This window comes from Coloeus monedula (genome assembly GCF_965178545.1).
Source record: "Coloeus monedula genome assembly, chromosome: 8".
NCBI classification, from domain to species: Eukaryota; Metazoa; Chordata; class Aves; order Passeriformes; family Corvidae; genus Coloeus; species Coloeus monedula.
Genome location: NC_138788.1, coordinates 16,980,056 through 17,041,312, shown reverse-complemented (window position 1 = coordinate 17,041,312; position 61,257 = coordinate 16,980,056). Strand labels below are relative to the sequence as shown.

The 61,257-nt window shown below is 41.9% G+C and overlaps 2 protein-coding genes across 2 annotated transcripts; one reads left to right on the top strand and one right to left on the bottom strand.

Annotated features, from left to right (window-relative positions):
• The first annotated feature begins 7,890 nt into the window (after window positions 1–7,890).
• On the top strand, window positions 7,891–19,859 carry VDAC2 (voltage dependent anion channel 2). Its single transcript, XM_082286645.1, has 9 exons — window positions 7,891–8,051; window positions 11,678–11,749; window positions 12,747–12,796; window positions 15,055–15,207; window positions 15,297–15,349; window positions 15,785–16,012; window positions 16,958–17,108; window positions 17,995–18,052; window positions 18,843–19,859. Exons 2-9 carry the CDS (start codon window positions 11,683–11,685, stop codon window positions 18,932–18,934), a joined length of 852 nt encoding a protein of 283 aa, XP_082142771.1. The 5' UTR covers window positions 7,891–8,051; window positions 11,678–11,682; the 3' UTR covers window positions 18,935–19,859.
• Window positions 19,860–34,379: 14,520 nt separating this feature from the next.
• Window positions 34,380–41,999, bottom strand: COMTD1 (catechol-O-methyltransferase domain containing 1). Its single transcript, XM_082286620.1, has 7 exons — window positions 41,877–41,999; window positions 40,392–40,528; window positions 39,294–39,399; window positions 38,403–38,521; window positions 38,086–38,140; window positions 36,617–36,750; window positions 34,380–35,856 (listed from the first exon to the last, which is right to left on the bottom strand). Exons 1-7 carry the CDS (start codon window positions 41,956–41,958, stop codon window positions 35,704–35,706), a joined length of 786 nt encoding a protein of 261 aa, XP_082142746.1. The 5' UTR covers window positions 41,959–41,999; the 3' UTR covers window positions 34,380–35,703.
• Between the last annotated feature and the right edge of the window lie 19,258 nt (window positions 42,000–61,257).

Sequence of the window (61,257 nt, the reverse complement as noted above, 5' to 3'; positions counted from 1 at the left end):
CTTGGAAACTTTTACCCTGGGTCTGAAAACATCCTGCCAGAAAACTTTATCTCTACATGACAAGAATGGAGCAAAGGCTCACTTCTCTCTCTGAAAGGACTCCTTCCTTGTGATCACTCCTTATGATCAATGATCCACGTGCTATTTCTCTAGATATGTCCTGGCTAGCCTCTTAATTTTTATTACTTCCCTAATCTGTTGCTGGGTTAATTGAACCATTAGCCCATGTCCTGCTGTGAATGTCCACTGAGAGACAGAGAGGTCTGTTTGGTTGGCAGCCCTCAGTGACATTTTTTAGAAATATGTATTTTGTGGATCATTACTTGCAGATCTTTCTCCTAAAGATCTGTCTTTGGTTCTGGTTGTAACTGACACTGATGAAGTGAGTGACATTGACATTTTCCACAACCTGCACCTGTGAGCCCATCTGCAACCACAGACCATCCATTTTCCCCAGCATGGGCTTTTCAAGTCGCTGCAGCATATTGTATCTGAAAGCCAGCAATTTTTAGCAATAACTACTTCTACTTAGTAGGCAGTCGTGTCAGACAAATGTCTCTCCAAACCATAGCGTAGGAGAAACTTTTTAAATGCATGGATTCTAAAAATGTGATGAATGTGTTCTCAGGGTATGAAATAGGTATGCCTAGACACATCTGCCTTCCAAACAGAAAGGGGACAGCTAGGAGGTTGTTTAGTTTTATTTTAGAATGGAGCATGGTTTCTCCTGGTGGTTTGGTTGTATACAAATAATATGCCCTCTTTAGACTGTGATATGTCACATTTATTGTACCTGTCTTGGATTTTAGTCTGTGTAGATTTTTAAGACAATATCTTGTCTGTCTTTCCGTTACACATTCAGTTAGTTTTACACCTGGGTATGCAACTTTTTCAATGTGACATAAAAAAAAAAAAGTTGTAGTTATGTAAGGGTTGGAAAGCAGGACAATTTTTTTCAACGCTCGCTTTGTGCTGGGCTGTACAAAAGAGGTCAATGTCATTACTCCTTTTGTGCAGAAGGACAAAGAGTCTTTAAGAGAAGTGAAATTAGTTGCTGCAGGTAAACCTGTAGTAAAGCCCTGATTTTTTCATTCTTGTCAGCAGACATCTTTGCCCTTGTTCCTGTCACACAGTTCATTATCCCCTTGCATTAGTACTTACTCGTGCTTCTGCCTGTCTGCCTTTGGTTTTTGCACCCTTTTCTGTTCTTCGCTCCTGAACACAGGAGCCATTTAGGGTTCTTACGCTCCTGAATGGTTACCTGTAGGGACTTTCTGTTCTGCTCACAACCACAGCCAAACTTACCCTACAGGGTTAAATTGTAGAAATCTCATTCCATTGTTTTAGCTGTGGGATGCAGTATGCACAGGTACTCCTGGGAGATGGCTTAGAGCAATTACATTAAGTGCAGAGATTAAGCATGGGCCTCCATTGTACACCCTTAACAGAAATCGGTTGCCAAACTGTACCATGGGACATCCTTCTGAAGTCTATAGGTTGAGTGGGTGAGTTTTACTAGACAGCAAGAGGGCAATTCTTTCATGAGATGTCTGAAATACCCACCTCAACATGAATTGCACAGAGCTGTCTCAAATCATTTTAAGAACTATTTCAATTGGGCAAACAGCATTTTTCCCTTATAAAGCACTGAATATTTTAATCAAAACTTCTGAACACAAATTTCTGGACTAGAACCTCCAATGTGAGTAAAGAAAAATGAATCAAGGAAATAAGGTATTAGTAAAATAAGACATTTTACTGGTGGTGATTAGGCAGATCTAATTATAAGAACCATTATCATCAGCTCTGCTGCACTGAGTCCTGCACTGAGCACCTGGCAACTAAATAGAACATGATTATATGTATACACAGTCAAATTTCTGTGAAAGAGGAAAAATCTGCTACAGGTCCCTTTTTTTGTGTGTGTGAGGGTGTGTGTTCTATTATCTTATATTCAATTGAGAATGGAACCCTTAAAGGACTGGATGAGTCACATATGTTGGCAAAGGTTGCTTACTTTCCACATGCTGTCGTAGGGTGTGGGCTACACAGTTTTTGCAAGGAAATCATGCAGGCAGAAAAAGTAATTAATTCATTACTTTTATGTTTGTTAGCATGATAGCTGTCAAAATACTGCTGTAGATAAATAACTTCTTGTAGGTTTTTAAGAGGTTTGTCCTATCGAGATAAGCCTCTCCTCCCAGGTAACCAGCTGTGTCAGATTGCTCCGGTTAAACTCCAGCTGATCGGTTTTAGGTCAGCTCCACTTGTGCTGTCCGCTTCCCTACGGGATGTGCTGCCGGGTGTGCAGGAGCACTCAGTGTACTCCAGCATGTCAGTCTGCTTTTAGAAAGATGGTGCCAAGATCCTGAACTCCCTCTCTGTCGTTGTCTCCTTTATCAAAGCCTGGTCTGTCTCAGCACCCACGGTTCCGTCTGCGGTGCTGTGCCGGCCGGGAAAGCCTGCCCTCCGCTGCCGGCGCTCCCGAAAGGCAGCTCCCAGGGAATGACAGGGGATGAACCGCGCCGCGAAGTGCCGGGGCTGCAGGACAGAGCGCCCGTGTTCGGCCGGCACTTCACCCTTCATTCCCGTGCGCCTGTAGGATGAAACCTGGGCCACCCCACACTCCTGACGGGGGTGCGACGGCTGGTCCCACTCGCTCGGGGGTCACTGGCAGAAGTGCACCCAGAAGCCAAACGCGACAGCCGCCGCAGGGTGCGGGACCTGCTGGCCAGCTCAGCACCGCCATCCTTCTCACAGCACATCTGCTTCCAAGAATCTGCTGCTTTCTCCTTGTTTAAAGACCCACCAATCTTCCTTCCCACCCAGAGGGGATGGTGCCCTTCGGCCTCCAGAGCCAAGGCACGCTCCGTGTCAGAGCTCAGCCAGCCTGGCCTGGCTGAACCTTCCTCCAAGTCCGAGCTATCTGGGGCAGGAGCTCAGGTTCCAAAAGCCTGAAACCCCTCCAGCCTGGCTATTGCAAATGGCCTGCCATCACTTGCTGTGCTTGTAAAGCCTGCTACAAACAGGCACCCTAGAAAGAGAGGTGACCTTAAGAAAGACCTGCTTTCAGGGAAATTGATTGAAGTGCAGATTGGTAAGTCAGCAAATATTATTAGGATTTTAGCATTGTTTATTTGTTTAAGAAGGAAACTTAGTCCCTCAAAAGCAAATGGCCAACAATATGTGCTGTTACTGTAGAGATGCTCTCAGGTTTAGAGCGGTGCATCAGAGCAGTTTACAGTAAAGACCACCATCAGAGTACTCTGAGCACAATAAGGACACCCTGTAAATAATGTTAAGGGTCATGAAGCCAGGGTAGCACATTTTTTTCTCAGGGAGGGATTTGCCTGGGGGCAAGCCATTTTCTATTCCCTCTCTCCAAGCCCCTTTCTGAACATAGTACAAAACTCTTGGGCACAGTCCTCTGCATGTTCTTCCTCCACGACTGAGCGTTGCGTTGTTCCCATCAAGGTGTTATTTACAGCATTTAGGCTTAACCCTGGAGTGGCTTCAGTGAGAGACAAGGCCATAAAAACATTGCTCAACATCTTGTGCGCCTGAGTGTCCCCCACTGGTTTAAGCTTTACAATGAGAGAGGCAGCGTCGTGGAGGCAACCAAATTATTTTCAGCAAGACAAGTAAAGTCTTGGAGGCCTTTTGCTCTGCAGTGTAATTCCTCTGGTATAAAGTGCCCTGGGTTTTCTGAGACATGTAATCCTCATTAAACTTACAAAAAACTTAGATAACTGAAAAATTTGTTACCTCTAAAACTAAGTGCCATGCATCCATTTGACACAGTAACTGCTACAGCCTGCACCATGAGCAGAATGTCAACAATACAAATGAGTAGCTGTTCTGATATTTATTTCAGGTGAGAACTACTGCACCAATCACTCAAACCTATTGTTCCGCATAAGTGATTTGGAACATATCTCTTTGAGTTTCTCAGTGAGTTTTGCATTAATTATGCTTTGTTTACAGGTCAGCATTTGATTGTATGATTGCCCCTCCCTTTCTTGGATTTATCCCCTGCAAGGAATGAAGCCTATTAATGAACGTACTTCAGGGTGTCAGGACACCTGATGGTTTGTAAATCTATCAGGAAGATTTAAAAAGTCTTATTCCTTGAAGATTAAAGAAAAAAACAAACAAAACCACCACCCAACAACGACAGAAGAAATCCTAAGGCAATGAAAACTGCAAGAAAAACAAAAATTAAGGAAAAAAATATTATCAACCAAATAAAAATTTGGAAGAACAAATAAGTACAGGTTCTTCTGCATAGGGTTGGCTTTTATTTCAGTTTCTTCTTGCTCTTTAACAGAACCTTTTCCACATCCCTCTTATTATTTATTTGGGAATAAGGTACTTTAGTGTTGAACATGTACAAGAAGAGTGTCCAGTGTCTCCACAAACCATAAAAAGAAGGATTGGATTTTTAGTTTGCTTTCCCTGTAGAGCCATGGATCATCGCCTTTCATTAGCTATGTAGTTGTAAGCTGCTCTGTGTCTCCATTAGTCTTAGGAGGGACTCCAAACAAGTTGGTTCCCTTGTTGACGTTCTCAAATTTGGTTTCTGTTTACTTTCTCAGCTCTAAAATCACTGGTTAATATTAGCTGGTGTTCCTCTGAGCTAAGGTATTATCTCTATCAGATTATTTAAATGTGTTAGCTCTGTGTGGACCTGTTTTAAGTGTCTTAGAATCTGGTTTAAGTTAAACTTCCTCCTAGTAGGTTAAGCTAAACTGAAAGAAGGTTATTTAAAACTGTTTAGGGAAAAAAATGGAAAGGCATTAAGTTTTTTAGACTAAAACATCCTGGCAGCATGGGCCTCTGTTGTTGCCCCCTTAGGGCTTTCTAGAGGCCTAATTTGCGTAAGGGTAGTAGTAAGGTATCAAACAAAAGGCGTAGACAATCTAATATCCCTGCCTCTGGGATGATGAATTGAGCAATGATTTAGGCAGCACATACCTAAAAGAAACAGTGATAGGAACAGGATAAACTTAAATGATACCTCCATTTCCAATGCAGGGATTTTCTGACTCCAAACAGGTTACACAGCCATATGTAATTGTTGAATGGATTAGTAATTAGTAATCCTTGCTAGATTTCTCTTCCACAAGCCTGTCTAGTTTCCCCTGGAGCCCATATACACATTCAGCTTCTTGTGTCAGGTAATTGTACTGGATTGCACTCCTTCATAGAAAAAAACCCTCGGCTTTGTTCTGAACTTGTTTCTTGTTAGCTTCAACTATTTTCCACCCTCTCCACTTTTTTAATCTCTGCTATATCCCCTAGGTCAGCTTGTTTCAGAATGAGGAGTCCTAAATCACTTAGCTGTTCATTGCTAGATCTTTGGTAAGGCTTCTCTACTGAATCTTCAACTTGAAGGTCTGCATCTGGAGGGGAGAGCAAACAACGACTGCAGGCTTATGTCAAAAGTGAACGTAAGTTATCTAAACTGTTGGGTGGACACTACTACGTACTGTAGCCACTTGCTCTCTTTTTGTTGCTCACATACACTACTTCAATCACTGTGATTATAAATTGTGGAGAGAGAAGCAGAGTTTGTGTTCAAATGGCAGTAAACTTATAGTGACCTGTGGGTTGTTTTTTTTCCAAGTGGTACCAGTAAAACATGTGACTCTGATGTCAGTTATACATAAATATGGCTGTATGCATACAAAATGGTAACAGTTCAACTGCAACTGGCCCCAAAACCTGAGAACTGCTGAATTTTCAATAGAAAACCAGCCCATTCAGAGGGAGTGCACCTACATAGGAGGTGTGTGCACTGAATGGTATGAGGAAATCACTAAGAAGAAAGATCCAGAGTAATTCAGGTTTGCTATGGCAGGCCTGAAGCTGTGCGTTTTTGGTGTTCTAAGCTTTAGATGATATGCTGAGAGAAATAAGCAGGGTTCTATGAGGGAGGGGTGGGGGAAGAATGAGTAAAAAACACTGGCAGGCAGAGGCTGTTGCTACAGAAGCCTGGAAGAGTAATGCAGAGGAGTTTGTGTGCCTTTGCCTTGTCTCACAAAGGAAGTTATTCATTGCTTTTTTTGCTCAGGGTGGGGCAGTAATTGCTTTCCTGGATTGCTAGCAATAAAGCCAAACCATTACTGAAATATTAATCTTTAAAGGAAAAAAAAAAGCAGAATGCTGATGTCACCTATAAGCAATTGAACTCTTATTCAGAATGGATTTATACTACTGGTATGAATAATAAATGCATGTCTTTAAATACTGAGCAACTTATACCACAATCTATTTTTACTTAATTAGATCTCTGTTTATTCCTAATGTACGTTTCCATGCACAATAAGACACACTGGGTTTCTTTTCCTACTGCTATTTATTTTCTCAGTATGTTGCTTTCCTTCTTGATTCATCAAGACATATCTATCTGTGGAATGCCACACTGTCTTATTTGTAACTATCAAAATGAAACATCTCTTGGGTCTTTTGATGTGAAAGCATTGGACTTGCACAAAAAAACCCATCTGTTGCTTATCTTTTGATGTAACAAGCAGGTGCTGACTGGCATTATGTTGGGCCTTGCTGCTAATCTGCTCTCTTCTTAATATCCTGGAAAATTACTGTTGTACCATGTGTTCTGGAAAATGAATTGTGCTATGATGTATTGTTCATATTATACAAATGTAATTTTTATTTGTAAATGAGTTTTAACTTTCTTGAGGAATTCGAGATTGTGTCATAATCCAAGCAAGGAGGGAATAATATGAATTTTAGAAATGGCTATCATGCAGTTCCTTGGCCTAGCAATGGTCTGCATTGGTGACTTGGCATTCCTCCTGCAGAGCTGTGCAGTGGCTGCTGCACAACAGTCTTGTGACTGTGTTCTCCGGGTATGATTTATGGTCAGACAGCACTGTCTAGGAATGGTTTCTGAGGGTTATTGCTTCTCTTGGCCTGAGATACGCTGTGTTCTTCTGTGGGGTGTCTGTGGGGGTGACTGGAAGAGATAAAAACGGAGCTTAGCCAATTCCAAAGTCTGTGGCAACTTGTCTGCAGGAGGCACCAAACCTTCCTAGATGGAGTCCTACTGCCAGACCAGCAATGGGACAGCCGTCCTGCGGAATGGCACTGCCTGTCTGTGGGACAGCCGTCCTGCGGGGTGTCCCTGTGTGTCTGTGGCTTTCGGGCAGCAGCAGCAGAGCATGTGAGGTGTGATGTGTTCAGTGGCAGTGGGACAGCCAAGGCGAGTATCCCTGCGGAGCGATGCTGGGCACTGCGTCATGGCCCCGTGCTCCGCGGCCGCTGTTCCCTGTAGGAAGGAAAAGGGTTCCTGGGGGCTGTAAGGAACAGCGGCAGCTCCCGGCAAGCGCCATCTGCACAAACGCCCCCGGCTGCGGGGCGGGTCTCGGCGGCTGGCCCCAGCTGAAGGGCTTCTCCAGTCCGTGTGCCAGGACGGGAGGCGGGTGGGCCCTGGGAGGGTGACTGGTAGTTTCCCGAGAAGGGCAGCGGCACATGAATCCTGCTGTATGTGCAGTCGAGGGCCGCCCGTCCCCAGAGGAACATTTCCCTGCACGCCTCAAGGCGGAAGACTCCCGGGCGCGGCTGCTACAGCCTGTAAGGAGCCTCTCCTGCCCCGCGGGCGGACCCGACACCTCTGCCCACCCTGCGCACAGCGGCCCCGGCCGGCCTCGCCCCTTCGCGGGCCCCGCCCTCCCGCAGGCCCCCGCCGCCGCCGGGGCTGCCCGTCCGAGCGCCTGCCGGGCCGCGGCGCCCCCGTCCGGCTCCTCGCTCGGGGCCGCGGCGCCGCCCGCCGCTGCCGAGCTCTGGGCCGCGGCTGCCGGCGCCTCCCGCCGGGCGGGTGGTGGCGCGGCGCAGCGGGCGGGGCAGGCGGCGGGCGGGGCGGCCCCGGCGCACCGGGGTCCTGCGCGGCGGCAGCGGCGGGCGGGCGGATCGGTGTCTCCTTCACTTCGCCCTCCAGTGCCCGCGGCTGTAGCAGCGCGGCCTCTGCACGGCCCCACCCGTCCGCGACCGGCCCCGGCCCCGCTCCGCCGCCCGTCCGCGACAAGCAGGTGCCGGCCCCGGCCGCGACCGGCCCCGCGGGGCAAGAGGGGTGCGGGCGGGGCTCGCCCGGCGGCGAGTGGGTTTGGGACCGCGTGGGCCGGGGGTGGCGGGGCCGCGGGCGGGTCCCTGCGCTCCTGGGTTCGGCGGGGCGGGCGGGGGGCTCTCCGTGTGCGCTGCCCCCGTGGCCCCGCGGCCGCGCTCGGGTGCATGAGGCGCGGCGGGGCGGGAGGGTCAGGCCGGGATGCCCAAGATGGCCGCGCCGAGCGGGTCGGTTCACCTTGCGGCGGGGCGGGCGGCGCGCCTGGCGCTGGGCCTGGGGCCGCCGCTCGGCCCGGCCCTGCTCGGGCTGCGGCCGCATCCCCGCTCTCCACTTCGCTGCCCTTCCCCTCTGGGAGGCGCTGCCTTACTACCCCTGCCTTCGCTCCCTGAGCCTGTAGTCCGTTTCCAGACCTTGCCTTTTTAGTTTCTGCGTTGGCTTGGCCAGTATTAGGCTGGCGTGACCACCTCCGATCTGTGAGTAGGGAGAGAGTTAATGCAAGGGTAAGGAGGTGGCTTTTTTTCTTTTTAAGCTCTGCGTATCAGCGTAAGCCTGAAGGTCACCGTGTGTCCGATGTATTTTAACTTAATTAATTAACTTAATTTTTAAATAATCTCGGTTTTTCTGTTGTTATTGGTTGGGATACTAGGATAATTTCGGCGTAGTTGTTGTTGCTTTTTAAAATTGCTTGAGTACAGGTTTTATTTTTTTTTTATTATGACCTGATATGGATTGTAGCTTGTTCTTGAATATCTTGAGATCTTTGTTAGAAATCTTAATAGAGGTCTGTGGCATTCTGTAATTGTGGGGCGTGAGAGTTTTGAAATACTACCTCCAAGGAAAACTGTGATGTAGTAATTCCAATAACGTTAATACATTGTTCAGTTATTGAGATGCTTGGGTTTTTTTTTAATCACAGAAAAAAGCATGATTGTGACTATTGAGTAACAGATTAATTTTTTTTTTTTTTTTTTTTTTTTTTGTCACGGTGGCATGAAGCAAAGATTAAGGTGGAGCTCTCACTTGGTTCAAGTATATTCTGTACTTCCAGTCAATTATTTTACAGTTTTTACAACAAACGTGTAGTTGCTAAGTGGTACTTACAGTTTAGTCACTTCTAATTAGTTTTTAAGTGGAAAAACAGGGTTGAAGAAAATTACTTGTGATTATAAGAATTTGCAAACCGAGCTAACATTGGAGGACACAGAACTGATTTTTTTATGGCCCTGTTTTCATTTAATGAGCATTCTGATGATGACACTGATTTATCAGGTATTCAGTATATCGAAAATTAACTCTTGGTTTTCTGCTTTGTCCTCATCCATCCCTGTCAGTTTTATAGTATAGTATTAGAACAGCAGTGCGACAGTTGTACTTTCTTCCAATATTTTATTACAAACTTGCATCTGTAGGCTGGAATGTCTGACAAATACTGGCTGGTTTCACTGAAGCGGTAAGGATGCTTAACTAGGCCAGATTAAATGGCAACATCCTTTTTACTGTAATAATCCTCTGAATTTTGACACAGATACAAGTTTGTTAACTTCTCAAGACATTTTTGCTTAGCATAAATCTCTTGTCTGTATTGGTTGTCTAGTCAGTTTGAAAACATTGAAAACAAAAGGGAAAAGCTCATTTATTTTCACTGTAAAAGCATGTCTGTGCAGAAGGCTAAACTTCAAAACTAGAAATAATTATTCTTCTGAAGATGCTAGTTAGAGATCTGTTCATTAAAGGGAACATGTAGCTAAACCTTCTTTGTAATATTTTAAACTGCTAAAGAATTGTACAGTTGCTGTATGGCAGAAATTTACAGGCGAGAGGTCTCACTCTCCCTTGTGATTTGATCTCTCACCTGCTTCTTTTTATGGAATAAATAATAGGAATCATTTAATGGCTTGTCACTGGGATTAAGGTCTGTTGTTCTGTAGACTTGAACTTGGACTATGTCTCTTCAAACTTCAGATGCTCTAGGCCATTTTTATGTGTCTTTAAAAAGAATAAAGTTTAGCTTAACTCCCTGGAAAACCAGACTTGTCCTTAAGCAAGTGATAGATACCTTGATATAATGACCTGGTTGTAGAGTTTAGACATCTTTGCTAAAGATGTTTTTCTGAATTTGTGTGTATGTGTGTGAAACTGAGTGTAAATACTGTTTCTCAGAGGAGGTTGAAATTCTCCTCTTAGGGCAGTAGGGAGCTGAAGTAGGGTGCTCTGGAAAACTGCATTATGAGTTGTAGAAGGATAAGAAACAGTCTTGTGCCTTCCCATTGATTGCTAAAATAGTTTGGTTTTTCTTTTTAATAGTAGCAGCTCATACAATTTGGCTATATATGGCAGGTGTAATTGGGGTTTGGAAGTTAACATGTGAGAACACTGCACTTGTTATTTTTCAAGTTCTAAAGATAATGTTTTCATTTACTTAAAAAGAAAACTAAAATCAATCCACCACACAAAAGCAAGATAAAAAGTCAATTATGTTAATCTGACTCTGCCTGCTAAACAAATGTGACCAATCAGTTTGAGAAGATAAGATTTTTGTTTGCTTGTGCTTAGCCTTTTCATTGCTTTGTCTAGTCAGTTTTGTTGTTCCCCCCATCCCTTCTCCCCCCTTTCACAGCATGGGGGGGAGTTACTAATACGCTCTGTTTTCTGTATTTCTCAACTTTAAAATACAGGGCCTGTGTAACAGCAGCCTCTTGCTGTTGAAATCATGGGAAAAGTCTTTCAAGGAGGGTACAGATACTCTTATCTTCCCAGGGAGGAGAGTGAGATATGGGCCTGGGTGAGACCTTAGCCTGGTGTCTGTCCGTGGGCCCCGAGAGGCTGGGCCATAGCTCATCTGCAGTGACAGGTTCTTTAACAGTGGCTCCCTGCCTGAGAAGGGGACTTGTAAAGAGATCTCACAGACCCCGCACTCCTCCTACTTGGATGTTCTAAACTAACAAGACAACCTCCCAAACTTAAACTCTTGTATGTTATCAGATCGATCGCTGGTTAATGGTGTTACATGTTATTTTTTTACATTGTGTGTCTGCCATCTAAAATATGGGGCAAAAATGATGATGGAGAGCAGATATGCTCTCTTTTTACATTTTTGAAAATTAAACCTTGTTGGTACTTTCAGGTAGTTTTCATAAGCGTGTGTCAAATTCAACTTTGTAGAACTTCAGGGAATAACTGTCTGCATTACAGGTTTTTAGATTTCCAGTGTCCAGGTTTTTGGCAGTAACTATGCCAACTCTGGAAATGTGAGTTACTTGTTAATTTCTGGTAATGAAAGTTGTGTGGAGAAATCTCCCTGAAAAATTACAAACTGGGTGGTCTTGTAATGCCTTTTCTCTGCAATGCCTCTTCTCTGCCTAAGCCAAGAAAACATCCTGTGTTCAGTGACCTTCATTGAAAATCTAGGTGTTTCACGGAATACTGTAGTACTGTATCTATTAATTACAGGTGTATAATTATATCAATTTTATCTATTAATTGCCTTTATGTAGATTAATCAGTCTTAAAGACTATCTTGAAAGAATTGGGGTAGCATTTTTTCATGTGTGCAGTGGTAAAAGGTTCATTATTAATTAGCCCCTTACCTTTCAGCTCCAATGGCGATTCCTCCATCATACGTAGACCTTGGCAAACCTGCCAGAGATATCTTCAATAAAGGATATGGTAAGAATAGTGCCTTTTATAAGTGGTGTTTGAGGTGCAACAATGAATTGCCTTTTTAAGTCTGTATGGAAAACCAAATGATCAAATACCAGTGTTTTTGGGGAGGAGGAAAGTGTGCTGTGTTTATATCTTTACTGCCAACTAACAGATCATTGAAGGCTTTTTGTGGGCTGTTTTGATGTGAAGGTTATTAAATCTTACTGCTCAAGCCACATAAATGTCAGAGGTGTGCAAGTATGAAAGAATGTAAGCAGCAAGTGTAGTTTAACTTAGGAGCACACTTTGTTTACTGGTCTGTCTGTGCCACAACATTTGTTGATATAGAAAGGGTTATATACCAGTGTAGTGTTGTAGCCTTTTTTGGACTAGAAAGAGGAATGGCTATTGGAATAAAGAATCCTTCCACATCTAAAAATGTATTAATACCAGACAGCTGCATAGTTAAATCATTCTTTGTCACAGTGCTGTTTCTTTCTGGTCTTTGGAAAAGTGTGGGCTTTTTTTCTCCAAGACTGTTGCTCACCTCTCTGGATAACAATGTGAACTGACACTCCCATAAAACCTACTTATATTATTACAGTTCCAGTGGTTGTGTATTTCCCAGTGACTTTGCTTTACAGTTTTTTACTTTGAGATATTTTGTCTTGGTGCTAAAAGAGGTGTGTTATGCGTTGGGATAGCTCTTTAAAAGGCATTGACTATAAAAACTATTCCATTCCAGGAACAGAAAATAATGTATTTCCTCTTGGAAGCATCATTTGGTAGTTAAATGTACTAATGTAGAACTGAGAGGCACTTCCCTGCCTTGTTTTGGAGAGGCCTCCTTTACCTGCTGTGGCATCTAAAAGTTTAATGTTGCTGAAGTCACTCTGTAGCTGTTTATATATGTGTATATTTGTAGGACACTGCTGAGACTGCCTGAAAGACCAGCTTATTGAAAAATGTGCAGGGCCTTAGTTAAGGCCTAATTGTCTAACTTTGACTTCTCTTTGTTAAGGTTTTGGGTTGGTGAAACTGGATGTGAAAACAAAATCTGCAAGTGGAGTGGTGAGTTTAAGTAAATTTAATTAATTATATTTTTTTCTAGCTATGTTCTGATACTTAGTTAAAAAGAGCACTTTTCAGATGCTGTTAAGTATTTTATAGGTTATATGAATGACAAATTTCTGGTGTAAGAGAATTTCAGAAGCCCCTAAAGATCTGAATGTATCAGGAATATTGTCTTGTTCAGTAATCTTTGCATAATAAAAGGGTTTGTTAATTGTCCCTGGTCTTAAGTGTGAAGGTGAACAAATAAAGTATTTTAATATACCAATTATAGTATACAGATTTTATTTCTGAAGTATCTTGTGATACTGTTTGGTGGAAATTTCTGTGATCTTGATTTTGGTATGAAGTAGTTGGCATTGAATAAGCATGTTGAATCTTTGGCTCCTCTAGGTATTAAAGCGTTGCAGTAGTGTTCCATGCAAGATGTCTTGGTCATGCAAGCAGTGCCCCCTGTAACTTTTATCTATTTCTAGAGCAGACTTTGCAAGATACAAAGGTAGATTTATTTTTTTTCCTCCCCATAACTGGAGCCTGAGCAGTGTACCTTGCTGTTAGAAACAAGGTTCGTGGGTTATATGCTCTGTTTTTTTCTAGAAGTCTGTATCCCAACTGAAAAACAGTTTGCAAGAGCCCTATTACAGAGGTAGTTGTTCTTACCTTAGCTTGTTTCTTTGGAGGACTACCAGTTATGCTGGTAAAATTCTCTGAAAAATCCAAGCCCTAATGTGAATCCTGTATTAGTTATAAGCCATCCTTCCCAGGAGGAGAAACTGCTGGCATATATGTACTACAGATGTTTTAAGGCAGAGATAAGAGATAATATAATACTTTGCTTCTCCTGAAGCTGTTGCCACAATGGTTACAGTCACATAGGCCCTTTGCAGTAGGAATAGCACAAAGCAAGAGATTAAAGCTGAAGGTATTTGTGTAGTGCCCATCCCTTGCCAAGAAATAGACCTACTAGAATTATGCAACTGTGTATGGTGTAGTGGGTCACTAACATAATACAAGCAAATGTCTTGGACGTGGTTAAATTTGATCAGCCACCATTAAAGAACAGTCTCAACCACGTTCATTTTGTGCTGTCTGGGCTTTTGCTGTAAGAGTGCTTAAGGACTTGTGATTTTAAATCTGTGTTTCCCTCTGGGGAAGGTAAGTGTGAGAAGTCTGTTTGAAAAGAATGTTGTGCATGGAGGAAGACAGAGATCAAAATGTTTATTTAAATGTTTTAAAAAGTTGAAATAATGAACTTCTTAAATCATAAGGGAAATAGTACTGGGAAAGAGCTCTTCACTGGAAAGAGCTCTTCCACTGGAAAGAGCTCTTTAACATGTATTTGCAAACATGGCTTCCACTTCTAATTGCCTTCAGTTTTTGAATAGTGGTACACAGAAACTATTCATTCTGTTCTTTGCGAGAATGCAAATAGAGAGAGACATCAGTGATTACTTCTTTTAATAAAGAAATGTGAGTGATACTGTTGACTTCTAAGTACTTTCAAGAGTTCCAGGTAAGATCATACCATAGTATAAACCCAGACTGTTTGCTTAGCTCTCCCACTTCAAACATGAATGTTATTTCTTTGTCATGGAACCAAAGTGCCAGGGGATTAGGAATTTTACAGGTGTCGGTAAAACATATCTGCCTATGGCTGGTGTGAAAGGCTAACACATTGGGTAGACTAAGAACTCTCTTTAAGAAACAATTAAAAACCCAAACCAAACAAAAAACCAAAGCACCCACCCCATCCCTAATTTGAAAAGTGATGCCATTCTATGACATTTTACTGTTGCACATTATTTATCTCCAGGGATGGTTGACAAGAATAATGAAAATACATATGTGATCCTTAAAGAATTTTACTGGAGTTGCATTATGTGCCTTAAAGTGTTCTTGGCTCTTGGTTTGATTTTTAACTTTTCATTGGGAGTATTAAACTGAGCCTTACATTTCAAGAACTTGTTTCTGCTTTAGAGGAGGATCCTTATGGTGGCTACTGTCTTGCTTTGGAGTTAGGTTGCCACCCTGTACATTTTGTAGGGGTGGCAGGAACACTGCAGTTGAGATGGGGATTGGGGGGAGGCTCCATGTGGGCATGAGTCATTAGTTCTTGGCTATGCTATTCTCCCTTCTCCCCCTGCAAGTTGTCTACTGATTTTAAATTTTTTCCATATTGTAACAAGGTCTTAGTGCTTGCTGAAGGAAACACTCTCTGTAATGCTTTCAGGATGACATGTATCTTCTGTGCATTTTAGGAATTCACAACATCTGGTTCATCGAACACAGACACTGGAAAAGTGAATGGGAGCTTGGAGACCAAATACAAGTGGGCTGAGTATGGTCTGACTTTCACAGAAAAATGGAACACAGATAACACTCTGGGAACAGAAATTGCAATTGAAGATCAGGTAATAGATTAGGAGAATATTTATTTGCTTTACCTCTGTGTAAGAACTGAATTTATAGCTTTTTCTTATCTTCTCCACCCTTCAATTAGATTGCCAAAGGCTTGAAGTTGACATTTGATACAACTTTCTCACCAAATACAGGGTAAGAACGGTTAATGTTTTTACCTTAGGGAGTAGCAACACCCATGGTCTGTTGATCTGGTCTGTGGTATTGACAGAGCTGTTTGTATGGTTTGCTATTGATCCAGCTTAGCAAGTCCCAATGCTAAAGGCTCTTTACCACCACATCACTATGGGGTTAGTAGTGCACATTTCACAACTTTACTTATTTTATGGGATAGAAATATCTGGAAGATTGCAGGAGACATGCAACTGCTACTACATTAATCAGAAAGTGCCTGTTTGCAGTAGCTCTGTGTGCTCTGGATGGGCTGGCTGTACTTCTGCCTGGTCCAGGGGATGGGATGCATGTGCAAGGCATTTAGATATGTTGTGTAGAGTCATAGGACTTGAATTGGGCAGATCATTGAGGAGGATCATGTATGCTTTTCTTAAGATAACTCTTTCTCTGTTTCAGAAAGAAAAGTGGTAAAATTAAGTCAGCTTATAAACGTGAATGCGTAAACCTCGGTTGCGATGTTGACTTCGATTTTGCCGGACCTGCAATCCATGGTTCAGCTGTCTTTGGTTTTGAAGGCTGGCTTGCTGGTTATCAGATGACTTTTGATAGTGCCAAATCAAAATTGACAAGAAATAATTTCTCTGTGGGTTACAAGACTGGAGACTTCCAACTGCACACTAATGTGTAAGTACTGAAAACTTCTCCGGCTTTCCAGAAGCAGGCTTTCTTTACCTTTCCTTCTAGTTAAAATACAAATGCTTGAAATATCAAGAGGTGCTTACAAGGCTATTAATGGAGTGTGTTTTTCAATAGGAAAGTCTAAATAAATGTGAATGATACTTTGTGTTGCACTAATGCTGTAGTAGTTTCTAGAGCAAGACTAGATCTTTGCTTTTGGACTTTTTGTGGAGGTTCATCTTCTTGCCTGTCAGGGATGAAGAGTGCATGAAACAGTATAACTAAACAAGTGTAAGGCATCTTGTTTATGAACTTTCTTCAGACTTCTGCCTTTAGATCTTCAGAGCAATCTGATCAAAACCTACTGAAAAACATGGTGTTTTCAATCCAAATTAATAAAATTGGTGGAGTTCTAGTGCATTTAGGTAGTTAAAAGTTTTTGCTTTTGAAGGGAAGCAAGGGGATTCTATCTGAATTCATGGAAATTGAAGAATATAGGAGAAAACAACAAAATATTTTATAGTCTGGACTGGAAGAATTCTATTTCAATTTACTAATGTAAAACATTGTGACAGATTTTTGAAAGGTCATCCAGTTCTTCAGGAGTTTCACATAATAATCATATAATTCAGAATGCCCATTTTGTAACCATTACCGTATCTGTCAGTTTTGTAAGGATGTGATCTGGAATTTTGTTCAAGGACTTTGTTTGACAATTAACATGAGAATTAGCTGTAGCACTCTGAAATACCTTTTTATTTCCATGAATTACTGCAGTTTAATTTTGCCCTGAAGCCTTTGTTCATCTCCCCTCTCTTGTCAAAAAATGGGAAGCAACTCAAAGTTTTGAAATTCTTATTTGAATAAAAATCTGAAGTATTAAAATAAAAGGGGGAACAAAAGGAGGGGATTATGCAAATAGGAAACTAATTTTTCTCTTAATTTGTGCAGCAATGATGGTTCCGAATTTGGTGGGTCAATTTACCAAAAAGTGAGTGACTCTCTTGAAACTGCTGTAAACCTGGCTTGGACAGCAGGTAGCAACAGCACTCGCTTTGGCATTGCAGCTAAATACAAGTTGGATTCCACTGCTTCTATCTCAGTAAGTATGGCTGTAACCTGAAGGGTTGTGCAAAGTATAGCGCGTTTCCAGTTTCTGTGAGTCCGTGTGTTATTAGTACAAAATAGACTGGGAGGCCTTGTAGGAATTACTGTTACAGTCCAGGCAATTATAATGAAACCAGCAGTATTTAAATTCTGTAATGTTGCTTACAGCAAAGTCTCATAGAATCTGGCTGTCAAATATGCTTATGTTAGAGATCCTACTGTATTTATTAAAAGAAAAACACAATTGTCAAAAAACCTTCATGTCTGGTTCTGTAAGTTTACAGAAAATTTTTTACTCCAGTTTTTGGAGAGCTCTGTCACATTCTCATGGTAAGAACTCTGGCCAAGTACTGGTTAAAAGTTGATCAGCAGAAAAGTTTCCTGTATGTTACAAAGTTGGAATCATCCTGTTGATGAAGTGATGCAAAGTAACATAAATAATTTTGTACAAATTGTTTACGATGATAATATGAAATGTTTGCTGCATGACTGATTGGACTTGGAAGATACTAATTCTTCTAATATGATACTTATACTAATATGAACATGTAGGATTCTTCTGATGTGGCATTTTTTGGGACACTGGTGGTAGATGGCTCTGCCTTTCTGCAAAGGGGGAAGTGGTGAAGTTCACCTGCAAAACCACATTCCAGTAACAGTTCTCCCTGCCCTTACATTCCCTCTGCTCTTAAATATGTTACTGCTTCTGCTGTAAGTTGAGGGACAAGGGCATAGCTGGAAGGAGAGAATTCAGGAAGCACAGGGGTACTGAAAGAACAGTAAAATTTGGTTTAACTGGTAACGGCAGTGTTGCTGTGGTTCTGAATGGTAACAAATAACTAATCAGTTAGAACATTTCAATTGTTTGGTTTTTTTTTTAGGCAAAAGTGAACAATTCTAGTCTAGTTGGAGTGGGTTACACCCAGACCCTGAGGCCAGGTAAGAGCTATCATGTGAATTATGTTATATATATCTTCTCTGCATCCTAAAGAAAATAATTGAGATATCTACATTTATGTGCAACTATTTTCCTTCAGAATAATTTTTTCTTTGAAGGCTATGTAGATGTTTTACAGTAGCGTCAGTCGTACATCAAACCTTTATCTAAACAAGACAAACTCTATCTAATGGTATTAATGCATTATATTCTTCACTGATCTGTGCAGGAGTGGACTGTATTATGTTTGACAGCTTAGCTTTTGGCTAGGCAAAGCATTGCTTTGTCCAGTTACATCATGTTGAGTGATAGCAGGTCTTCAAATTATGATTGTCAAAACCCCACACTTCCTGCTTTTCATATTTAGTAAAAAAACCCTCCAGAACTTAACTTGTTCTGCTTAAATATGAAAGCACCTGTTAAGGCTGTATTACCATTGGTAAGTTGCTTATTTGAAAACCAGTAAAAATCCTAATTTCATTCTATCGCTTTATAGGTAGGAGTGTCTGTGTATGCACAGTGTTCCTCTTCCTTTGCATGTCTTAATGTAGTAGAGAACTCTTGTGTATTTTGCAATTAGAGACTTGTATTCACTTCATAACTGTTTACAAAAATCATACAGCTTTCTTCACGTGACTGACTTTCAGCAGATTGCATGGGTAAATGTATTCTCCTCTAAAAATCTTTAGAGGAAAGTAATTGTATAGAAAGAGAGGGACTTGTAATGACAGAGGCTGAGTTGCATGAAAGCTACTGTGTGTGTTGTAAACATGCTGCTTAAAAATCTTACAGGTGTGAAGCTTACACTGTCCGCCCTGATAGATGGAAAGAGCATCAATGCTGGTGGCCATAAACTTGGTCTTGGCCTGGAATTGGAGGCTTGAAAAGATGAAGAAACTGCTGCAGAGAAGGGATATCAGAAGAATTTGGCCTTAAAATGTATTTCCAATGTGACCAGCAGGCTTTTTTTTCCAGGAAGGATGACCTAGAACAAGAGCTGTATTTGAAGTATTTAGACAGTTACTTGTTAGCTGGTTTCTAGTTAAATTGGTTACCCATCTAGTTAAAATTCTGCATTAGTGCAGTCACTTAAACATTATTTAAATGTATTTAACTGTTTAATGCGCTACCCACAAATAATGAAATAGACATTTATGAAAACTGTACAATTGTGTGCATGTTTGTTTTTATGTTCCTTTTAATGAATGAAAAATGGATCACTGGATGTTTTGAAATGAGGTCAACAGTTTTGTTGAATGACCTGAGCTAGAAATACGTTTGGTATCCCAAGACAAATTATGAATAAAACAAGTACACACACATACTTGTGCCTCAGATATTTTAAGAATGAAGATAGGAGGGTAGTGCTCACTTAAGTTTTAACTTTAAGTAATCCCCAAGAAGTAGTGCTCTGTACCTTTGTGCAGTTAAGGACCCCCCACCCCTGACAATACTGAATATAGGTGAACAGTTGGATTCCTCAAGCAAATTGAATGTGCTTTTCTGTCAGGTAAGGTTTGTGACAACACAATGGTTTAATTCTCCCTGTGATCCACAGGCGAGATATACTGCGGTCCTAGTTGGCCTCCTGATGCAAAAAGTGCAGATCGATGTACTTGGCACACTGAGACATTTAAGAAACGTTCCTTGAAAAACCTCACCACAAACACCTTTTGCTTATATTTGTATGAAGTGAGATGTATCTCTGCAATTGAATGTAACAGTGTAATGGTATAACAGCCTGCTTATCCCAACTGCTGTGAGAGGTTTCTGCTTAAAATGACTGAAATAAAGACAATTTTAAATGGAGATTGAGGAAAATGCATCTGATCTTGCTTTCCCTTTAACTAATAAATCTTGGCAGATACCCATTTTAAGTCCAGAAACTTGCAGAATAATGGGAAAACTCATGTTTTTCCAGGATAGTAATAAGAGAGAATAGAAGTATGAGGGATATTTGGTCTGTGAACCCAATATCCCTTAAGGTTGAGCTAGGTGTGAATGTTTTTGATGTGGAATATATTAAATACATGTAGTTGCACTGGTTACATTTAAGAGTTGGGATTTACTGAGCTTGGGGGAATGCCTGGAGCCTACTTCTTAAGACACTCTCATAGCTGAGAAGGGTGTCTTGATACTTAGTCTTGCAGTCAGTGATTCACAGCAGCTCCCTTCATAGTGCAGGTGGCTGGCTTATGATAGGAAGCTTTCTCTGGTTTAAAAGTATTATCAGTTGATACTGGATTAAAATTAATGCCCATAAAAGTCTCAGTGATTTCCTTGAGGTCTTGTTCCATCCAGCATTGTTGCCCTCAGACTGAAATTCTCACGTGAAGCACTCTGTTATGAACCACCTGTGTTTAGGCTTTAGCTGTGGAGTAGCTGAGCTACCTTTGCAGAAGACAGTAGAGCTTAAGCGTCCAGCTCAGGCTCTTAAGCAGGCTTGCTAGTGTGTTTGACTAGTTTTCTTACATGATAGCAAAGCATTTGTGCTTTGGATTACCTTTATTGCTGTTGTCACTAAATGCCCTTGTCTGAGTCACATTTCTACCCCTTGATGGTGGAAGAAGCATGTAAGGTGCAATTCATTGCTGTCATTGCATGTTAAGGTCTGTAGTACGTATTTTTAGTTTGAGGTGGTTTTATGTGCTGGACCACTTAAAAGCTAGAGACCATGCAGCCAGACATTGAATTTTTTATATGTGTTCTCTTTTCAGTATAACCCTCTTTGGTGCCTCACAAAGAGTGTCTGGGCTTCTTCTGATACAAAAACCACAAAAAGAAAAAAATCTAAACCTTAAAAAATCAAAACAAAGCAAAAAAGCCCCAAACCAAACCAACCTACCAAACCCCAAAAAAAACCTCCCTGAAATGTTGTGTGCCTGTATGCATTGTCCAGCTGCAGCACCCAGGCAAATAATTAATTGTGTCTTTTGGTTACAAATGATGCCTTGTTTCTATCCTTAAACCAGTGACACTGATGTTTCTCAGCTTTTGGTAGGGCTGTAATTGACTTTTTTTCTGGTGATGGTGGTTTGTGGGTTTTGTTGTTTTTTTTTATTTTAGAAGCAAACACTATAACCTCTTTCTTCACTACCTGCTCCTCTAGATGTTTTTTTTCTGAGGTCACAAAATGGGTAAGTGAAATAGAAGCACATATTGCTGCGTTTCTCTTCAACTCTTAAAAATTAGTAATGGAAAACTTGAACCTGCTCATTTTACTCTTTGTAAGTGTGCATGACTTTACTAGTCCTCAGCCTTTAAACCTTAAATAGTTGTATTTGCTATAATGCTGATAGGCGACTGGAGAAGTAAAAGGGCTCTGCAGTAGTTAAGAGAACTGTGCAAATGTGAGTTATCCTAAAATATTGTCATAAATCACTACTTTGAACATGAAAAGGAAGTTCAGCGTCTATTTCTTGCTATCTCTCAAGTGAGGCTTATTAAAAATGGCTTTCAGACTTACTTTTCAGCTGTTACAGAAGCTTGTGGTGTAATTAGAGTTTTGTGGTAAGGAATGTTGGTAGTTTATATGGCTCCATTTTACTAAAGTATGTAAAAAGCCTTAACTTTCAGTGCCAGACAGCCTTTCCTCAAGTGTCCTGAATAAAAAACCTCCCACCACTTGAGATAACCAATGACTAGAGCATCGTTCTGTTTGTGTGAACTGTAGCATTGCATTCCTGCCTGGTACAGCTGGAGCAGGGGGTGTCTGTGTGTATTGCAAGGAGACCTAATCACGCTTTCATAAATAAAAATCCTTTCACATGAGATTATGATGCCCTGGATTTCACAAGTTACTGTCTGAGTGTCCTGAACGTTTATGCTCTTCCTGTGCTGTAGAAATTCTCCAGGTTGGTTCACTTAACCTTGCACTCTTCACGTGGTTCAGCTGGGTGTGGTATATTCCTACATCTGCCTCTTGCACACTGTAGTTGTTCAAAAGCTGGAAATTTGGAACTGTTTCGGAATGGCATGGAAACCTTTCGCCCCCAAGCGTTGGGACAGGGCTTTTTACCTTTCCCTTGGCGCTGGATGAAGCGAGGCAGCAGTAAGTGTGCTTGCTGCCCTCTAATGTCCTGTTCTGGTGTTTGGCTCATTGCTGCAACATGCCGTCGGGCCGGGCACAAATACACATTTAATTTATGGTGCCTGCTCTCCTAGGGGAAGTAGAACCGAGCAAACAAGAGACAGCTCATGCATGGATGATTCAGCCCTGCTTTTACCAAAGGTTCTTGTTTCCTTATCAGACCGGCGAGCAAAGACAGAAGCAATTCTATGCAAGGTGAGTCAGTAGTGATAAAACTGGCTCACACCTGTAGCAGTAGTGTCTTAATGGCAGGTAGAAATGCTTCCTGGGAACCAACTGGCAGAGAGGAAAACCCAAAGAAAAAGCTGGTTGGGTTGTTACGTGGCATGAAAAGGTTGCATTTATTGTAAGTGGTTGTATTGTGTTTGTCAGTTTCCCTTTGCAGTGGAATGTTTCTGTTCCCAATCTGGAATAGTAATAAAAACACGGATTATATCCATTAGTGTAGTGTGCATTCATTTAGTGGTATTTAGTGATATTTCCCTTCTCATGATTATTTCTGGGCCTGCCTCTTAGTTGTGCTTTGGGTCCTTTCCACATGCTGCTGGGTCAAATGGGAAGCAATAAGCAACTGGATTTTTGTGAGCATCATGTACAGCATCTTTTACTTAAGTTGCAAATTCAATACAAATGCTCATATAAAAAGAGGAATTTTTTTTTTTTGGCAAAGTCACTTCTGAGAATATGCAATTAAAACTTGTGAAAATGCTATTAGACAAAATGTGGGGTGTTACATACTGAGATTTGGTTCATATCTACCCTCATTTATCTGCTGGTGTTGGGAAAAGTGCTGACAGACCTTTAAAGATGGCAAGCATGGACTGTTCCAGCTCCAACTATCTGACCTTTACTTCAGTATCTTTTAAAATTAGAATTTTCTGCTGAGCCTAATACCACGGCAGTACTTGCAGTACACTTGCTGCTGTTTAACAGTAGCACACATATCAGAAATGTTTCAAGGGTTCGCGGGTGTTTCCATGGGATGTTCGGATCCATGGGAGAAGATTCTAATGCTGAGGCAATGACGTTGTTTAAGGGTTTGGCCTTATTAGCACTTATTACTTTTTTTTTTTTTTTTTTTGTTTACTTTGCCTGTGTTCCTATGAGCATGAAAATACTAAATGCCTATTACCGAAATGTCCCTGATCTCTCGCTATGCTTCATCGCTTCAGCCTGAGCCACCCGAGCTCTGCCGGAGAGCCGGCACGCAGGGGAGAGCTGAGGTAGGAGCTCACAAGGTACCAGTCAGCTTTGCCCTTGGATTCTTAGTGGTCTATGGTGACATTATTGAAAATACACTTTAAATGGCTCTTTAGTACGTACACGTCTCTCCTTCGTTTAAGAAATGCTGTTTCGCTATGCTGTGATTGGAGTTTGGCTGCGGCGTGGGAAGGGTTGTGTGTGAGTTTTCTCTCCTGCACAGTCCGGGATGTTTTCCCGGCAGCTTCCGAGCGAGCTTTGTTGCAATTTACTGTTCCTCGTGACCCACTGCGGTGCCACGGCTCTGGGGATGAGGGGGCCATCCCCCCAAGCTGGCAGGGTGCAGGGCCGCTCCGAGGCAGTGGCGATGGCGATCCCCACAAGCCGGCCGGGGCGCTCCGAGGCAGTGGCGATGAGGAGGGCGATCCCCACAAGCCGGCCGGGGCGCTCCGAGGCAGTGGCGATGAGGAGGGCGATCCCCACAAGCCGGCCGGGGCGCTCCGAGGCAGTGGCGATGAGGAGGGCGATCCCCACAAGCCGGCCGGGGCCGCCCCCGCCATTGGGGGCGCCGAGCGCTCGCCCCGCGTCTGCCGCGGGCCGTGGGCGCCACCTGGTGGCTGCCGGCGCCCCCTCACGCCGCTGCTGCGCCCTCAGGAGGAGCCGCTGCTGCGGGCACCGTCCTCAGCCCACCGACCGAGGGAGGCAGCGGGAAATGAGGATGGCAGCGAGCCCGAGCTGATTCTGAGATAAAGAAACAGAACTCGAGGAGGAAACGCCCCGCCTATGGCGGTACTCGGCGTGCTCTAGACCTGCGACTGAGAGATTTGGGCAGCGCCCGTCGGGTCTATGGGAGCAGCCAGTCCGGTTCTCACGGCCTGCAGCAGCTGGCTCCTGGGAGCATCCAGTCCCCTAACAGAATTAATTAACGCAACAACTTATCTTTCCGACTCCAGCTCTGCTCCTGACGTGACAATACTTTTCTAAAAGAAATCCCCAGATGGCTCGTGATACCTTGATTTCCAAAGAGATGTTCTGGCCACCCTCGGTTATGAGAAGCACTCGCTGGCAGGAGGACAGGGCACACCAGCTGCCAAAACCCAGCAGGCAAAGGGGAAGGATTTGAAATGCTGCTGACTCGTGATATTCCCATGTCTGGTGGCATCAGGCAGTGTGGCAGGGCTGGACCGATGCTGTGCTGGCCATAGAGCATGTTAGAAGTGTGGGCACATGGCTGCAGCCCAGGGAACTCACACTGCTACAGTGTGGGTAGCTCACAAACTCTTCCCCCATCTTGCAATTAATTGTAATTAATTTAAGTGTCAATCAAGCCACTGGAGCATGGGGACAGGGAAGAGAGCCCAGCAAGTCTGCTAAGGGCCTGTCCTATGTGGATGTGGCTAGCAGTGTGCCCAGGTGGCCAAGAAGGCCAATGGCATCCATGCTTGTATGAGAAATAATGTGATCAGCAGAACTGGGGAACTGATTGTCCCTCTCAACACTGGTGATGTCAGCGTACTGCGTTCAGTTCTGGGCCCCTCAATTCAGGAAGAGCACTGAGGTGCTGGAGTGTGTCCGGAGAAGGGCAACAGAGCTGGTGAAAGGTCTACAGGGCAAGTCCTATGAGAAACAGCTGATGGAGCTGGAGTTGCTTAACCTGGAGAAAAGGAGGCTCAGAGGTGACCTTATCACTCTCTACAACTACCTGAAAGGAGGGTGTAGCCAGGCTGGGGTCAGTCCCTTCTCCCAGGCAACGGGTGACAGGTTGAGAGGACATAGCCTCAAGCTGCACTAGGGGAGATTTAGCTTAGACTTTAGAAGGAATTTCTTCACAGAAAAGATGATTAAACGTCGTAATGGACTGCCCAGGGAGGGTCTGTCCTGGGAGGTGTTTAAGAAAAGACAGGGTGTGGCACTCAGTGCCATGGTCTAGTTGACACAGGGGTGTTATCACAAGTTGGATTTGTTGATCTCTGATGTCTTTTCTAACCTAATTGTTTCTGTGGTTCTGTGATGCTGTCGTGAAGCACCAGCCTTTGCTATTTGAGCTGCTGGTGCCATGGGGGCAGAAGTGGTTAGCACCGCTGTGAGGAGTGACACCATCCCCTTCACACAGAGGGGCTGTTAAAAAGCTGCTGTGTAGAATATTGCAGTTGAGGATGGGGAGGAGAGACAACTTTTGTCTGGGCTGTTTTGTTCATGCACATACAAAATTTGTCTTTCCTGGAAAAAACAAAATGACTAGTGCATCCATGGTGCTGGGTAATCAGCTGCTGCCCCAGGCTCCCCACTGCCTCTCCTGGATGCTGCCTCACCTTGTCTTCTTTGGGGACCCTTGTTGGTCTTTGGGGCTTTGTTTCCCCTCCAAGCAGAGCATGCAAACCCCTCTTTGCCAGTTGTGTTGAACCCCTCAGCTCCTGGGGAGTGGGAGAAATGGGTGTACTGCCAGCTGCCCTGGTGCAGGGGGCTGAGCCTGAGCCCAGGCCAAATTGACAGCTATGGTGAATTTTTCCCTTGGTAACTTGTAGAGTGGTTTGGGTGGGTTGCAACTGATCACAAGAGACACCTGGTATCGTTTTCACATTTATAATTGGCAGCATGTGCTTTGGGGAGTAGGGTAGGGGTGTTTTTATTTCCTTTTGCTGGTGGTGTGCAGTGTGTGTCCTTTAGCCCTGACAGAAGACCATTATGGTGGAGTATGTAGCAGCTCTTGCTTTCATACCTGGGAGGTTCATTTGTTGGGCTGAACAGAACCAGCTTTGACAGACATTCTCATGGTTGTGGCAAGCAGAGGCGGTGGCCCTCTATGCTGTCAGCTGCAGAATTTTCCCTGACAAAGATGGCACTAGGTGAGTGTGAATGGGTGTCTGTGTTTCAGGAATCAATGGTTTATGAAATGTTTTTAAGAGAACTGCAATTCGCAAATAGTTCTTCATGGTACTGTAATTTACTGTGGGTGTAGGCTTATATTGCAGTCTTAGGAGGCTGATCTTCCACTGTGTTTGAGAAAATATTTTATTTTTGTATTATTCTTTTGAAGTACCTTAGGAAATCTGGTACAGCATGCAGTCCTGATGCAACACTGGTAGGCTTTTGGGTGAGTCTTAATGCTTTGTAGCAGAAGTCCTCTCTGCGTTTAGGGTATATGAGCTTGTGTTGAAATTGCTTGCAGTAAACTTGAATAGCTTGAAGTGCCCCTGGTTTAACTTTTTCATGCCCGTCATAAGGTGAATTCATGAGTGAGTACTGATGTAGGAGTTTTGATAGTCTCCCTGCCAACTAAAACACCTTCTCTGTTTGAAAACAATCTGGCTCAGAGTCCCATTTCCTAACATCTCCTTTTCTTTGTGGGCAGCTGTAGCAGAGATGTACCATGGAGTCTCACCATAGTCATTAGTAGCAGCTTCTCCTGGGCACAGTTCCTCCTAACTCACAGCACACCCCAGTGCCAGAGGAGTGGGGTGGTTGGCCTTGGGTCCCCTCTGGGTTTGGCAAAGCAGGGCTCGTGGGAAGCATGAGCCCACTGCCTTATAAACATTTTTTGTTAAGCTGTTTAAGTTTCTTTTCATGAAATGAGACTGCTCTCATGTTTCTGTCTGTGATTTCCTGGATTAAAAACATGGTGTGTCACATGTGCTTGTTCTGGTGGGGATGAGGCACCTGGCAGCCACACGGCAGAGTGCAGCTGTGCTGGCCTTGGGTGGGAGTGGGTACGCGCCTGCCTTGGTCCGTGAGCTGAGCTGCCTGCACAGCAGCTGGTGGATACCTGAGGGCAGGGTTACAGGCACAACTGGCATAGCAGCAAGGGAGAGAAGGACTGAGGAGCAGAGAAGCAGTCAAAATGTAAACTTTCCAGAAGAAGAAAGGCTTTAACTCTGATCCTTTCCATCACAGGATAACTGTGGAAAACCTGTTCTTCTCCTCTGCTTTTCTTCCCTTTGACTTACAGCCTTTGATCCCTTGGAGAAAAAGTACAGGGAATTAGCTGAAATGATTCAGTGTTGCTGTAGCTGTTAACAGTCCAGTTTTCTTTTAGGAAGTAAGATAAACCCAAAGAAGAAAGTTAAGAGAATTAAATACAGAAAAGACAGTTGTAATTTCTGCTGGTGATTCCCTGATTTTGTCTACTTCTTTTGCTAGAGAACTGCGACCACAACACAAAGCTGCTTGGCCCCTCTGCGACCTAGGAATCTTCCACTGGCACAGGCTACCAAAAGCCAGCTACTTTCCTGTTTATAGGTTCTTGGTTTATTAGCCTGAAGGCAAAAAAAGTAATATGAAACCCAATAAGGTCAGGGAGGACCACATAAAAGGTTGAATGCAGAAATGTTTGATCATAAAATTAAAAGCTGTATTATAATGCCTACATGCAATAGGGGCTGTCAAAATTAAGATTGCTTGTGCAAGGTTAATTAGTCTTTTGCAACACTGTCCGTGCTTAACTTTGCGGCATTACTCACGTATCTTTAGTGTAGTTTGTAGAAGTGACCATAAATGGTTCCTAAGGTCAACAGGCAGACAGACCCTATCTGCATGCTTAAAGTGTTCCTTAAGAGTTTACCATACTCCATGTCTAGAAGTTTAAATACAGACTTGAACTTAAGCTTGAGCTAAAGGTTATTACTCAATATATGGTATGTGACTGACTACACTGAAAATGAAGAAAGGAAAACTTGGTAGCAGCCATCAAAGTAACCAAAGCTGCACGGGGGAGGGGAGTGAGATGGGCTTGATAGTACCTGAGACCTGTCCTGTAATGACAGAAAGAATTTAAGTGTTGGCTCTCTGGCTGTTAAATTAAATGTATCTTGTGCTTTTGTCTCCTTCAAGTTAGTCTTCAGTGGTAACTTGCATCAATCTCAGAATTGTGAGGATAGGTCTGATCCCATGCAGTAGTCCTTGATAGGGGCCAAGGGAGCTCACCTTTGGTACTGTGGCACAGACCCTCTGCAGAACACCTTATGGGGTCTTGATGGTTCTCCTGACCTGAGGAGAGGGACTACTGCCTGTTGGTAGGAATAGCTTCCAAGAGATGACTGTGCCTGAAATCCACAACAGCTGTGGGAAGACCCAGAGGTGACGATACAGAAGCTGGCTCTACACATCTGTGGAGAAACTCCCAATTTTTGTACAGGAATCATTTTGTCAGGAGTTTGACCTAGTGTGTGTTGTTTTGTAATTGTACTTTGATAGTGAATTAATGCTCTGCTGCACTGGGGATGTCTTTGAGGCTCACTGGAATATAATCTAGCTCTGCTGCTTACAGGAAACCAAGGAGGGCTCTGCTTTTTTTTTCAGGTTGTGTTAATCTCTTTGATATAATAAATGATGGCACAGTAGTTGCACAGTTAACTGTGGCTTTTTGCTTTGGCATGACCCCACTAATTACACTGTATAGAAAAGATGGATTAAGTGTCTTGGGAGAGCATTTTATAGCAGCTGACATTTAGATGGCTGGAGGATGTTGAAGGTGACACTGGAAACGACACACCAAAACCCTGCTGATGTGCCCAGGAAGCTGAGGAGACACTGGTAGCTGGGTGGAATTTGGTGAAGGCACCCGAGGGACCCTTTCTCACCTTGTTTGTGGAGCTGAACATTGCCAGAGGTGGAGGCAGATGTGGGTCCCTCCACACAGAGCAGCATGGAGATCTCATTGCCCACTCCCTCCCCGACCCCATGCAGTCCTTACTGCTCTGCTTGAATTCAAAGGTGTCCATTGTTGTCTGACAAAGCTTTCCAGTTCTACTCATTGCAGCTGTTCCTGCTCCTCCTGCTTTCCAGGTTTTGATTTGTAGCAGGTATCAGCAGCATTGACTTCTGGTAGGCAGATGGAAAAATACATACCTTATCAAGTAAACACTGAGAGTTGTGGGCCACAGCCTGTGTGAATTTCACTGTTGCAAGCAAATGGTTGGACATGCAATGCAGGGTAAAAATAATGCTCAAAATCAGCATTTTGGAGCTAAGTATTACAGGTGTTTTGGGTCTTTTCTGGTTTTGGTTTTTTTTGGTTTGTTGGTTGCCCTCTTTTGTTTCATTGGGTTTATTTGCTAGTCCAAGGAGTTACATGCTTTGCTTACCTTTAAATGTAAACTTGTAATGTTTGCTTCCTAAAACCCCACACAACACAAGATACAAGGTGACATCATGGACAAGCATGAGGTTCCTTACAAATAAGTCTAAATTTTACCTGCAGCTGTTATTTCTATTTGAATTTGCAGGCACCCATTTCCCTTCTTGTGAAGGTTTCTTTGCACCTGTTTTAAAATGCATTTGTCTCTTTTAGATTTGGTTCTTTTCTGTTGTTGTGGCTTGTTTGTTAGTTTTTCTTCTCATGCTGGAAGAATCCCTCTTTTCTGTTGCTGGGAGTTGTGCTACAGGCCAGTGACATGTGGGCCATAACCCTATGGACTCCTCTGGCCATGCCACATGACATGACAGCCTGGGTATCCTGTGAACCAGTCTTCTCTGATAGTGGCTTTCTTCTGTTGATGTTTCGTATTTGTGGATTTGATTAAAATTCTTGGTGTTGTGAATGTACAGCGAGACTTTATCTTGGGTAATGAATGCTGTGGTGTTGTGTGGGTGTTATTTAGTATTTAGGTATTGCATTTACTTGTGACAGCAATAATAACACTTTCACATTAACTATCTTCTGAAATCTAATTTCATGATGTCAGAAAGTTACTACTTTCATCTCACCAATATAACCCAAGTCCCTACCCCAGCATAAATCAAAAGGTTGCTGGAAAAATGCAGTCTCTTGGTTTTTTAGTAGGTGAATAGGAACGAAATTATGAGCCTTTAAACTAAATAATAATTTTTTCCTTGTAGCCTGAGATCTGTTCAATCAATAATCTTTCTGCTAACTCTGGGGAGAATTTTAGTTGCCTCCATAAAATGTTTTAATTATTTAAAATCATAAAATACAAGTAGGCACAATTTGCTTGGAACTCATTAGGGAAATATATGAATAAAAAGAAAAGATAATGTTTGCTTCTGCATTAATTTAAAGCAGTCTCTAAAATACGAAATCTAATCCTGGAAAGCAGTGACTTATCAGCAATGTTTATTTTTCTTATAATAGGAGTAAATATTAAAGCAGCTAGTTATGTGTTTATCCCTACAGTATTGCACTAAGCCAAAAAGGAAGATAAATAACTTGTCTGAAATCCTACATTAATTTCCCTCTTTTGCAGGTTTTATGTTTGTTCATTTCCTTTTTCAAAACATTGCTTTTAAAATTATTATAAAACAGGTGACTTGGAAAGCATGAGTAGCTGCAAATGCATGAGACCAATTTTGTGTGATTAGAATTATGCAGAGGTAATGCTTTATACTCGTGCAGAGCCTTTTCATCTAGCGTAAATCACTGGCACAACATGCAGCAGCAAAGAAATGCCACAGCCCTGGAAAAGGGCTTGGCAGACCAGAGAGCAGAGCAACTGATGAGTTAGGAAACGAAGTAATTTCTTTAAGCTTCTCTGAAGAAACTTCAGTGCTCAGTGTGGCAGGAAGCGCTCATTCGCAGCTCTTAGTTTGCAAAGAGGGAAGAATCAGCTTTGTCATTCCCTTGCTCAGTATTTGTTTGGGATGTCATCAGCAATCCCTTCCCAAAAGACCCTTCTTGTTTTATTTGTGACTTTCCACATTTTCATTCCGGGAAGGCCATGATAGTGCTGCCTCTCCTGTAGAAATGGAATGAGCAATAAAATCAAACATGCTGCAAATCACTCAGAGATGGGCCAGATCTTTTGTACAGGGGGAGCTTTAGGTTATTTGACTGTGTTCATCTGGCTGTTGTTTGGAAGAAGGGATGGAGCTGCTCAGCATGGTCACATTCCTTAAGGTAGTGTAATGGTGGTGCCACAATGGAGGAGACCTGTGCACTTTCAGTAGATGGGATGGGTAAAACCAAACTGTATTAATCTCAGGGTGTTGTGGTTTAACCCCAGCTGGCAACTAAGCCCCACACAGCTGCTCCCTCACTACCTCTAGTGCAATGGGGGAGAGAACTGGAAGGGTAAAAATGAGAAAACTTGTTAGCTGAGATAAAGACAATTTAATCAAAGCAGAAGCTGTAAACACAAGGAATTCATTTACCACTTCCCATCTGCAGGCAGGAAAGCCATCCCCAGGAAAGCAGGGCTCCATCACACATAACTTGGGAAGACAAACACCATCACTCTGAATGTCTCCCTTTCCTCCTTCTTCCCCCCATTTTATATGCTGAGCATGTTGCCATATGGTATCCCTTCAGTCAGTTTGGGTCAGCTGGCCTGGCTCTGTCTCCTCCCAATTTTTCATGCAACCCCAGCCTGTTCCTTGGTATGGTGGAGTGAGGGGAACATCAACACTATTTCCAGCAGAAATCCAAAACATAGCCCTGTACTAGATGCTATGAAAAAAATTAACTCTACCCCAGCCCAACCCAGAACACAGGGAGAAAAGTCTCTTAAAACAGTACTGATCTCTTCTCTTAGCTCTTTTATTCCCATTGTGACCATTTAGAATTGATTTCTTCAAGTCATAAAGAGAATGTAAGCAGGGATGCAGCCAACTGTGTGCTACTACATCATCAAAAAGGAGCCACGTACGGCACTTTCTGCTGTTGCCACTCCAATATCAAGATCGCAGTACTTGAGATATGGCATATCTCTCAGATCTGAGCTGCAAGGTTTCTGGGAACTGCTCATGCCTCAAAGGAAGGAGTTTGGATGAAGTTTATATTCATGTTCCTTTCCCTGTATCCTAAGGGCTTTGTCACAAAAAGTTGGCTAATTGTCTTCCATGAGCAGCAATTTGCAGAAAGTGCTGTCTGTGTGTAACATGACTGAATTCAGATAGATTAAAAACAACTTGAGTTTGTTAAAAGCAGTGATGGCAGTGTCAGTGGTTCAACAAGCGCCTGTAAGTTATACTATACTCAGTAGCCCAGTTTTTCTTTAGGCCACTACTTTCTTTAGTAACATGAGAGACTGAGGATACTCCCTGCTTTGTCCTCCAATGTCCCAGCAGGATTAAAAGCTGCAGTATTGAAAATGCAGAGCCTTAAGCACCTGAGCCTTGAGCCCTGTGTCTACGCTTGGACAATTAGCTGTTTTTTTTGGGGCAGCCTTCTCTCTAGATTTCCGAGCATCCAGTCTCAGTCCTGCTCTTTTAATGAGCTAGTAGAGATGCAAAGTCTACTCTTAAACTTCGGTTCCCTTCCTTGTCACCCGCATAAATATACCATACCATTTTGAATGTGACACCTTTGGAGCAGGGATTGAGATACTCAACCAGCAGTTAGGATTGTATGCTTTAATTCTCATGGTGGCTACTGGGAGTTACCACATAAGGGGGAATTCTTTTTTCTTTGTTGTTGTTTTTGTTATTGTCATTGCTTTTTGTTTAATGAACCATACTTCAGCCCCATTTGCTTCTGAGCAAGTCCCAACTGTACATTTGTCACCTGTGCTGGCCCCTCTGGGGTCATCCCTTGCAAGTAGAAGAGATGTCGGTGTTGCAGGAACGGCTGGGTGTGAGGGTTTGGGCAAGAGCTGTGCCCCTGGGTCAGCTCCTCTCCAGGGGCAGAAAATCCTGAGCCTTTATAGTGCAAGCAGTAGCTCAGGCAGGTGTATTACCTGAGAGGGGTGAGCAGACCCATGAGCTTCCATTCATGGTATCTTCATTAGAGAGAGACAAAGACTTGCCTTGCATTATTGGGTGGTCCATTCTCATCAGCAAATGGAAGCCTAAATTCCCATTGCCCCCACAAATTCCCCATAGCTGATTCACCACTTGAATTAAACCATAATTATATATTATCAGCAGTCACTTCATAGTAAGGTTGAAGGATTAAATGCAGTTAGCAGTGATGAATTCCAGATGTGCAGGACAGAAGCCTGAAGAGAAGGCCAGTTTCTGAGTAACTACAAGATAGTGTAATGTATTCTAAATATTTGATTCAATTAAGCTCCCTTCTGCTCTTTGTTTCAGCTTACAGATGGTTCATCAATCTATAGTTTAGGGACACATTGCTATTCTTTCTAATGGTAATTAGGTGATCAGGATGGAGACAGATTTGATGAAATACTCACATTATGATCTGCATATTTAAAATGGAAGAGTCCAAAGCAGAGGCAAAATGCTAGCTGGCTGCTGCACATGGCTTCAGCCTCAGGCACTTGAAAAGTCGTCCTCTAGCACAGGTAATGGGGACTTTGCTAGTTCCCACCACAGAAGGAATAGGAGTTTTTGAATTCATCAACTGTGAGTGCTTGTATCTGGTTTGGAATGTTGCTAAACTCTTATTTAACAATTTCTTGCAAAAATACTCATGATGCTTGCCCCTTTTTGGCTCAGCTTCACTGAGAGGGTTCTTGCAACTTGGAAAAATAGTAAAACAGTTGTGGAGTCTGTGATTGATCTTCCCATGACTTCTCCATGTTTGTGAAAGGCCATCATGGTACTTTTAGGGCAGGGTATGTATTGTTAAGAGCTTGTAGCTTGCTCATTATTATCAGCCTATAGCCTCTGAAAGCAGGAATATTTGAGAGGATGCCCCTGCTTTTAAAGTGTTCCATTTTGTGTTTTTAACCCTTAGGATTCTTTTGTTATCTATTGACAAAGTAAAATTGTAAACTAGAACATGGCCAAAAGCTCTGCATGCAAATGTATAATGATTCTGCACACTCCTTTAGCTGAGAGCTGTTATAACCACTAAGAATTTAATAAGGTGTTATTTCTTTTATGCAGAGAAGAAATTTGAGGAGCGCAGAGGTTTGAAGCTCTGAAGGTAAATCTGTACTCAGAAAAAGAAACTGGGCAAACTTTATGCCCTATTTAAATTCTCATTTAAGGGCCACAAGCACCCTGTCCTGGCCTTCTCCCAGACATGGATTTTGCAGTCAGTCCTCAATTCAGCAAAGTACTTAAGCACATCCTGATATGCTTTGCTGAATCAGGGTTTTAAGTGGAAGTGACAGAAATAGAATTGAGATCTCCTCAGTCGTAACCCCACTCTGAAACCATCAGGCAATGCTTCCTTTCTCCATTGCTCTCCACTGCAGTATACTATAGCAAGTGTCTGAGACAGGCAAGACCCAGAGGCTCTGAACCTCTGCCCCTTACTAGAACTCAAGCTACCCAGCTGAAATTTCAAAAATATGAGCCAAGTAGACAGTTTTAACAATTCTGAGACTTGAAATCTTTGTCCCCCAGTGCCTTGAGTCATTCAAGTGCATTACTTAAGCAAATGAAAGGAGGATCCTCTTAGCTCTGATAGACTTTCCCTTCAGGAGGTCAACAAATCTGAAGATCTCTTTCCTCTATACGTATGATACCCTTTCAGTGTTATCAGTCCCCCAAAACAGTTACCAGTGAAGCTTTTGTCTGTAAAATCCTACTTTCAGTTCCTTATTTAATAAATTTTTATCTGTAATAAAGAATTGCAGGCTGAAATTTTGTTACATACTGCCCAGGGAAGGGAATCTCTGCTTGCAGTAACGATTTGAATAGCCAGTTAACAACTCTTTTGCATCCTCATACAATCATAATCCTTCTGTAGGCTTGCCACCAATATTCTGTGCTTGAAACTTTCTACGAAACAAGCAACTAGCAAGCTGCTTCTTTGGGGGACAAGTGGGAGGGAGACAGGAAAGAGGGAGAATTGTTTTGGTTTGCTTCTTGCCCATTTGCTCTTCCTCATTCTGACTTAAAAAAATCTACCCGCACTGTTACCTAGGTTAAAGAAATCCAGTCCTTGTGCACAAAGGTTTTAGAGAATACAATTACAGTATTGCGAATACTGTTAATCCTCTGGTAAGGTTTTAAAAAGCGCTTTTTTTTTCAGATTTTTTTTGAGGCTTGTTATGTAGTACCCTTCAAAGATAAGGAATGACTTAAAATATTTTTAGTCTGAGAAGGCTAGCAATCTCCTTGATGTAATTTCATTAAAAATCCATTTTTCTATTATGGCTATAAACATTAGTAAACTCCACTTCTTTTCCTTTTGATGGTACTGACTGATTATTCCACTGGTCAAGAGGCTCTTCTAGGATAGAAAATTACTTTGTTGTATTGAGTCACTTGGACAATCTATAGAGGGGGAATTTTTCAACCACTGTCTTACAAGGACAATTTCACATAAGTTTATTTCCTTTATTACAATTAAAGTAAGAAACCATGGTAGATCTCATAATAAATCTCATCTCTACTTAGCTGCCCTTATCATCCTGCTGCTTCTAAAGTCTTTTTTTCCAGGCTATGCTATCCAGTGGAGATATAGATTAAATCACTATTTTTGATAACTGTTCCACCTGCATTTTTCCTGATGATTTGATGCTGCTTGCTATTTCCCATCTGCTGGGCTTCCTCGAGTTACAACTTGAATGCTAATGTGACTCCATCCCCTATTGGGAGCATGCTGATATTGATGCGTGCATCTCTGAGAAGCTTCTCATTGAGGCGGTGGATGCTCTGCGCTGCCAAGTCATCCTTCCTTGGTTTTAACACCTTTCCATTCCAAAAGACCTATTGAAAAAAGAAATATGCACCTCATTTGTTCCAATACAGTCCTTGGACCACAAAGGAAGCTTTGGAAAAGTTCCTGCATATTTTTTTAGAAATTAATATTGTTTGTTGTGTTTCAGACATCAAATGGTCTCTGACATGGAACTCTTGTAAGTAAGTGGGACTGAGAGTCCACAGAACTTGCTAATGGTATTTCTACTGTAGATCGGAAGCCCAAATAAAAAAAGATGTCTTTAAACGTAGGTTTTTTAAGAGCCCCTATTCAGCTGCCACTATAACCTCAAAGGTGCCTGAAGTTTAACATAATTTGTTTCTTGTAAAAGTAATTAATTGATAACTTATTAATAGTTACTGATTACAAGTGCTACTTTTGATCTTGTCTAAGTACTGTACATAGTATAAATGCACTACAAGACAAACCAGAATAATACAGAGCATTCTCTGTAATGAATTACAAAAACATTTCTATGTTTCTGTTATCACACACCGTTTGTGTACTAACATAATTTTAATACATCACTTCTTGCTTCTAGAGGGTTTTATTCCTTGCTTATATTAGTGTTTTATGTAGCTTACTTAAGGAGTTTATGTTCAATTTTCTTTTCCTTTGTGTTACATGGAACAAACATGTCACAATTGGCAACGCAATTGCAGGTCAGAAATCACATTACTAGAATTCCACTTTTCAGACTTCTTTTTCTTTTCCCACAGCCAGAAGCAGTAACTGCATGTGCATTACCATCAGAACTGCAGTACTTACATTATCGATAGCTATTATTCCCCCTTTCTTTATGAGGCGCAAGCATTTTTCATAGTACTCATTGTAGCTTTCTTTATCCGCATCAATGAAAGCAAAGTCAAAGGTTTCTGCTTCTCCACTGGCCAACAGTTCATCTAGATGAGCAACAAAGTGAGTCATTACACCCTGGTTAGTGCTGTAATCCATTTGTGTCCAAGTTCTTATTTAATGTTTTCTGCTGCCTTGACCAGGCAGCCTATTCCTCCACAGGTAATTACTAGAAAAGCTTATCCCACAGAAACCAATCTAGACATTATGTATGCCATAAAACACACAGTTACTGAGTTCTGCGTGCTTAGGACTTTGTGGAGTAGCTCCAAACCTGAAGGATACAGCTGGGACTGCTGAAAGGTAGAGTAAAAACAAGTCAAGCACTTTGAAACTGGACGTACTCTATACCTCCAGCTTTTTTTGAGCTGACAACTGTTTTCTTGAGTGGATTAGAATTTTTCTCACATTTATGTACAGGTTCTAAATGCTAATCTCTCCTTGCAGATCAAGTGCCATGACTTAGGTCATGAACAAATCCTGTCAGAGATATTTATCACAGCAAAAAATTGCTATAAGTAGTTCCTCTCTGGGTCAAGGCAAGTAGAATTCAGTTATAAGTTCTCCTGAACAGACTTCTTGACTGAGAATTCCAAATTGCCAGTTGCAGAGGACCTTTTTGTCTGAAGCAATGCCTGGACAAAGCAGTTGATAGACTTCAAGGAGTGTGCATACCAGCAAACTGGTTATATTTGTCTCTTTAGAAAGGACGGATTTGAAAGTAATACAAGGTTATCAATGGATCTGTGGATCCATCAAACACCTTTGTTGGAAACCTTCCGCATCCAACAATCCTAGAAAATTTCTTGCATTTTCAGAACCTTTATTAGTATTTCCTCTGCCCCACATTTTCTCTTTCCTTGAATGAGAAAAGTAATTGCCTTACTTATGGCCTTGCATGCTTTTGGCACATCCTAAATTTGAACTTCTCTGAACACAATTCAGCCTAAGTTGTGTATCGGCTTCTGAACTTTTTCCTGCACCTCAGCCCTTTCAGGAAACTCTTCCTCTCTTAACAAAGGAATACTTGCTTAGAATGGACAATGGATAAGAGAAATTTGGCTTTGTCTAATTAATCTGTTTTAATCAGCTTTCCCAGAAGCAGCTGACAATAGTACTCCATAGATTAAACCAAGTGATGGACAGGGCAGGTGAGTGACCAGTACAGCCCACTACATAGGACAAGCATTTTCTTCCTCTGTTAGTAGGTAGCAAAACTGTGAACTCTTAAGGATTTTTACTTTTTAATATCAGAGAAGCTGCCTCCCTGTTAGCAAAAAGGGTCACGTTCACAACCATATTTGGTTTTAAATTTCATTACTATTGTGTCCCCCTTCTATTTCTAGGCAAGAGTAAACGATCTGTTATTTTGGGTTACTTACCAAGCGTTTGAATTGCTGGCTTAATCCGCAGATCAATTTTATGCTCTACTCCTGCCTAAGATGAAAAAGAACAGAGAATTGATAAAAGTGGTCAAGAAATAACCTGTTAGTAGGCTGTATTCAGGGAGTGACTTGTGTTCAGATAGTTTTCCTATTATTTTTAGGTTCCAAACACCACTTACTCTTCCCAAACTGAACTCTATCAGCCTCCTTTCACGATAAGAATACTTCTGTGTGAATGTGCAAGTCTAAAACACCGAAATCTCTTCACATATAAAGGCAGCTGTCCCCAATGTGTAACAGGAGATGCTGCTTACCTCCTTCCACAGTGGCCTTCCAATTTTGGCATAGTCCTCATTTATATCACAGGCAATAACTCGGCCATTATCTGGCAGGACAAGTGCCATATTCAAGGCATTATAACCTGTGAAAACACCTAGGAAAATCATAAGAGACATCAACACCTACTGTATTGTAGAAAAAGAACTACAGGGCTCTCTTCAGGAATAAAATCTCTGAAAGAATCAAGGATGGCAATTTGTTAATAGACAGTAATGATTTTTCTTTCCATTTTAATGTAATAGTGGCTTGGGAGGAATTTTTACTTTTTTTTTTTTTTTTTAAATCAATCTTTTAGCAAACTCCAATGTTAGCTTTTTCCAAAAGTCTTATGGACAGACAAGGCAGAGTCTCATCTTGCATGTGTAACCCAGAGAGACTGGGTGAGCAGCAAAATACCAGGGAATTTTAATGCCAGGCCAAGAATGAAGATGGTGGGAACCCATAACTGGCGTCTCAGCATCAGTCTATCTTTTACGACATCCTGGTACCATAGGTGCATCAAGCAAAGTGGATTTGGTACAGGGCCTGTGCATCAAAATATTTTCTTCTAGCAAGAAACTGATACAGGAAGGACAGAAGACACCCTGTCCTGCAACTGCTGAAGACTCAGATCTGTTGATCTCAGTTTTTCAGATTGCCTCGGAACTGATGAGCCATCCATGCTGATGCCAGAACTACTCAATGCACAGTTAGACAAAGTGGCAACCAAGTGCAAATCAGAAAATCCTTTTCATGCTGTAGTTTCCCCACCTGTTTGCTGACAGGTATGCAGTACCTTACAGTATTTGGATATCTTATGTTAAACATGGCTGTATTTTGAGAAGAATAGTCAAGAGTTTTATTTTACCACAAAGTGACACTCTTACCTATTTCAATAACTTTCTTGGCTTTAATGAGCTTGACCAAATTTGCCATAAGCTGAGCCTGCTCGCAGGACACCATCATTCTGCCCCAGGGATGTTCAGCAGTAAGCTAGAAAGGGCAAAAAAAACCTCACATCACATGAAACAAAACCCAAATCTACCAAACCAATATCCAAAATAAAAAAACCCAGTGAAACTCCAGGAAAAACAGGTATCTCTGCCTTCTCATTTCAGATGGCTTCATGCTCCGTCTATGAGCCAGAAATTGATTTGAATTTAACTGTAAGTAAGGAGGATATTGTGTGTGCCATAAGCAGTGGATATTCAAGGCAGTAATATGCTCTGAAGTTACCATGGCTGTGGCAAACTCAGCAACATTTGTAACTAATGAAGAATCTTAGAGGAACCTTGACTGTGAAAGTCCTTTATTTCTGTGAATTTACGCAAACACGTGCACTTCCTTCAAGACATGTTGAATGCTTTAATGAACTGCTGGGTTAATGTCTGCCAAAGGTCAGACCAGGTAGTTCTGGCTACACAATGCAAACCTGGAGAAGCTGTGCCTGTACCAGGGTGGAAACACTCTTGGTGCTGAGGAATGGGCAATGGGAGAAGCAGAGCTGTGCCATAACAGTTGAAGGGAAAGTATGTCCTCCTGTTTCCTTTCTTCTGCTAGAGATCATTCCAACCAACCTGTTCCAGCAGTTAGCATTTAATTTTACACAGGCACAGTCTGTCTCACCTGAAATGACTCAAACCTAAGCCAGGATGTCTGGTCTCATCTCTGGCACTGGAGCCTGATGAAGGACATCATCTCTCTGAGCTACAGGCTCCTCATACGCCAAACAAAATGAACAGAAGTCATCTGCTCAAGTCCAAATCAAGAGCAGCCCAAACACATGGCCTTGGGAGCCGAGGATAGAAAGACATGTCTAAAATGTATGCCAATACTACTAAATAGTCATGTAGGTAGCCCTGAACATTGAAGAGTCTGGGTAATACCAGTTAAAAAAAAAACCCCAGTGTGTACGCAAATAAGACAGAGGAAGGAAATGTGACCAGGCTCCCAGCAGTTCAGGATGAGGTGTGGGTGATACTGACCAGACGCAGCTTCTTTAGAATTGGATGTTCCCGCAAAGAGTGATCCAGTATGTATTGCCGGAGAGGACTGCTTTTCCCAATCATCCCACTCGTGGATGATTTGGGTGTCCCAAAAACTAAAGAAGGGTATCTTTTACCTACAAAAAAAAAAGTAATAATAACTTTTATACTTTTCAGTTATTGCTGTTTTAAATGAAGCAAGGATTGAAGTATTACTAAAGGTTAAATGTCCTTTGCTCTAAAATAGCTGTGAAAATGGAAAAACGTAACATAACTGGACAACCACGTAGACTATCTTTTTTTTCCCTCCTCCTCCTTATCAGCCTCTTAAGATGTCCAGCCCAGGCCTCCAAAGCCTAAAAGGGAAAGACTTCAGTACTGTGTTCAGTGGTCACTGTGATGGTTACAAACTGCGATAATCTAACAGGAGAAGTAACCCCATCAAAATTCAAAGGGCAAGTTTAAAGAGAGAAACATGAATGAGGGAGCACAATTTTCTTACTCTGGGGCCCTTGTTTTGCAGATGAATAAAGGCTGCCGGGTTTTACGCCCATCAGCTGATGCGTCTTCTCAAACCCTGTGCTCTCCTCATGACACTGTCCTGCCCTCCAGCCAGGGGAGATCAATGGCTTGATTAGCATGAAACCAGTATGCAAACAAAGCAGATGCTGAAAGTTGAAGGATTAGTACAGATCTACTCAAATACAGAACTGACTACAGCTTTGATGCCCGATGTTTCTTTTACCACATGGATCAAATATTTTAAAGAAATCACAACAACTTCATTTCCACATCTGGTAGTTGTTTGTTACAACAGAATACTTTTATTTTGAGGGGTTTATTTTCTGTTAATGGTTCTATTTTACAGACGATCACGCCGAGATGTAGAGTATTTCAACAACTTGCCTGGAGTCGAAGGATAAGCAAGCAAGTGCCCGCGTTACAAACCCAACACCAGTCTCCTTCCCCTCCTGGATCGTGGGCTCGTTGTTTCGCTGCCCCCCGGGGAATGAAAGTGAAACTGCTACCAGAAGACAATGCTGTGCGCAAGGACCGCACCCCGGCCTTCCCGGGCCGGCCCAACAAATGCAGGCAGGGGCCGGACGGGGGAGCATGTCCTCGCCTTCGCTGGGACCTTGGCCCGGCCCCATACTGCGGTAGCTGGATTACAGGGAGCGGCTTGGGCTCTAAGAGCATCAGTGTATTTACTGCCGCAGCTCAGCGAAATAAATCCCTGCCCGCAGGGCAGCCCCAAGGGGTCTGCTCCCTCGATGGCCGTCGGGCTGCACCCGCGGCGGCGACTCCTGCCCACCCTGGGAGGGACCTGCCCGGGCGCTGCGGTTCCCGTCCTGTCCCCGGTGTGTTGCTGCCTGTTCCGAGCTTCCCCTCCCCCCTCCCAAAGACAGGCAACACCGGTGGGGACACGAGGAGGGCGCAGCCTTCACGTCTCCGTGCGTGTGGCGGGTGTTGGGGGGCGCCGCTTACCTGCAAGCATACCCGTAGCAAAGGCGACCCCCAGCATCGCCGTCCCGACGGCCACTTCTTTGGGCACGCTGGGAAGCGGCATTTTGGAGTCGGGACCGAGCGGAGCGGCGCGGCCTGGCCCGGTCACACACGGAGCGGTGCGGGGCGGTGCGGTCCGCCCCGGGAGGGCGGGGCAGCGCTGCCCGTGGGTGGTGGCGCGGCGGTGCTTGGGTTGGTCTTGGTGTTTCCTCTGCTCCCCGTGCCCCGGCGTGCCCGATGCTGGGCTCTGCCCGATGCTGGGCTCTGCCCGATGCTGGGGTGGCGAGAGGGTGGGTCACCCGCGGGAGGTGCGTGCCTTCCTCTCGGTGACATACTCGGTTGTGGTGTGTAAAATGACAAAAACAGCACCTGGGATTTATGTCACTGTCTCTTCTCAGAGGCTGGTTCTGGTACAGTTTCACGGCAGCCTTCGTTTTAAAACACGTCCAAGTGTCGTGTGAGCTGGTAATAGGCTCTGAAGGAAGAGCTTTTCACAGAAATACGCTCGTAAGCGGCATGGTACTCCAACAAGCCCAAGAAGTGAGCTCTCTCCTACCTCTAGAACAAATGTTTCTTTGCAGCTGAGGTGTGAGCCTCAGCTTTACTTGTCAAAAAGCATGTAAGATTTTTGGAATTTCTGTCCTGTGACCTGTGGGTTTCCAGGTGAAGGGGGTCAAGGAAGATTCTCCAAGAGAGGGGGAATGGGGCCTGGTTTCCACTACTGCTGTTTCAGCCCCCTCTGCAGCACCTTCCAGGTGAGGTGGAGCAGTGCTCTTGCCACTCCTTAACAGCCTTGTTGAGGGATCTCCTCCCTGGCCGGATCTGTTGCTGAGGGAGTTGGTTTATAAGTCAACAGTGATTGTGTAATCTTTTTATGTTAGCCTAAAACCAACTTCTTCATGCTTCTGTGAAAGGACACTGCAGTGCCTTTTGGATATGGGCTGGGGATTTGGTTTTCATTTTGTGAAGTATTGGAAATATCTGGATTTTAGAAAACACAAGCAAAATGTGGAGATCTATCATTTGTCACTCTATGGGAGATGAAATTAGTGACATTGCACACAGATGAGGAATACATAGGAATGGCTTGAGTTGCAACTTGGCCTCCACAGATGTAGGATGAAAGCAGGTAAAAATTCCCTTTTGGCACATAGCCCATCTCTAGAAAGCCAGATGAATTGTGTGTTGGTAGGTTTGGATAAAAACATGTCAACTATTTCCCTATGCTAGCAAAATGAATGTCAGGGGAGTTAGAAGAAAAAGATTCTTTTTTGAGTACATCTTAAGTGTCGGATTAAATATATTCACAGGGTATTTATGGGAAATACGTTTGCCTATCACTGCATTTTTAGTGTGTGTTAGAGCTTATTTACAAAGACTTGAGCCCAGAGCTCTTGTATTTCCTTTGCAGCAACTGATCGTGCCACTCACTAGGGAGTTTGCTGTGATTTCTGATTTGCAGACCAAAGTAAGATATATGATCTGTCTTGGCAGATAAAATAACTTTCAGTTCACTTCTAAAATTTATTTGATTTTGAAAGCTGTGAGTGTTGTTGGTTTCTTGGTGGCTTTTTTCCATTCAGTATCTCGTCACTTTCTCTGTGTATATTTTGCTTTTGTAAATGAGAGCATTTCATCCCGTCTTTCAGAAGATGAGTAACCAGGATGCGCTGGAACGTGTCAGTTTTAGGCCAAACAACTGTAGGAGGCAACAACTCTTCCAGCGGCCATAAATCAGATTTGTGACGATGCGGCTCCATCTAGTGATTCTTCTCTACAACTGCAGCACAAGGGAGAGGAACTGCGGGTTACTGTGTTCAATGAAACGCACGAAGTGTGCAAGCTTCCAGTGTTGTGTTGACCTCTCGATTCAACGAGATGCCCCATTTGGGCATCTCTGGGAACGTCATATTTCTGAAAGCTTCGAGAGAATTGGTGAGCTGAATTGCTAACATACTGAAATGTGTTTCTGAAATTCCTCCCACACCCAAGCTGTTAATCAGTAATAGCTTACTTTGCTGGCAGAGTCAGGTGTTCTACTGTATCTCTGTACTGGACAACATGTTGTTTCCTTTAGATAAGGAATTTGATTTTCAGATACCTAAGATATGATAAAATACTTTTATAGGGGGGTCAAAAGAGTTGAAATCTTCTAGCCGGATAGAATGGAGCCATCAGCTTTTCTTTGAGCCATTTCTGTTTTCAGTTTACATAACTCTGTGATATATACTGAACAGGAAACTTTGATTAACAGATTTATTAGATGTATGCTTGCAGTGTGCTGTGGCTACCTGAGTATTGAAACATTTTGGTAGATTTCTGCCTACTACTTGTGCTAAGTAAGGTGAAGGCTACCTAGAAATAATAATGGTAATATGGGCTTGGATACAAACCCCACTGCTCCCTATATTTGTAAGGTCAGTCCAGTTGCACAGATTTCATGGGAGATCAGGATTGCTCCTAGTGCTGTAGTCAGTGGCATATTTGCTGTGCCTGAAAGTGCCTTCTCTCTGGAACTTAATTCTTGAAAGGGTAGGAGTGTTTCGGCAGCATATTCAGGCTGGAGCCAGAACATGATAGCATTTGTAAAACATATGGAGTACGACAGACAGGATAGTGGCTGACCTCAGGATGTACAAATCCTCACTTTAGTCATATTGATAATCTATTCGAGGTTTTACAGACGCTGGGTAATTGATATATGCAGTAGCCTGTTCTTCTCCTGGAACCTTCCTTCCAGGAGTGTTTTTCTATGTGACAATGTTGAATGCCATCTACCTCGGTGTCATCTACCTGTGTAGACTTATTGTAGAAATGGGACTGGTAAAGTATTAGCCTACTGATAAGGCTGGTCTCACTTCTGGGTTCCTGCCTTTCATTTGCAAGTATTTTTACATGTGCCTAGTAACTCAGGCACCACTGTAAATTGCCAAATTACTTGCCTTGAGTATAATAAGCTGTTTCCTTTCACTGTCCTCGTAATTTACATTTTTTTCTGTTGGTTTTCTTTTTGTTTCCCTCTTCACTCTTCCATGTGCCAACTACCTGAACTCAGCCTGTTCTGGCGGGCTGTGCCTCCCAGGTGATGTTCTGTGGCCTGCTCCAAGGTGGTGGTAAAGAATAGTATATGAGCATCTTGATTGTCTTGCTGCTGTACTAAAAAGAAGTAAAATCTGTGGGGGTTTCAGCCACTGTCCAGTGTGGACAGCCAGGGTATAGATGTGGACCAGAGTGGTTACAGATGACTCTTTCTGAAATCATACTTGCTCTGTGGTGGAAAATCACTGTGTATCACAGATATCCCAAAAGTAAGTGTGTATAGGCATGTTTGAACAGCACAACTTGTTGAAAATAAGCCCTACACATTTGTTGAAGCTATATTGGCCTATGACATTGGAAAGCATTCCATGGAGTTGCATGTTGTGTCTGCTTCATTCAGGCTGCAATGTTGCTGGTGTGGCTTCAAGCATAATTTAAATGTTGCTTACTTAAATCTTAGTTATCTGCACATTGTTCTCCTCTGTTTACAATGAGGATAGCAGTCCCACAGTCCTCTAAAACACATCAACATTTGTATAAAATGTTGAAAAGCAAGTGTAAGTGCTACATGTATTTAGTTTAGTGAGTAAAGTCAAAAAATGTTTGAAGCTTATGTACAGCTGAAAGAGAAGACAGCCAAGCTTACGATGTGAATGTAAAACCATGGTCATGGACAGGAAGCAAAAGGAATTGGATTGTATTGAGCAGCGTGCTTGGCAGTAGCCTAACTCAAATTTCTTAGAAGAAATCAAAACAAAGTTTTAAGGAGTGATCAGGAGGAAGGAAAATGAAATTTGGAGCTGTTTAAAAGTTTACCTCAGATATGAGTGCAGAATGAGTAAAAGCCCAAATACAAGGAGAACCAAAGAAGAATGCATTTATGCATTCCTAAAGTCAGATTAACTGCTGAAAATGCTAATTGAATTGAAATTCTGGGCAAATGGGATTTGAATGAGATGGGAGCTAGGGAAAAAAGTTGTAGTAAGCAAGGTAATGAGACCTTAGACAAAGCTTTTTAGTTGTGAAGATGAGCATACAACCTTGGAAATATATCAAAATATTTCTGCTTGTTTTTGCATAGCTGAGTGTGAGGGTTTGGAGTGAAATGAAGGTTTATAATGAAGAGTTATGGGTTGAGTGATAGCCAGAATAGTAATTTTTATCTATATTGATGGAGCAAAAAGTTTGGCTGAGGCCGACCTGATCTTAACCATCCTCAGAGAAATGCTTGATACAGATTGGGATTTTAACCTGGTACAAGGAGATAGAAGGGAAGAGGCATACTGGCAATTTGTCTGCACTGACATTGTGGATGAATGCATGCATAGATTGGGCCAGATACTCAGAAAAGACATCAAGCCATGAATTCGTTACCTTTTAAGATATTCACAAATAAGCAAACCCATAAGCATTTGATTATATTTATTTATTCTATTTTAATAGGTTTTCATAATATCTTTGTTTAAAATTGAAACAGAACTTATTTACCATATTTATGTGTTCATTCATCTATCTTGGGTGTTGTAGATGAAAAATGTGTATATTTTATAATTTTACACTCCACAGTGTATATTAGATAAATCACTTGGTGGTGTATTTTAGAGGACTGTATATGAAATTATTATTTTATTCACAATTGAAATTTCTTATTTCTTCTAATTGTTTTTGCTATGTATTTGTCTGTTCCATCCTTGTTATCTCTCCAGTATTATGCCGAACATTTCATTTTGCAGTTCTGTAAAGCAGGGTATGCCATTTACCAGCATAACCTCCTTGACCTTAGAGATACTCATTCCACACATATCTGCTATAGCAATTTTTTTGCCATGAATGTTCATTCATCTTCTCAAGAGAAAATCTTCAAATTTTAAGAATGGTACCATCTTTTTTTTTTTTTTTTTTTTTTTTTTTTTTTTTTTTTGTGATAAATGGAATTGCTCTCCAAAATTTTTTTTATAGTTGAATTCAGTAATTTGAAATAAGACTAATAATTTCCCAAGTACTCATCATTGCTTCTAAAGTCATCTGGATTTATTTGTCAGACAAACTGTAAGTAGCAAAGCTTCCTTTAGTATGATTCATTGTCCAGCTGGAGGGTGATCACTGAAATGGAACACAGACATGAACAATGACTTTAACTAAGTTGGTTTGGTTACTTTCATCCTGCTCAGCTACTTCTATTGCATTCAGTCTTTTGTGGGAGCTTTTAAAGTATGTCTTTTGATAACAGCTTGTAAAGGCTGTGGTACCTTCACATCTATTTCAAGGCTAAGATATCAACATTTCAAATGCTGCTGCTAAGAAAGCTGGTGATTCATGAGCCCATAAGCCTTAAGCCATTAAACTTGCAAACAGCGAATGGTTTAGAAACGGTTTTCAGCTAGAAGCATTTTGACATATTGGTAAATATTTTCAGGCCTTACTGGCTTACAGGCCAACATTTTGAATATATATGACTACTTTTTGCAATCTCATTACAAGACTAGGTTCAGCTTTGGACATGCAGGTATCGTGAGGAGAGATAGCCCCTGCCAAGCAGCATAATTCCCAGTGCAAAGTACGTTAATGGCTTCTATGACAATATCCCACAAGTATCAAGGACTGTAAAACTCAAATTGAGCTTGACTGGGGGAGACCCAGTGAAATGGCTTGTTCGGTAGCTCAGCTTGACAGATCCAATGATAGAAGCAGTTCTCCTGACAAAGAGAGTTGGCAGTCAAAGTACATGTATCAGAGGCGCACTGAATTCCTCAAAACAGGTGTCAGACTTTCATCTCCTTTCAGGTCATAGTCCAGCCTCACACTTGGAACAACTGCATGGACAGTGATACAATGGGTGTTTAGTACTGAGGAATAAAGCTTAGCATTAATTTGCTCCTACAAATGGTCCCCATGTGATTGAAATAGACACAACTTGAGTGGAGCATTCTGCTTCAGTTGCAAAGCCTGCAGTACGTCTCAAGATGCTGCTCCACTTAAGCCTTAAACTGTAGAGTGCATAAACAAAACATGAGAAATGTTGCTCCTTATCATTCTGATACACAAAATTAAAGGAGCAGTGAACAAATCAACCATAGCTGTGACACCTCATTAAGCAGGCTCTCCCATGCCTATACATTTTACCTCTCTTTTTTGACATCTGAAAAAATCTGTGTCAAAGCCCAGCAGGCTGGATTTGTTTCATACTAGCCATGTGAATGGATACCAGAAATAAAGAGTACTTTTGGAAGTGAGTGCTTTTTTCCTTCCCTTAAGGGCATTTGTCCAAGAGTGCACAAAAGCAACAGCAGCAGCACGATGGCAGGAGAGGTGCAGGACTGGGTTGTTATTAGATAGCCTACCTCAAGCATATTAAAGAATGATGAATGGTCATCTCACTAGGCCTGATTTCTGGAGAGCTCTAGGTCAGATTTCATTTCACAAATAAGGATTTGTCACAAGCATATAAAAACTGTGTTTGGCTGTTAACTTTGGGACTCAAAATCAAGAATTCTTAGTAGACTATTTGTCAGTTGGAAAGAACAGAGAAGGGGCCATCTATGTTAATCAGCCGTGGTTTGCTAATATGATGCAGCTGGGAAGAAGGCAGTACTGGTTTTAGCAGGTAGAAAACATCTGCTGAAGAAAATGCCCAATTAGTGTCATCAACTGAAACTCCATGGATGGTGCATTACCCCCTGCAGGCTGAAAAGCCATAGTGGGGGGAATGGTTCAGCTATTCCCAGTAAACAGGAGAGTGAGATGTGCAGAGAATGGTATCTGAGAGTATAAAGGGCAGATTGCTCGCAGGAGAAAACAGAGGGAAGGTAGGAAGAAGTTTTTTAATTGTGTGCAATGCTCCCTTTATTTTTCTGCCTTTTTTATTTTAATTGAAGATGCAGTCTTTGTAATTGCCACGCTCTGAAGTCACTTTTTTTCTCTATGTATATTTGTAAGATGTTTGTTGTATTTTTATGAGGTTTTACTCTTTAGTATTAATATTTTTTTTTTCTTCACTGCTGTATTTCTTTGAGTATGAATGTTAACAAAGAACTATATGGACTTTTATCTTCTTATCCTGTTATGGCTTTATTTTTTATATATTTACATCTAAATAACCCCAGTTTCTTTTACTATAAATATGGAATATTTCTGTTAAATTTTGCAAGAAATTTTTTAAAGAATGCCTAACTGGTGAACTGTGAATCTTCAGTGCCACTCATCCCTTTGATAAGAATAAGGCTTTCTTACTATAGTATTTTAAAGTTATGTTTTTACTGCTTCCTTTTAGTGTTTTGAAGATCAGAAGATCCTTCTGCTTTAGTATACTTGAATCGTATTTTCACCTTTTAATCGAACTTTCTATCCATTTTGTTTTTAAGAAGTCCTTTTCTTTCTATTCCTTTATAGCCTGAGCTTGACTTCATAAGAATCTCTAACTGAACCATAAACTACCTTTATAAATATAATTTTTCCTTGAAAGCTATATCTTACTGGAATGACCAAAGTTTTGTCATGTGTTAGATTAAGATGTCTGCTGAAAATCAATAATGCTGAGGTAACAACATTGGTTTCTCCTAGGCTCTCAATTACTTTCTCAGTTGTTTGTCATAGGAAGAATATATGATCAGTTGTTTCCCCTGCAGGCTATAAAACCCGCCTGTTCTCTTTTGATCACTTCTGCATACTTCACTTTTACTCTCCTCAGTGTAACACAGATTTTTAGAGCTTTGGACCCGTGAAGTAGCAAAATGATTCTTCTGTAGGCCATTCCAAGGGATAATAGCCTCCCTGTATAAAGCATCATAAATATCCCTGGACAAGAGTTAGCTCTTTTAGGTTGCATTGCACAATTGCTATGGAACCTGTTCCTGAATTTGCCATGCTCTTTGAAGAAATATCTGGGAGAAATTTACTTCATAGTCTTTCCTTTGCACCCCATGTTCTCCATAGTCCTTTTCACCTTGCATTCCTTTTGTGGGTAGTCCCTTATTCCAAATACAGCTGTAGAACTGCTAGTCTTTTAGGACGTTTTTTTTTTTCCTTTCTCCCTCTCCCCCTATATCTTTGTGTGTTTTTTAAAGATGGTTGCTGGTGCCATTTTGTTCTTGAAGTTGCTACATTTTGCCACAGAGGGGAAACACAGTCCTGCTGTGCCCTTTCCTGAGAGCTTTACCTTTTTTCTCCCTTCATCTTTATCTGAAATAAATTACACTGTACCTGCTTGATGTAAGTAAAGACTCTGCTAGGCAGAGGAATACTTAAAATAATATAGTCTCTTGTGAAAATGGGAGAAGCTGTAATTGGGCAATTAAATTAAATTAAAGCTGTAACAAGGGCAGTATCTCCTTATTATGGTAAGTGTTCTTTCCTTAAAAAGAGGTAAGTGATTTTCTGAATGAGGCTTCAGAGGTAACAGGTAACTTGGAGAAGGTATATTGAAGTTCTGGTCACATCATATCACTGAAGAGAAGCTGCTCTTATTTGCCTCTGGATTTTCACATGTCCTGTTTTAGAAGGACAGAAGCAAATGATGCAGAACAGGAAACTATTTTTACTTGAAATAACCCCCTCCCCCCAAAAAAACCTCCAAAAAAAGCCAATCCAAAAAAACACCACCAACCAAAAAAGCCCTCCAAACCAAACAGAATTTTAGAACTTAATCTAGCCACCTTCAGTTTCCTATCCAGGAAGTGTATGTGAGAGGTTAGCCAGATTCGATGGCACAAACTTTTGGATTTCAAGGATATACAGAATACTTAACGTGGCTGTACCCTGGCAAAGCTCTGCTGACATATTTCACAGTACAAAGCAGTTTGGAGCTGTTATGTTTCCTAACAGGGTATTTGTAGCATGTTGTAAACTGTTACTGTTGTAACTGAATCCTAGGCTGTGATCCTTAAAACATGAAGTGCTACCCAACTGCCAGAAACCTTAATGCAGTTTGCCTTTGTGTTCAGTCACATTCATGCAGGCAACAGTGGGAAATGCCAGAGTACTTGGGAGCTAGGCCAGGAGGAGGATAGGTATGCAGCTGGTCGTCTGTCTCGATGCTTTGGAGAACATGGGTAATTACGTACGCCTTCCTGATAAAATGCCTTTTGGAAAATCAAAGTTGTTTGTCTCATTCCAAGGCAGAGACAATTTCTGTGACCAAATGGAGTTTAGTAACTCCTCCAGCCTTGTTGCAGTCTCTTTCATGGACTGTTTAGCTTTTTGATGTTTATGTACCCACAGAATTTTTGTATACATAAAATAAGGCATGAAATGTGGACTTGGTGTTTATTGTGGAATCAGCTTGGCCTTAAAAAGGGCAAGTGGCATAATGGACCAAGTGTTGTATGTCCTGTAAAAGTTCTAGTAAACATGAGGCTGACTGCTCCTCCCCAGTTCTCTACCTTTTCCATGGCTTTTTATATTGGCACATCCTTAGAAGAAGTAGTGGGTCTTCTGGTGCTGAAATAATCTTGAAGACCCAAATATTCACCATGCTTGAAAGCCTGTCTCTGTTATGTTGGATCAGACTTATTTGCTGTCTTAAAGCACGGAAGTGACAACTGGTGTGTTCTTAATGGACTGATGAAGTAAAGACAGTGAAAAATGCAGAGCAATCTAGATGCTTTGAAATAAGTTACATCTTCTGAGGCCATGCATGTAAGGTCATCATAGAACGGTTTGAGCTGGAAGGGACCTTAAAGATCATCTAGTTCCAACCCCTAGCCACGGGCAGGGAACCTTTCACTAGAAGCAGGGAATCTTTCACTAGAAGGTAGTTTCTCCTTCACTGAGTTGAAGGAGAAAGCTACAAAGCTATAAGGTGTGCAGGCATTGAAGGACTGTTCTTGTCACCACACAGAATCTGATGTAGTGTGAGAATCCAGGAGTTCTTGGGGATTCCCTGAAGCCTTGGAAATTTTGGCTTAACATGGACAATGCCAACAGCTTTTGTTAGGCATTAATACACATAAAATATTTGACTATACACATGTTGGGTCCTCCTGACTCTCTGGCAAAGAATACTGCTTGCTGGTGTTGCAGGCTGATGCCATATATTGTTCTGTTTTTTCACTAAAGCACATCAAACTCTGGCTGAGCTGCTCTTTTCCAGTGTTTGGTACTGTAGTACTACAGCAAGTTATCCTTCACTTCTCTTTCCCTTGGTATAACACATTTTTAGAGCCTTGAACCCAGAAGGTAGCAAAATGATCCTTTCAGAATCCACTCCTAAGGGACAGTAGTGTCTGAGTGAAGTATTGTAAAGTATCCCCAGTACAAACCAAACCCTCAGTAATAAAAATGATAATTGTAGGAAGACAAAAGTGAAAAATCCTGCTTCTTCCCACTGCTTTCTGCCATTATAAAGGAATTTGCCTATTAAGTCAGTGCACAGCATTAGCATTGTTTATCTAATTTTGAGGAATATCTAGTTCCTCCTAGATGTTTGTAAAAACAAAATGTTAACTTTCATCATTAGTTGTTTATGATTGTGTGCAACAAAACTGTTGGTGGTTGGGGTTGCTTTGCCCTCCCTCATCTCCATATTGCCTCCCTTCCTTTTGAGATTGTGAAAGCCATTTAGACTGTGGAACTTGTTTCCCTTTTTGTCTATTCTAATGTAACACAGGGGGTGCAGAATGATCAGGAATGAATTGTTCACAAGATATTATCTCAGGTAAAGAAAGGGATATTGGTGTTTTCAAGCCTGCACTAAGGGAACAGATACTGAAGCAGTGAACTGTGTTTGATCATCAGATCAAACTCCGAGGAGGGCCTGAAAATGAGAACTGGGGACTGGACTTGCTTATGGGAGATGCAAGAAAAATTGTATGCAGGGCAGCAAAAGGGTACCCTTGACTTTGGCTCTGAGGTGAGCTGAAAAACTGTGCAACTGTGACAAGTAAGTTGAGTTGGGAAACTAGTATGGGATTTAAAAATATTATTTGCAAGTGTACTTCTGGCACCATTCAAGAAATTATTAATTTTGTGTCTTTGCTTCACCTATTGTAGATCTCTGAAGAAGTACTCTGTAAATCTGAATTTAAGGGGTTCAGCTTAATATCTTTAGCCACCTGCATCTGACTAGACTTTTGTATATCATTGGCGCAGAGAAACATGTTTCTGGATGCACAACACATATTAAGGTAGATAGCCAGAAATCTCTGAAAATGAATTGTGTTCTGTAAATGCCTGTTGCTTTCTGACTCTGTATTATTAGATCAAGTGTAGGTGTCAGAGTTTTAAATATCTCGTATTGCGTGGAGTGAATGACTGAACCATTTGTGGACTTCGGAAGCTTGAAGAAAGGATAGACGTTAGTTACTGAAATATTGTTATAAGAAACTGAATCTCAGGAACTGGAATGTTTTTTGAGTTGTCCTACTTCTGTGTAGAGATAGCAGGTAGAGAAACTGGTGGCAGAAGAGAGGGAAGGTTTTGAATCTTCAGCTGTTAAGGGAGAAAGGCTTGTCTTTCTCTTTGATCAGTGTAATACATCTTCTAGTTCATCCTTGACTTGCATGTGTGCGTGTAACTGTGACATTTCTCTAGGCTGGAGAGGGAAATGGAATATAGTAAGAATATTGTTAGTTCACTTTGGGAGTAGTTGGGAAATCTCATAGATATTTATATGTAATTGAGAGAGCACAATAACCACATAGTAATTGAGAAACCTAGTTCTTCATTGCGACAATTGGTTCCTAGTGTCCCCTGGCATTTCCAGCTGGAGGTGCTGATGGTGTTTTTGTAGATGGAAGTGTGTTTTGTGTATAGAGATGTTTCCATCTGATCTTTATTACTGTATTCTAGACTTGCTAAGGTGAAATTCCATAATTTCCTGGCAGTAACAGAATAACAGAAGAACTTTTTTTTTTTTTTTTTTGTTTTTTTGTTTTAAGGGAGTTGTGACTAAGTGGAGCATGTTGTTAAAGTTCTTATTATTCTGATTGGGTAGAACATGTTAAAACATTGGTCATTCAAATTAACCTCTTTGAATATCCCACTTATAGGCTGAATTTAAAAATAGGAGTTTGGTCCCTGTAAATTCCCTTGAAGAGGGAAGGAGAGGTTCTCTGAGAAAGTTATGGATTACTGTATTAAGTCAGAAATGTGCTTGGGTTAACTTATTTAATAAGCTTATTAATAGCACACACAATTTACCTATATTTTATTAACTAAATATGCTGCTAAGAATGGCTCTGTAAATAAACCCTATTTTTAATAACTTCAGTGTCCCAGTGGCTTTAAATGCAGCTCCCGATTTGAAAATGCAATGGCTAATTAAATGAGTAACTTTTATAAAGCTTATCACCCATGGATTTATCCAATCAGCTTGCTTAGAGTCATATGTAATACAGGAGTTCTTCCTAACAGGCAGATGTAAAAATCTTAGCCTTTTTAAGGCTCAAACTGAGTATCTTTGGCTTGTCAGTTTTTTGTTGGAGTTCCTAGAAGGTGGAAAGCATACCAAGAAGCAAAGCATCCTTTCCCCTTCAGGATGGTAACTCTGTGAAGCCTCTCCTCTGTACATCTGCTCACATCTCTGCTGTGTCTGTTTTGCGTGCAATCTGCCTAGCTGCTGCAGTTAACTCCCTCTTTTGTCTGTTTTATAGTGTGGTAGGATTGGGCAGATATTTATTGTTCTGTTAAGCAGCAAGATTGCTTTTTTGTCATATCTTTATTTAGAGGAATATCTCCTAAGGGTAGAATTGTTACATACAGATTTCTAGCTGGCCTGTTTGCACCTGATTTCTACCCAGCACTGATTCAACTGGAGTCATGAAGTGAAACTCCTTTCTTCCTGCTGTCTCCTTCTGTATTTATGGTCACAGTAGTTTTCTTCCATGCTACACAGCAAGGTGCAGCAACTTCTCTCCCCAGTACTTAAAAGATTATTGAATTTTAAAAAAAGTGCCTCCAGATATGGGATACCCCATTACATGTTCTAGTGCTTCAAAAGGCAGTGAGTAAGCAGGGTATTTGTAAGAGAAAACAGAGAGATTTCGTATGGGCTTATGGTTCTGTGCTGTCTCAGTCCTATGTGTTCCCTCATGCTAGTCAGCATTCCTCTTAATCCTGTCAGCACAAGCCCTCCTTGCTGCTATTGATAACTCTCTCCTTTTTTGTTTAATCTGGATGTCCTTAGCTCCCTGGATTTTCTTATACAAGAGATAAATATTAAGGGGGTTATTTTTTCTTGACAAATTTTTGGTGGAAAAAAACCCCATGATTTGGGAATAGTGCCAAAAAGCAGAACTTTCAGAAAATCAGTTAGTTTTGCTGATCTCCGTTCTTTTCTGGAGCTGCTTTTGCTGTCCTTGAGGAGGTCAGAGAAGGGAAAGGCTGCCCATTTCACATCTGCTGCACTGACAAGCAACCAAATGTACCTTTTGGCTAGTGGCTGGCATTTTGGCAGTGCAAAGCTTCCAACTCCCACCCTTTTACAATCAGATGGGATGAATAGCAGAGCTGTGCTATATTGGCAGTTGGCATACGGGCTAAGTACATGGGCTGCATATGAGTCTATTCATCTGAAGTTATCCTTTCAGATCACTGCTTAGTTTTCTAGCATAATCTTCTTGGAAAAGAGCTTGGCACATGTGTCCCCTTTTTCCTTGGCACATGGCTGTTTTGTTTTTTCTTTCTTTTTTTCCCCCCTAGTAATTTCCTGGTGTGCAGTAGTTATCCTAAACAGTGGTACTGGTATCTGAAAATGAATGGACATATTGCAATCTGGAGAAATGTCATGTCCTTCTGCTGTGGATTCTGAGTGATACAAGCTGTGGAGGGGTGTGTGTAGTGGGCATGCTCTAAATTAAACATTCTCTTTGCTTCAGGCAGGGATAAAAGAAGGGTACTCCCACACTTTCTCATTCTTTCTCATCGTTTTTAGGCATCTGAGAATGGAATAAGCCAGTCATAAAAAGCAGGGCCAGGTCAGGGTAGATAAGTACCTTCCCCTGTTGTAAAATTCAGAGCAGCATTTAAATCCCTGCCTCCCCTAACACACCTCTAGAGAATCACCCAATCACTTGTAATTACTTGCTTAAAAGAGCATGGGAACAGCTGAATTTCCCTGCATTAAGGTAGCTATTTGTTGTATTTCTGCCCTTTTCTGGACCAAAAAAAGGCCTAAAACTCCAATTCATGGTTTTAGTCTTTATTATGTGTTGCTTGTGGGTAGCTAAGCTCAGTGAAAAACAGGAGAGGGAGTAGAGACTGTCAGTTAAAAGTCGTATTCATATAATAGCTTTCCATCCTTTTACCTTGTCATCTGTTTTTGGTTCATCCCCCTCATTTCACCTTGTTTTAAATTATGACTGCTTTTGGGGGCAGGAGCTGTTTCTTTACTGTAGCTGTGATGCCTTTGGCATCATGGAGTCCTCCTCTGGTTGGAGTCATTACTTGCCACAGTAGTACAAACACAGATATGGTTGGAGGGCACGGGAAATGCATCCTGCAAGGCGGAGAGGGCTGTGAATTTATGTAATTTCAGCAGCATCTTGGAATATAGGAGCACATCTTTGATGCTAATGGTATAGACAAAAGGCTTATAGCTTTTCTTAGTTCTTTCTTTGTCTCCCCCTTGCATCATCCATGAGTAGAAATTATGGTCCAACAGAAGGAAAATGACCAAACAAAAAACCATCCCACCAAAACACTACTTACAGCCTGGGGTTTGAGATCTTGTTTAGAGCTTTCTGCTGAAGGCTTAGTAAAAGTGAGCTCAGGAGAAGGAATATTGCTGCTGGATTGTCTGGTCTGAATGTGTGCTGTGGGTCTGGTGTTTGGTCTTCACCTCTACTGAACCATTCCACACAGGTAATGAAGGCATTTCAGGGCCCGGGAGCAGCTTAGGAGCATTAGTATGAGAGTTTGATTTTGACAGTTTTGAGGCTTGCCCACTGAATTTCTTTCTTAAAGGCTCCTTTTTGGCTGTTGGAGTTCTTGCATGTGAACGGCCTCTTATTCCCTAGTCTGGTGCTGATCAGTGTCACAGGAGACACAAATCCCAGTTTTCGCTTTGTGACTTTAGTCATGTGGTCACTGTATTAATGGGTTGTAGAAACAGAAATACTAGTTCTCTTGCATGTCTCCTGTATTGGGACTTTACCCTGATCCAGAGTCTTAATGTGTACAGGTATTATATCTGAAATGGTGTTGATCAAGGTCTTCTGTAATAAAAATAGCAGAGACTACACAGTTTCAGTGGGCTTCTCTCTCCCTCACTTCTCTTTTTACCAATGGCTAAATTGACTATGGCAGCTGTTGCTTTGGCTGCAGGCTTTTCCATTTTGTACTGAAGACTGACACATGTGGTGACGTTGCTTATCTGTTGAGGGGTGGGTGGGCAATAGGACAGGGCAATTTCTCAGTAAATGGTGATGTGTGTGTAGAACTGACAGCTTTGATGTGTTTCCCTGTGGGGTAGAGTGCTGCCATGGAGGATGAAGGCCTGGTATCTTTGGCATTTGGCTAAAAGCAAACCAGCTCAAGGGTATGCAAAAGAACAAGAGGAAAGAGCAGAGAAGCATTCTCCGTGGACTATTGTCTTGTTCCTAAAGCAGCTGGAACGTGAAGGCTGTATGTAAATGCAATAGCCTGCATATTTCATATTGGGGCCTGTAAAAATGTGCCCTTGTGTTATGGTTCAAGCCCAGCCAGCAACCAAGTACCATGCAGCTGCTCTGTCACTTCCCCAAGAGTGGCATCAGGGAGAAGAAGTGGGGGCATGTTTGGAGTGATGACTCTTCCTGAGTCACCATTAAATGTGGTGGGGCCCTACTCTCCTGGAGATGGCTGAACACCTGCCTGCCCATGGGAAGCAGTGAATCAGTTCCTTGCTTTACTTGCACGTGTGACTTTTACTTTTCCTATTAAACTGTCTTTGTCTCAATGCACAGCTTTTCTAGCTTTTACCCTTTTGATTCTCTCCCTGATCCTGCTGGTGGGAGAGTGAATGAATGGCTGTGTGGGGCTTGGTTGCTGCCTGAGTTTAAACCATGACACCATGGTCCAGAGCAAGGATCCAGTCTGACAGAGCATTCACGGTACCTACTGACAGCATGGAACAGTCTGTCCTGGCAGTCTGGAGCCCCCGTGTACCTCACCTCTGAAAACTGAACTCAGGTTGTGATTGGAAAGGTCTTGAGGATGCTCAGGTGAGCACTCGAATGCAGAAACCTTGGATGCTGTAGAAGATGGGGCGATGATTTTTTAGGTGACTTGGGTGACTTGTTCTTTTTATTTTAACTGGTGGAATTCCTTCCAGGTGAGTTTCTAAGGCAAAGACTTAAGTGGCCATTAACAAGTGGTGTTCCCAACCAGGGTTATTGCCAGTAACTGGCTATTTTCCAGCTATAGACTGTTTCCTTCATTCACCTACCTTTGTGGCTTCCTTTGTACTATCTACAGTGTGGAGTTATATTTTTGCTGTTAAATCTCTTCAGTGTTTTGCTCTGGAGGAAACTGCATTCTCGTGGTGATGCAGGAAGGAAGGAAATCATTCTTGTGCTTGATTAACCTGTCAATTGAAAGCCGTGAAGGGCTTTGTTTGTCTGTAGCATGTCATGACACTCCATGATAGGCATGCTGTCTTCCTTGACAGAGGTGCCAAGTTTGCAGTATGAATTATTTTTATTGCCTGTCCACACAGCTGAGCTGGGCAGGTAGAGTGTGGGGTTTGTTTTGTTTTGTTTTTTTTAAATGCTGGCATCTTCCTCCATCTGAAGCATGAGTTATGGTCTCTGGTAGTGTTTGCACCCCTGGATCAACTTGCTGCCCTCCCATGTTTTCTCTGGGTCTATATACTAACCTGTGATACCTGTGGCTGGAACACTGCTGCCTCCTTGATGTTGTTTTTCGACATCCCTTCCAAGCAGACTAAAGATAATGTGGTTTTTTTTCTATCATATCCCAGTTCTTTTCATTAACTTACAATGATACCCTGCTGAAAATCATGTGGTACTTCAGCAGCAAAGCCGTTTCCTAGCTCTGTGGTAAGAGGAAATGTTGATGGAATTAAGAGTCAGTATTGTTTTTGGAGATGAAAACAGTTCATGCAAAGTTGTGCTGCTTCAGCCTGGTCTCTGGTGTGCATTTTTCCTCTCTTTTAGACAGTTCCATGATTTTACTTCTTTGAGTGTCAGGCAAGGTGCAACCTAAAATGTGTATAAAAATTGGATTCCACTTTGCGTTGAATATCAGTAAAAGGTAATGAAGTGAGAGTTCTGGGTACCCATTTTTCTTCTGTGGCAAAGATTAAAAATTAAGCTGACAGATAGTTTTACGTAGTATGGATGTGGCAAGATGTGCCTATTCTCAGGAGAGCTAAGGTTTGTGGGTTTCAGCAAGTGAAAGAGCTGTTAACCACAACACAACGGCTCATTCTGAACCATCTGGTATGTCTTTTAATGTGGTCCTACTTCCTCAACTTTCAGGAACACTTTTGTCCATGGCCAGTATAATCAGTGCTTATGGGAGAACCTGTATGCTGGGTCTCAACAAGAGTTATACTGGTGACTTTGGTCAGTGCTGAGTATGTTGGTAATCTCAGCCAGGTACCTGCACTCTTGAATGACTGGTGGAGCAGAGCTAGAATTAGTCACTGCAGACTAAACTGCCATGTGTTTAATATTGATCTACCTGCACCTGCAGAGCCAATAGCTCAAGCCTTTGCTGACAGAGCATTTCAGGGCAGGGAGTGGGAAGATGGATGCAACACAGAGGCTGTGGCTGATTTATAAGTGCTGATTTATTGAGCTACATGCATAGTAGGAATTCACAAGGTGCAAAACACAACGTGTTCATTACTGGATGAGGAGCTAGCCTGAAGGTGGGGGAAGTGTCTCCAGTATGTAGTGTTTTAAAACTTGTATGTGTAAATCTGTAACATTACCTGTCAGCCAAATGTTACTGATCTCAGTGTCAGGAGTGAGACTACAGGTCATTCGGCTTTAAACTTGAAAACTAGGCACCTGAGTTATTTTGAATCATTACTTGTGAAGTGCTGACAAATTGCAAAGAGTGAACAACTGAAGCAAATACTAACAAACAAAAATGTGTAGAAACTTAAATGAATTAAAAGTGGCATACTATCATCCTGTGGACCCTGCAGGTGATGTAGGGAGGTGTGGATGCAGATAAAGATCTGAAGTATTCTACTACAATATTAAACCACACAAAGTAGTAAGTGTCATGAAAGAGATCATGGGGAATTTATGCCAAAAATAGGAACTTCTAGTTGTTCTTTCTTGTTCCTTGGTTTGCATTATGAAATACTCTGCCCTCTCAAAAAGAAAAGGTTTGTATTGGTATGACTTCTCTTCAGGTATTGATTCTGTATCAGCCATTCTTACAAGCCATAACAGAGATCTCATTTATGGTGCTATGGAAACATAAGTCATTACTAACCTTTTGATTCCAGGATCTCTAATTTTTCTAGAGCTGGGATATTTAATTTTACCTATTAAATTACATATTAAATATAAAACCAAGAAAAAGAATTCTGGAAGTGGAACAAGTTACTGCAGTACCTCTTTCTCCCTGCAAAGCATTGGAATGGTGGCACTCCTTTTCTGTTGTCCTCATGGATATTTGAAGAAATTAAACTTGGTAAAATTTGCTGTGCAAGGCAATTGTTGTCAGGGAACTGTTGTTATCCTAACATGCAGGAACAATGTTCAGGGTACAGAAATGACTTGTCAACAAACCAGGAGATCTCCTGAAGCTTCCTTGGTCTTTATTCAAAATGCAGCTATAACCCTTCTCTTTCAGGAAACTAACAGAGAAATGCTTACTGCAGTGTGTGACAGGATTTATAAACTGTAACACAGAATCAGTGTTCTAAAATCTCGGTCTTCATATCTGCTTAAAGTTTTCCATAGATTTATGTCTCATACATAACTTGAGCCGGGCCTTTTTATTTCTTACAGACCTTGGGTAAAAGGTGAATGATCTAGTAAGAAGAAGGTGATTGTTCTTTAAGTAAAAAAAGCAACAGTGAGGCAAATCTGAGCTGTAGAAAGCACAAATAATCCTTTCCAGAAATACTGCAATCTCTAATTGAGAAGCAGCTAGTCTGCAGCCAAGCTGGCTCTGGAGGAAAGATGAAAGTGTTTGATCTCAGCTGTGTTACCACCTGTATCACGCCAGGGAAGTTAAATGCACGGAAAGAGCTCCACTTACCATTGATTTTATTTCTCCAAATGAAGAATGTGTTGATAAATGGCTGATGAAATGAGGTAGCAGTGGGTAAATGGGCACCCTACCACAATCCCTTTTTTTTCCTGTTGGACCAATAACCCTGGCACCATTAAAAGAGATGCTTCTTTGCAGTAATGGCAATGCT

What these genes read in the sequence shown, in the direction of transcription:
- COMTD1 (XM_082286620.1), bottom strand. Translation starts at nt 41,958, where the DNA reads ATGCCGCTTCCCAGCGTGCCCAAAGAAGTGGCCGTCGGGACGGCGATG. An exon ending in GAAGGCCACTGTGGAAGGAG is followed by an intron (nt 38,141 to 38,402) that starts GTAAGCAGCATC and finishes TTTTCATCTTAG; the next exon opens with GCAGGAGTAGAGCATAAAAT. An exon ending in GCCAGCAATTCAAACGCTTG is followed by an intron (nt 36,751 to 38,085) that starts GTAAGTAACCCA and finishes TTGCTCATCTAG; the next exon opens with ATGAACTGTTGGCCAGTGGA.
- VDAC2 (XM_082286645.1), top strand. Translation starts at nt 11,683, where the DNA reads ATGGCGATTCCTCCATCATACGTAGACCTTGGCAAACCTGCCAGAGAT. An exon ending in ACTTTCTCACCAAATACAGG is followed by an intron (nt 15,350 to 15,784) that starts GTAAGAACGGTT and finishes TCTCTGTTTCAG; the next exon opens with AAAGAAAAGTGGTAAAATTA. An exon ending in TTCCAACTGCACACTAATGT is followed by an intron (nt 16,013 to 16,957) that starts GTAAGTACTGAA and finishes TAATTTGTGCAG; the next exon opens with CAATGATGGTTCCGAATTTG.